The 68676-nt window shown below is 44.9% G+C and overlaps 1 protein-coding gene across 3 annotated transcripts; it reads left to right on the plus strand.

Moving 5' to 3' along the window:
* The first annotated feature begins 1724 nt into the window (after positions 1 to 1724).
* CCDC71 (coiled-coil domain containing 71) lies at positions 1725 to 37084 on the plus strand. 3 transcript variants are annotated; one of them, XM_066596775.1, is made up of 2 exons: positions 1725 to 1782; positions 35927 to 37084. In XM_066596775.1, the coding sequence occupies exon 2, from the start codon at positions 35964 to 35966 to the stop codon at positions 37065 to 37067; it is 1104 nt and encodes a 367-aa protein (XP_066452872.1). In that variant the 5' UTR covers positions 1725 to 1782; positions 35927 to 35963; the 3' UTR covers positions 37068 to 37084. The 3 variants fall into 3 exon arrangements, with proteins under 3 accessions (XP_066452872.1, XP_066452871.1, XP_066452870.1); XM_066596774.1 differs by lacking the exon at positions 1725 to 1782 and adding an exon at positions 19807 to 20022; XM_066596773.1 differs by lacking the exon at positions 1725 to 1782 and adding an exon at positions 32300 to 32453.
* Positions 37085 to 68676: the final 31592 nt, after the last annotated feature.

Consider the following 68676-nt stretch of genomic DNA (forward strand, 5'->3'; position numbering starts at 1 on the left):
AGGCTGAGAGTTATCCACACCCGCCGGTATACAGGAGTGACCAGCTACGGGACATTTACTTCTTTCTAGACAACAGAATATATCATAATAGGTGTCATGGTAGACATGGTATCTACATAGGTGAGTAATGGGCTCATTCAGATCTTGTGCCCAAGATCGGGCCACTCCGTGTCGCACTTCGGCAACTGTTGAGTCCCCTGAAAGTGAGCTCCCGGCACAGCTACATTTCTCATAAGTAATAAAAGTCTTTGAGCTATCCATGCTGTGCAATAACTTGTAATTATTGTAAACAACAATAATGGTCCGAAATGGGCTGCGATGACAAAGAACAATATAAGAATTGCTGGTTCGAATCTCCACTAATTCCATAATTGTGAAAGGGTCAGGAAATCAATGTTCAGTCCTATAACCCAAACTTTGAGTGTATATCTCTGCAAGATTTACAATCCAATACTTATGGGCATACCAGTTACGATGTCCGAAGGGCAATGTTCACATGACTCATGCAGGTGGGAAAGCATAAGGACTTCCAGAGACAAAGGCAAGGATTTCTATCAGGTCCATAGGAGCAATGTTAACCAGCTCTATACCTTCTTCTTGCCCGTATTGGCGCTGCAGCTCGCTTACACTCTGCTCTGCAGAAGTACCCCATGCACCACAACTTTTGTCAGTCCCCCAGAACTCCCCCTGCTTACTTCCTGGTACCAACTATTTTGCGCCCAAATTCCTACTGCTTCTTCAGTCCCCCATCCCTCCTTCTTAAAAAAAAAGACACTTAAATAAAGCACAATCCATAACCACAACAAACATAACACCCCTTTACAGAGCGTCTGACATCAATTAAACATACAGATTGTATGTGTAGGTTTTCGGAATTGGGAATACGTAACATAAAGTGATCAAAGGGGAGGGGGGTATTTTATCTAGATTTGCTGTCAGTAATCTCAGTAAAGTCAACCCATCCTCAACCTTGAGCGACTGATAACAGAGAGCAATAGAGTGCACAGCAAATGAAGAGTTTAGGATTTGAGTCCCTTTAAAGCTACCATTAGATCTCTATGAAAGCTCCCTGGCCTACAGCCTATGATGACAATCTCTTCAGTGACCTGCCTGGTCTGTTGATTTATAGCGTTCATATCCCTTTAATAATCTATTTCCTCTGAGCCTTGCTCCTCCATCTATTATCTAAATTGAATCATGCTTTCCCTTGCAAGCCCATGAGGCCTGGTCCATCCATTCTCTGTTTTGAGTGTTGACCTTCTTTGCATCATGCAAAATTCAGACTGTTGTCAAGGGGGGGTTATTAAGAATCGAGGGACAGATCGGGGTATGGCATTGCAATTGTTGACATTTTTTTTAACACCCAGAAAGGGTTACTACATGTGGCTTATGTCTTCCTGCAGAAACAGATGTTCTGCTAATCTACGGCTCCACCAGCTGTGACCAAAAAAAGAGAAAAACACTCTTAGCTCTCCGATGGTGGATGTGAATTTTTTTGCTGTTTTTGATTATTTTTCTTTCCTAATGACATAGAAAGAGATGAAAGGAAAGATCCAACCACCAATCCACAGCACATAATGCAAAGCCTGCTCCAGGCGGTGGAGACACAGCTCACTGTGTGTGGGGGAGGAGGAGTAAAACTGCAGTATGCAGTGGGGGAAGGGAAGAAGTATTATCCGTGTTCACTGGAAACCCCGTGGCTGTGCCTTTGATACATTCCCTAACTGACAGCACATTAGCATTCAGCAATTGTGCCCTTCGCCCTGCCGGAAAGAAGAAGAGGTATGATTGAGAATTTCACATATCCCAGGGGTATCAATGGGTTTTTGCATTAGGAGCATATGTCATGCATTAAAAAAGGCCATCCTCTAAGACTGGGGAAGATGGAGAGGGAGCTGGATATTTTTTAGGCTGCACCTCATCTATGAAAGGATGGGAGCTCCACCAGCCTCAGACTGGCCTTGTGTTGGGTTTTGACATTTGTCGACAGCAGGTAGGAAATTAGCCAGGTGGAGCGGGCCAAGTAGTTATGGCATTGTTTTGTAGGTGTTGGTGGAATTTACCTTTGGCCTGTCGGGTGTCGTCATCTCTTGTGCATGTTGGGGTAATGCTTACAGAAAAATGACATGGGCCTGCGAATAGCTGATGGTTTTCTTGATCATGGATAGCCCATGAAAGATCAGTGTGAATTCGGCCTACTCAAACAAGGCCTTCAAAAAGTTAGTGTCCACCAATAAGCCAGACATCAGCCGATGACTGGCCAAAAAACAACTGGCCAACTTGGCAGATACATTTTTTTGGACAAATGTCTATCATTATTGGGGTTCTTGCAAAACCCCTTTATGTTAGAAGGATCCCCCTCAACTAGATGATGATCACAGGGTGTCCTGAAGCTACTGTTTGTGATCTGTGGGGGATCAATCAGCAACGATTCAATTTCCCTGCAGCGCCTTCACAGGGGAAATGAAGCATTACACAATTCTCATTGAAATCAATGGGCTGTCCATGTTATGTACAGATGTGCACTTTGTAGTCCTTGCTGAAGGGGATCTGAATTTATAATTAGACAAACTATCAACATTTGTATATTAACTTTGGTTTTCTTAAAGGGAAAGTCCCAGCCCCATTAATTATTCTTCAAGTAGATATTACAGAAGCAAAGATAATTAAGCGTCCATAATTTTGGACCCTTATTGATTCATGAGGGACCTGGCTCTATGTAAGTGTCTCTGACATCATAAAGCCATTTGCTTAAACCATTTGGTCATACTTTGTTAAAGGGGTTTTACGATTTATTGGGAGGATGCAGCATATATAAAACAAATAAACAAATACTAACATCCTGCTGCTTCAATGCTACCCACCGCGCTTCGGTCTTCTGTTTATAAGCACTGTTGCTTACCCACATGACCGCTGCAGCCAATAGAACGCCCGATAGGGATGTCACTGATGACATCCCATAAGCCTGCTGGTGGTTTCTATATAAGAAGCCCATATGACAGGTTTACAGGACATCACCAGGTCTTCTCACCCAGTGACGTCACCTGTCAAATGCCATGGCACCACAGCAGGTAAGTATATTTATTTTATATAGCTTTGGGCATGGGGGCCCAAAAACTCTAAAATAAATAACAATGATAACCCCATTAATATGGGTGCCACTGATAAAAGGGTTTGCTAGGCAAATACTTTTGATGACCTATTCTCCATCATCAATAGTTGATCTTCAACGACTTGCCGCTCGGAATCCCTGGCGATCAACTGGTCACCCGGCCCACTGTCAGAGGCGGAAGCATCACACAGAGCTTCCCTCTCATTGAAATCAATGGGAGTTGAAGCCTCCTGTTACAATTCTGGCACCTCAAGCTCCCGACAACGGAGTCGAACTTGGAAGTGTAATAGAAAGGATGCACTTCTACTGATTTGAGTGGGAGTGAAGCCCTCTGATACTTCCACCTCCAATGATAACATCCGGCTCCGCTGCACTGACAACGGTCTGGGCGATCAGCTTATCACTGGGGATCCTGAGTGGTGGGTCTGTAGCGATCAACTATTGGTCACATATCCTGAAGATAGGTCATCAATAGTATTTGTCCAGAAGACCCTTTTAAAGGAGGTTTTCTGGGAATTTACTACTACTAACTGCTGCTCTGGTCCCTGGTGATCAGCTGAGATTGGTCGGTTGTCATTGTGGGCAGGGCCAGACACTGACAGCTCCATCCACATTGCAGCGGACGGGGTTGGTGTTGCATTGATTTCAATAGGAGCTGTATTACCAAACCCAGGCACTGCAATGTGGATGGAGCTATCTGCGTCCAACTCCATCTGCACTGACAGCTGGACCACTATGAGCTGATCGCTGGGGACCCTGAGAGGCGGCACCCATCAATTAACTGTTCTAGCATCTTCTAGCATTTTTCTACAGCACTTCATAACAAAAATTAAGGTGGTATTCCTCTTTAAATATTCTAATTTTGTAGAGTGTTTCGACATTTTCAAGTAGGAAAATTATAGCAGCAGCAGTTTTTGCTCCAGAGCTGTAATCCAGACAAATTTAGTCACCGATGCTACATACAAATAACCTCATGCCATGCCTTACACCAGGGTGCTTTGCTGCATCAGTTTCCATGGAGGAAGCATTCCTGCACAGATCTACAAACGCCCACATGACAACCTATAAGCAATCTGAGATAATGGTAAAAGCAGTAGGCTATTACTGTCAATCCCACTGAAAATGAATGGAGCAGCGCTGCACATGCTTGGGGACTGCTCCTCCTCACTCAAGGGGCGATGTGGGGTGCAGTGAGGAGAAGCGGGGGACATAGGACCCCCTTCTCAGGATCGGTGGGGGTCTCAGCAGCGAGATTTTCCCCGATCACAGTTTTATCATCTATCCCATGGATGGGTTACTTATAAAACATGTTTCTGGTAATACCTCTTTAACTGGGCAATAGGCCACAAAAATATTGAAAAGGCCGATATCAACAACTGTGCCCTGTACATCCAAGGTGTGGTTGACCAATGGGTGCGATAAGATTACGAAACAAGGAAGTAAAAACCAAAAGGTCTATATTGTTGGTCCATGATCTCATGCTCCTGTGCAGCTCTAGTGTCACACTATCTGTCCTGCTGTAGTGTCCGTCTCGTGAAACCATATGTCCATGATCGTCAACAATTTTGATGACCGACACACCCCTAAGCGCTTGGCTGGGCTCCTATAACGCAGACCTTTCTGCCATACTGCATCCTGGGAGAGTTACTTTTCTCAAGTGCAGACACTGAACAAGCAAGCTGCTGAATGATGTGAGCTTAGCAGTCTGCAGAATTTTGACTGCTGCTCTACCAATCAGTGGGAGTCCCAAGTATCAAACCTTCACCATTCCTATCCCTGTTTCCCCGAAAAAAAGACAGTGTCTTATATTAATTTTTGTTCAAAAAGGATTAACTTCTTTACATGTATAGCTGCCTGGACACTATTTAAAATTGACTTTTTTAATTAACTGCTAGCAGGGCTTAATTTTGGAGTAGGGCTTATATTTCAAGCATCCTCAAAAAGCCTGAAAAATCATTTTGCATCCTCAAAAATTCTGGAAAATCATGCTATGTCTTATTTTCAGGGAAACCAGGTAGCAGTATTCCGTTAGGGTGCCTTTACACGTAGCTAATTTGCTGCAGTTTTTACGCAGCTGAAAACAATTATGGCAGGTCTTCATGAAATGGTGAAAATTTTCTGTGGAATATTTAATTGTAAAAAAATTCACCACAAATTGGCTGCATGTAAATATACCTTAAGGCTACTTTTACGCGGCAAAAGAAAATCGCATTAGATTTGTGCGTTGTGAGACACACTAACCTCGCACAAAGAAATTCTTTTGAATGGGGTCATATGCATGACCGATTCTTTTTCCCGCTGCGGTAAAAAAAAATTGTGGCATATTCTATTTTTTGGCGTTTCCTTGGAACGCATCACCCGTTATTTTCAAGGTGGCCGACAAAAACACTGCATGGTGTGCAAGGTGCACACGAGGGCGATGCGATGATTTTCATTGAAAACAATGGGAGTCCTCCAGCACGGCTGACACAAAAACGCCTCGCATTTGCAGAGAAATCGCACACTGGCGAGTGCGATATCGTGCCGAGTTTCATGGTCCGATATCACACTCGCCCATGTGAAATTAGCCTTAGGCCACGTTTGGACGAGCGTATGTTTGCTCCGTATGAGGTCTGTGTTGAGGCCCAATAGAAAATAATAAAAATACGGAGCCAAATATGGATGAAAAATTGATGATGTACGGATGGAATGTCTTTTGAAATACGGTCGTAATACGGATGTTTTTATACCTTCATTTAAGTGAATACTCAGGGAAAAGAGAAACACTGCGCTGTGCGTATGGCGGAGCCTGTGGGGGCAGAGCATGACTTACAACAAGGGCCATCCCTGTCAGGCTCCTCCCCCTGTATTAGGCATAACGCAGTGTATAATTTGTGCCTGTAGTGTTGCTTTAAGTGGGGAAAAAACCTCAATGCTCCATGAAGTACACTTAGTTCATGGAAGTTCGGCATTTTTATTGAGTGGGATGGGGCTCGATCCTGCTCCATTCTATGTAGATGTCAGCTGTCTTTGACAGCTAAAACCCGCCTGCATAGGCTCAATTCTGAGAGCAGCATTTAAATGCCCAGAACAAAGTTTGGGGTCCCAAAAGGCCCCACCCACGATCACATCGTGGGGTGCCGTTCGGTTGCCATGGCAGCCAGGAGCCTTCTGAAGGCTTCCAGGGCTGCCATTGCAGATTGCCTATGACGTGGCTTGATTAAGGTCCATTTAGACTCAACGATTCTCGCTTAAAATTCGCTCAAAGCTGTCTTTTGAGTGATAACCGTTGCGTCTAAATGCACGGACATTGTGCAGTTTTCGTGAGCGAGTCGTTCCTCACTCAATTCTAGTTTTCTAGAATTGAGCTATGAACTCTTATCAGGCTGTTATCACAGTTGGCAGTGCTGATAAGATTCTTTCAGCTGTGAACTACCAGCGGGATGCGAGCTGTAATCGCGGAGAACAATACAGCTGTTTGCGTATGCAAAACAGCTATGTTGTTCGCCGAGCCAAAGCGGTGGTATCCCACTCCGCCTGCATAGCTTTTAAGTAGCTACTTAGCTACTATAGACTATGCAAAGATGATCGCTCAAAATTGTCACTCAACTTTTGAGCAATCATCTGTCAGTGTAAATGGGGTCTAAGACTGTCTGTCAGATCACGGTATAATGCAATACCATGGTATTACATTATACCACATGAGCGATCAAACGATCACAAGTTCAAATCTCCTAGGAGGACTAAAGAGAAAAGTAAAAATGACTTTAAAAGTTACTAATTATTAAAGAAATAAAACACGCAGTGGTCTTCCGCAGAGGAAATCTGTGCCAAAATCTGAATGTCTAAATGCAGATTTTGCTGCAGAATTGAGCCATTTTCAATTCTGCATCAAAATCTTCACATTAGATTTTGGTGTGCAAATTTCTGCAGGTCCGCAAATTCCATTGTGGCCTGCAGAACAATTCCGTCCCATCCTGCAGTATTTTACAGTGCCCTGTCACTTCTTGTTGTAGAAACGCACAGAAAGGAGATTTTCCGCTTCAGATTTCCGCTTGAGGATTATGCCCATTGGCGGGGCAAATCCCGCATGCAGATTCACAATAAAAACATGAAAAAGATGCAGATTTTGACATGAGTTTTTCACAATTTTGTCATGTGTATTCACCCTAAGGGCTCCCACACACTTGCGTTGCGTTTTTTGTTAACGCGATTGTCAATGGGACTTTCTAATGTTAAAAACGCAACTTACCAAAAACGCAATTGCGTTGTGTTGCGTTTTTAACATTAGAAAGTCCCATTGATAATCGCGTTAACAAAAAACGCAAGTGTGTGGGAGCCCTAAGGCTAGGGCCACAAGGGGCGGAAATCTCGTGGAATGACCGCAGTGGGACTGCACGGAAAGTCCACAAGATTTCTGCAGCAGAGATGCAGTTTCAAAACCCGCGCCGTTTTTGAAGCGGCTCTGCTGCCTGTATTCCGCTGCGGCTATCTCTCCCCACAGAAAGGAGAGAGTCGGCAGCGGAAACAGCGATACAATTGACATGCAGCGGCTTTGAATTCCACGCTGCATGGCAGTTTCAGCCCGGCTTGGCCACAAAGGATCATCCACAGCGTGTGGATGAGATTTTTGCAAATCCCGTCCACTTTGCTGCTTAATCCTGGGATTAACATTGCAAGTGGAATTTCCGTGCAGTACGTCTAAACGGAAATTCCGAAGCAATTCCGCCCCGTGTGAACCCAGCCTAACTATGGATTTTAGATGCAGACTTTCGTTTTAACATCCATGCGCAGATTTTCTGACGATGGTTTTGTGCACAATCTGCCTCCAGAATGGACGTGTATGGACTACAGCTCGGACTCTCCTTGAGCTTGGTACGGAAAACCTTGTCTATACATAGCCTAAGGGCTCCTTCACACGAGCGTATTTGCACAGTGTATTACATGCGTCAATTTTGCTTGCATGATATGCAGTGAATAGAAGCCATGAATTATATTGTACAATAATGTGTTGAGGATTATGCAGCGGCAGTCCGCCAAGTCTGAATATGGCCAAGGCGTCTTACGTGAAATGTTTCGTAGGGAAGTCTGCGCTGGAAATCTGATGGATTTGTAAGAGACAGTAATAGCTGGAGTAACCAGAGGAATTGAAGAGATTACTGCGGGCAACCTCGCTGGCGCGTATACATTATTTCCTTCACGCCTTGTCTCTTAGATAAATCTGATTAATCCGGACATGTAAAGATGCTGCACGACCCCGGCTGGTAACATCACAGCTGGCTTTCACGCCGCCGAAGTGTAACGTATATCCGGATCAGCGGAACTTGCTGAAGGTCCTTAACCGCCTGATAAAGTATAATGACCATTATAATCATTAATAATCGAGAGCTTCCTATCAATTACTAATCCGTGACTCCCTGCTGCTCTGGAGACCAAGCCAGGTCAATCACTAGAGGACCAGCAGTGGCAGCAGTGGATATTGCAAGGCCATTTTAGTAGGTGGGTGGCAAACTGGGCAACTGTCTACGACTCGTTACCTAGTAGGCCCTGAGAAAAGAAACTCCAGAGCAGACTAAACCTGCCCAGTGTTACTTAGTGGTATATGGCGGTATTATTTGGGAGATGAATCAGGCTTTTTGTGAGTTATTTAACTCTTTAAGAACTGTTCCTTTTTTCTTTTCCCACTTTCCAAAAGTCGTAACTATTCAATTTCTCCGTTGACATAGCCGTAAGGGTGCATTTACACGGGCGATAAAAACGAGCCAATTCTGTGATATGGCGAGACACACAAAACGCGCACATTATGTGGATTATGAAATATTGCCCGTGGAGGCCTTTGATGTACCCCCTGATTGTGGCTGACCATCTAATCTGCATGGGGTGTTCTGATTTTGCGTCGATCCTGGAGGGGAAAAAAGGATTAGCCTGTTTGATCTCAAAATGCACAACCCATTGTTCTCAGGGGAGATAAGCTGCTGCCAGGGGTGTTTGGAAGGGACAAAGGTGTCTGATAGCGGCTTAATCCCATCGCCCCATTTTAGCATGTGCGCGCTTAGCTGAGCCCACCCTGCATCTGTGTGTGTGGGGGGGGGGGGTTCAGAAGAATAGCTGCCGGCAGCTGATCTAGTGTTTATGGCCAGCCATCTTTATTCTGGATGAAGTAGAAGGTTATGCCTTACCACCCGCTAGATCATAAATAAGTACCGACATGATGGCCATCACAGGAGCAATAATTCTGCCCCGCTAAATACTTTGCAACCTTCTTTCTGCCCAGTGGAGCTGGCAATCTGCAGCCGAGCTGCTGAGGATGTGCCGTGTGCACGTTCATCACCGCGGACAAGATATTGGCAGGCAGTCAAGGTAGCGCTCATTTGTGTAGGCAAAGATGAAGCTGAAATATGCAAATTATCAACAAAGAAATGACTGATGGGACTCGGTGGGGACAACGTGTGCGCTCCGTGGGCCAAAAATAGAAAAACATGGCTGCTTTCTACCAAAAACAGTGTTGCAACATCCCTAACGTTGTGTGGATTATTGCAGCTCAGTTCAACTGCGGCTGACCTGCAATGCCACATATAACCTGAGGACACAAGTGGCGCTGTGTTTGGAAGAAGGCAGTCATGCTTTTGGAATGTAGATGTGCAGTAGATGGCCTTAAAGGTGTGTAGCTGCATTGTCAGGTAATCTGCAATGCATTCACACTAGCAGCCTAAGGTCGCTTTCTCGTGAGCGACAAAATCGCGCGATTTTCCCAAATGCGACAGTCCGAGAAAACGCATGTTTGTGAAGCCCATGCTTTCCAATGGCTTCCTTCCCATCTGCGATGTTTTCACTGATGCGATGTTGCGAGAGAAAAAAAAAAAATCGCAGCATGCTCTATCTTCTGCAATGCGCTATTTTTTGTAGCCCGTGTTTCCCTATGGAGTCTCCTTGTTTATCACATCACATGAACTTGCGATTTTTGTACAATGTGATTTTAACATTAGAAACTCGTATTGACTTTCGCGATAAAAAAAATTGCGTGATTTTATCGCGTGATTTTATCGCAAGTGGCCCCGATGCAAGATTATTCTCACAAAAAAGCAGTGATATCACTGAAAAATCGCAGGAACAAAGACGCGATTTTTCTCGTGGCCCATGTGAGAAGGCCTTAAGCTGCTTCTCTGTCTGTCCCCTGTACTTTACACTGCAGCTCTGATTGCTCAATTCAGCTGTTCCTCCATCTGTCCCCTATGCTTTACACTGCAGCTCTGCATGATCCCATCATCTGCTGTTTATAAGCAGAAAGCTCACACTATGGGGGGATATATGTGCCAAAATGAAGTAAATGGCGTGTCCAAAAATATTACGTGTTTTATGCCACAGTTTTGAAAAAGGGGTGTGACAAATTGGGCCCAACTTATCAAAGACGTGCCATTTTTTTGGTGCACATGAACTAGAAATGTCCTTCTTGTGAGTAACAATTTGCAACACCTCATGCTATATGTCCCATATCATATGCCTAGTGGAATTTTGCGCCATTTTCTAACCAAGGTGGGGGGGGGATTGACATTATATGAAAGTATGGAAGGACATGACCCTAAGGTCGAGTGAGAAACTTGGCCCAATATCACGCTTGCCAGCGTGCGTTTTTCACGCCAAAAGATAGAGCACGCTGCACGTTTTTTTCCTCACAGCACGGTATGATACGAGATGGTAAAACAACCCATAACTGTACAGATAATGGCCGCCAGCAGCGTCAGCCGGGGGAACCTCACTTCCCAGTAAACATAACAAACTCCAAAGTATTCCATTGCTAACTTCCTTTCTAAACCGGCAGCTTTACGACTTACGCCGCGCAAGTTCTCAGGCCGTAAGCAGGACACATTTATATCTGGAGTCAATATTCGTGCAGATTTGCCGTCCACTAATCCTTCTGCGGCCATTTTTTTTTTGTTAAAGTGGATAATTCTGTGAGAACGAACCTCATTAATCTGCCTCACGGTGTAATCTGCGCATCGTCTCACGGAAATATCCGGAATGACATTTCATTGACCATAAAACCAGCACGCAGTGCGACGGAGCCAGCGTAATCATCCCATTCATCACTGACCACAGTCATAAACTAATGATCACAACCGCATTGATTTTCTGAGGTAAATTATGGCCGGCGTTATTCAGCTGGACTTAGAGAGGATTTCTAGTCCAAACATTAAAAAAATGGCAGTATATTCATAAATCATTGATTGAAGCAGCGGGCATTGTGTTTTATTTACTTACAGAGATACGGTTATTTTTCAGTTTTTGTTATGGCGGCCATTTTGCACATGCAACAACAGGGAGTGCAGCCATACTGCCGCTGCTAAATTGGCTTCGCTACTGTCATTCTGTCCCCATATTCTATCGAAAACAAAAAGTGTCACTTTGGCCATCGGTTTCTGAGACGGTCATTTGAAAAGGACAAACAATATGGCTGCACTTTCTGTTGTTGCTGTTGCAAAATGGCCGCCATAACAAAAGCTAAAAAATGCCAATATCACTGTAAATAAAAAGAGAAATTAATTATAGTGGATCTTCCATCATACTACGGTGCCCTATTCTATAGCAGCCCCACGGGCGTATTTGCCTTCCGTTTTATGCGCATATTTTGTATGGACAGCTTGAAAACCCCAGTAGACTTGCACTGGTGTATGAAAACGTATATTTTTTACGTGAGTGAAATATTTGCACTATGTACTATTCCGATTCTCAGACAAGAATAGTACATGTAATTGTGTGGTGCGTCCGTGTGCTGTCTGATGCAAATGAGCGCAACTTTTAAACTGTGTGCAAGTAGCCTTATGCTGATCTTACACAGGCGGATTTGAATTGCAGAATTCACTGTCGGCGTCCGCACGGAGAATGTGTAGCAAATGCCATGCATTGAAAGGTACCGGTATGTAAAAATCGCTTTTTCCTTCACACTCGTGGAAGCCAATTGCGATTTTTCGCGAGCGGATGAAAAATCGCAGCATGCTCTGTTCTGCTGCAGACTCTGCACAGATGGCCTCCATTGAAGTCAATGGAGGCCATGCAATCCGCAATTGACATTGTGGATAGGCTGGGGGTACCCGGGTCATCGCCTTGCAAAGGTGCGGGAAAAGCAAACATTTTTTTTCCGTACTGAGCATGACCGAAGGCGAGTGTCCGCAGTCATCCGCAGTACGGAATTAGCAGGTACATGGGGTCACAGCCGGATTCCGCTGCGGGAACTGGATGGGTGGTGTGAGCCCAGCTTTAGGGGGTATGACTTACAGGTTGGCATCCAGAAACACCTGAGCTTTACTCCAGACACAACTGAATACTTGTGGAATGACTCAGGAAGAATCCTATAACCATGCTGTGAGTCACAGAGGACGCACGTGGCGTGCGGTGCAGAAATTCATTCTAGAGCCACACGAATAGCATATAGCTCACGCACAGCGGGCTAGAGAACAGAACAAACGTTTTATTGAAGAGTACCCGCAGTCTCACTTCAGAGCGCTCCTGCTCCATCCGCTGTTTTTGGCTCCTTCCGTCAGCTGAAGATGGCGTCATATAGCGCTATATGGGACTATCTTCAGATGACGGTAAGAGCCAAAAACAGCGGATGGAGCAGGGGCGCTCTGAAGTGAGACTGCGGGTACTCTTTAGGGTGCTTTCACAGTTGCGATTGCGATATCACTGCGTTTCTTTAACGCGACTTTCAATGGGACTTTCTAATGTTAAAAACGCATCGGACAAAATTCGCAAAGCGCAAACTTGCAATTTTTGTTCGATGAGTTTTCAAAATTAGAAAGTTCTATTGACATTCGTGTTGAAAATGCAGCGATATCGCAATCGCACCTGTGAAGGCACCCTTAAAGGGAGTCTGTTCCCAAACTTTTAGCCCTATAAGCTAAGCTTACGGCCTGAAAGTAGTTCACCCGCTGAATCCAAAGATGGATGTTTTATACTTGCCTTTCCCATCGGTCCCCTGGTGTCATCTCTGCAAGCCGATGCTGGATGCATTGAGCAGTGCGCTAAGTAGTCCACCCGTTCTAATTTTATAATCGGCGGACTACTTTGCAGCGCCGATCAATGCACTGAGCAGTGGCTTCCAGCACTGACAGCAATGGAACGATCGGGGAGGTAAGTATAACACTTAGGCGGGCTGCACACGAACGAAACACAAGCATGCAGGATCCGTCTGTGACCCCCGCCAATGACCCCACGTACCTTCTCTTTCTGTGTTGTGGATCACCATGGACGCTCACCGTTGGCCATGCTTGGTACAATTTTTTTTTCAATATTCGTTTTAAATCCACTTGCAGAAATCGCAATTCGCTATCCCGCATATGAGTGGAAATGCGAATGTTCTATTTTTTCAATGGGCACGGAATACCACCCATCGCCTGTGTGGGTGACGATCTCGGACTCCGCAATTGAAATCTGGTCCTGTGAAGCTGGCCTTACATTCAGACTCAGTGGGTCACCTACTTTCAACCCATAAGCTTAGGCCCAATGTCCACTGCACGCACGGATTCTGAGTCCGTGCGTGCCCGCAGCCATGGGGAATTTTCTCACATCTCCGGATCCAGCATGGGTCTCCTCCGTTACGGCCGGATATTCTTTCTTCAGCACTGCCGCATGCACAGTGCCTTTTTTTTACTTTTTGAATCTCCTGCTTTCCCGCAGATCTGCAGTATGTCCGCAGTGTCAGCTGCGGGTGGGCCACAGATCGGACGGCTTCCATTGACTTCAATGGAAGCCGTCCGTGCAGGATCCGCAGAAAAATGGAGCATGCTGCGATTTTTCCCCCACGCGTGCGATCCGCACACCTGGAGAAAATGGCGTCCGCATGCTTTTAAATTGTTTGCGGACATTAATGCATCCCTATGAGCAGCTCGATTGCAGATCCCCCACGCGGGTTCTGCAAATCAAATCCGCCCATGGACATTGGGCCTTAAAGTAGGTGATTCCCTTTAAATTAGAAATGATAACTTTGTTTTCCAGGTTTTTGTTCTATTTCCTTAAAATTCCTTGTGGCCACAGTGTTTTATTTTTTTCTACTGTGGCACTTAGGCTGTCCTCACACAGGTAGGTCGGACCGCGCATGCGGGATTCCCGCAACGGAGTTCAACCCGGTGGCCAGCTGATGACCCCTACAAACATCTTTGGCAGGTTCTGCACAGCTCTGCAGATGTGCTGGGCGGCACTTCGTTGCGCATGTGCAGTAGCCGCCGGCGCTCTGCGGGCTGCGAGGCGGGCAGTGTCCATTGCCTTCAATAGAAGCCGGCCGTGCGCATCCAGCACAAAATCGCAGCATGCTGCAATTTCTTACCCGAGAACAGAAAATCGCAGTCAATTTCCGCTTGTGGGCAGGAAATCGTGGATTGCCATAGCAATCCGGTAGCAGAATCCCGCTCTGGATTTCGCAATGCAAATCCACCCGTGTGCGGGACGCCTTAATGTGTTAAACTAATGTAAAAATGGAATACCTGAGAAACCGCGAAACCTGCAAGTTTCCAGCACATTGTGGGCCCCATATAACATGGCTATGGGGGCACTGGCTTTATCCAAGGGTGTCGGTAGATTGGTACTAGTGACCAGTGTCCGCTACTGGAGCACAAAGCATATAACAGTATAGCCTGCAGGGATTGGTAATACTTAGGCTTACTTTGGCGCATTCAGGGGTGCTTTTTTTTAACGTGGACCAATGTTGCAAGTAAAAAAGAACAATTGTAGCATGTCCTGTTTTAGTGTGTATTCACGGATCAAAATTGCCCATAACCGTCTACGGGGGTGTAAGCATTAGAATCCATATTCACGGTGTTTGTTTTGAAACAATTGGATTCGCTTAGGGCTTCTAAGCTTTGAGGTTTTTTGGGGTTTTTTTGCACGTGTGAAAAATTCATTGAACATGGATATAAATACCCACAAATACACCCCAAAAATACACATACAGATGCAGAGAAAATGGTACGCTTTTCACGGACCAAAATTGCATTCGCCCGTGTGAATGAGGCGTGAACTATCCCAAGTACGGATTTACCATAATACCCCATAAATGCCCCATCTATTAAACCCATGGTACGTATTTATCAAAACGGTCTAACAGAAATTCGGTCTTTGTTGTCCGTAGCAACCCATCCAAGCTCATCTTTCATGCCTTAACCCTTAGTGCTAAGCCTATATTTTGCCTTGAAGGGAACCCGTCACGTCCCCGCAGCACCACATTTCTGCCTGTGGGAGCCTGCGGCTGAGTACCTGTGCGGGTCTTCTTTTTCCTGTACTGCGGATGTGTGCAGAAGTGCCGTCTGGCGCACATGCGCAGTACGTTGTTTTCTTGAAAATTCCTGCTTTTCCGCGGAATCTGCGGCACTGCGGACGGACCGTGGATCGGACGGCTTCCACTGACTTCAAAGGAAGCCGTCCGCACGGAATCCGCACTAAAATGGAGCATGCTGAGATTTGTTTTCTGCATGCGGAATCTGGAAACTGAAGTGCGGACGCCCATTCCTCCCTGAGGACACCCGCGCGGATTCCTATTCACCTGTAGACATGAGGCCTAAAGGGAACCTAACATTTTACAATGTAATGCCCATCATCACAATAAGTCATCCTGTAACAGGTCACTGTACCCGCTCTAGCTTTCTTCATCTTCTACGACATGTGACCCCCTGCCTGAAAAATTTCTCCACTTCCTCTGACATCTTGTCCACATTTGCTACTTCCTGTCCTGACCATAGCCTCCAACATCCTGTGAGCAGTGCATGATGAGAGGAAGCACTGTGCTGTGTTGCTTATGTGCGGATCAGAGTGCTGGAAGGTCCTGTCTGTCAGCTTCAGCAGCAGAGGGAGGTTGGTGTCGGTAAGTTGTAGGACCGCTGACCGGTAAAGAGCTCTGTGCATGCTGGAAGTTGTAGTTAGCAGTCTGTTGTTGTGTTTACTATGGAAGTGATGCATGTAAACACAGCGATAGATCGGCGACTGCATGGGACAAAGAAGAGGGTCCAGAGCGGACAAGGTACAGGTTGCTGCTATTTCCTAGATTTCAGAATTGGCATTTTTTGCCTGAAAATCCCTAATGCCCACGGACGGATTTATGCCGCGTTCCCCGCGGTGGAATAACGCAGCTGTTAGGTTCTATTGCACCTAATAGCTCAGTCCTCACATGCGGGATTCTGACGCGGATTTACGCCGTGGGAAAAAATTGTGGCGCCTTCTATTTTACCGTGTTTTTACGCGGCACAAGGTCTCCATTATTATAGTATTAGTGGCGACTGTAGAAAAACTTGGTAAAAGTTTTTTCCGCAATCGCCAGCGGGGACTCTTTTATTTATCCCTGCCACGCAAAACCGCAGGCGTATCCCGCTCTGCCAGTGGGCAGGAGCCCTCACTGGTTGATATCGCCTTACGAGGGCTTGCTGTTTGTGGGACGAGTTGTACTTCTAATGGCCGTGCTCGGGGTACATATAATGCGTTGTACAACTTATATTTATTTTGGAGGGGGAGGAGATGGAAAACCATCTGAGAAATTCTGCCATTGTTTTGGGGGTTTTGTCTTTACAGCGTTCACCATTTGGTAAAAATAACAATTTCCGTATCCGATCAGCACAATTACTGCCATACCAGGTTGTTATAATTTAATTTTTTTTTACTGTTTAGCACGAAAAAAACACGTTTTTAGGCCTAATGTCCACAGCACACAGTGCATCCGCAATGCACCCGCTGAGCATCTAAGCTTCAGATCTGCAGCGGGTGCACTGCGGATCATGTTAAAAATGATTTTTTAATAATTGCAGATTCTGTGTTTTTTCCGCACTGGTGTACGCGGATTTGAATTGCGGATTCTGCGCAGAAATTAAATGAAAAAAAAAAATGGGAAAAGAAACCAAACCCCTCCCACGCCTTTTCCCCACCTCCTTAATTACTTCTAACCTTCAAATCTGCAGCAGATCCGCAAATGCATTCAAATGTATTTGTGGACCCGCGACTCCCATAGACTTCAATGGAGCAAGATCCGCACGGAATCCGCGATAAAAATGGAGCATGCTGCGATTTTAAATCCGTGCGGATAGTAAATAAATAGCATTAAAATCAAATCCGCGGACCTAAAATAAATCGCGGAAGCTACATTCATTTCAATTGGTGGCGAACCCGCACCGATTTCCGCAAATAAAATCCGCCCGTGGACATTGGGCCTTAAAGAGAAACCATTGAATCTGCATCGTGCATTCAAGGACCCATAAGGCCTGGCTCACACCAGCATATATGAATTGCGCTTCATGTGTGTGATGTACAAACATATAATACACGGTACATCGTGGCAAGTCAAATACATGAACTTCCACTAATACAGTCAAAATAGCGGTTTTTCATCTTCTATATAAAACGCAAAATCTGTTTGTTTGTGTCGTGTACACATCCACATTTCTGGACCGATTTGAGTGAAATTTAGCATGAGCGTTCTTCAGCACCAGGCGAAAAATACTGGCGGAATTAAAAATCGAAAACTCACAGACTTCCCCTGTAATTTTTGTTGGCAATATGAACCAATCACAGTGCAGCTTTCATTTCTTATACTGCTGAGGTAAAATGAAAGCTGCGCTGTGATTGGTTGTTATTTCTTACATTGCTGAGGTAAAATGTAAGCTGCGCTGTGATTGGTTGTTACATTGCTGAGGTAAAATGAAAGCTGCGCTGTGATTGGTTGTTACATTGCTGAGGTAAAATGAAAGCTGCGCTGTGATTGGTTGTTATTTCTTACATTGCTGAGGTAAAATGAAAGCTGCGCCGTGATTGGTTGCTATGGGCAACACAGATTTTCTTTTACACGGCTTTCCTAAGAGTGCGGTACTGGGCTAGTTTTTTAAAAATAAAACCAGGAAGACTGTTCGTGACCGCATCTGTAAAATGTGCTGACATGTACAGTCCAAAATGGCTGCCATACGCGGTGATACGCCAGCTCACACCGTGCACGCAGCGTTCTACCACACGCTCACATTTTTATTTTCCGGCAGCGGAGCTCTGTGGGGGCTTGTTGTTTTGCGGGAAGAGTTGTAGTTTTTATTGGTACCATTTTGAGCTACATGCGACTCTTGGATTGCTTTTTATTGGGTTTTTTGGGAGGCGAATAAAAGAAAACCCACTGGCCTGGCGTTCCTTTTTTCAGTTATGTTTTACAATATTCACCATGCGCAATAGATTATTCATCTAAAAAGGGTTTTGTGGTGAAAAATGTGTAGTAGTTTTTGTTTTTTTTTACCTTAGGCCACTAACACAGAGACCACTTTTTACCGTAATTAGTGCGGCCATTCAAACGCCATGCTAATCGCGGTACAATCCATTGATTTTAATGGGGCTTCGCTAGATTTTTCAAACGCTGTCTGCCCTATTTTTGCGCTGTTTAATGCGCCTCATCACCCATCAAACACTGAACAATGTGCTCAAAAACGTCACTCAAAACTGTGGTAAAACGCGGCAATTTGTGAAGTCATGTGTGAGCGTGGCGTTTAACTTTCTTGAACTTTTTTTAAATTCTCTTCAGTCACTGAAGGAGATGTGATTGCTAGGATAGTACACTGCATTACTTATGTAGTGCATTGTAAGCCTATGACAACACCTATTAGACTCTGCTGGAGACGGGGTGTAATCGGCTGAGTCAGGCCCAATGTCTACGGGCAGGTTTAATTTTTGTGGAATTCGCGCGGACGTCCGCAACTTAATTACAGCATGCGGAATTGTTTTACGGACCTTCTGGTCTGGAAAACAAATCACAGCATGCTCCACTTTTCTGCGGATCCCGCACGTACGGTTTCAATTGAAGTCAATGGAAGCCGTCCGATCCGCAATTTAATTATGGACGTGCCACGGTTACCACAGAAAAACAGGAGTTTTAAAAAAAAAACTAAAAATAATGCACGCAAGCGCCTCGGCCGGCGCGCCTGCATGCATTCGCAGTACAGAAGAAGGAAGATACGGACATGCAGAAGACCCACAAAGGGCAAAAAAGTTCTTCAGCCGTGGGCTGGGTCGGATCCCGCTGCGGGCAGAATCTGGCCCAGGCTTCTGGCAGCAATGGGAACCCATTGGTACCTAGGGATCACCTTGCAGGGTGCTGATGGGTGACAGAAGGATCTCCCTTCCTCTGTCATCTGCTTATATGCTGCAATGGCATATAAAGGGTTAAACTGCCAGGCTCTGAGGTTACTCTGCTCCTGGCAGTTCTAGCAGGATCCTGGCTGTCACTAGTCAGCCAAGCCACCACCTTAAAAAGATGTATGTGCCCATTAGTGAGGTCAGTAAATGGGTGTATTGGCCATCACTAAGGGGTTAAACTGCTGTGGTAAAATGAAAGCTGCGCTGTGATTGGTTGCTGAGACACCACTTTTTCTAATAGCCCATGTATGTTGTCCCTAGCAACCAATCACAGCGCAGCTTTCATTTTACCTCAGCAGTGTGCTATGGGCAACAAAGACCATCTTTCCTTTGGCCAGTGACGCCCATTATGATACACTTCACTCATTGAAAGCTATTTCCATGGGACAACCATCCATGTCTGCTTCATCAGCCTCCCTTGTGAGGTACTACAACTCCAATTGTCAGCCATTCCCAGGTTGAGTGTTGCCAGTGTCATGGGGGATGGGCGGTTATCCTGGATGGTACGTGTGTTGCTACGCGTTGGCCCCTGTCGTCCAGCAGGTGGCGCTCGCAGTGCCGCTCGGCCGTGCACTCGGACGCGACGGAGGCGTTATTACCCACCATGGACGTTCGGGGGCGACATAGGCTCGGGCGGAAGCGAAACGGCATTTCCGGCGCTCAGCGGGGCGGCCATTTTTTGGGGTAGAGCGGCGGAGGCCGTGCTGGGGTGTCACAAGGGGGAGCAGGAAACGGTCTCCGAGGAGGAGGCGGAGACGAGAGCGGTGGCAGCAGCGGCACAGCCCGAGCAGGTAGGAGAGGGGGCGAGGCAGACGGGCGGGTGGGAGCGGAGCAGCGGGGGATGTGGCCACCCCCCCCTTACCGGACCACCAGGAGCCGCCTCCCTGCTCTCCAGACACATGGCGGCCGCCTGTAGAGGGCAGAGCCTGCTGTCATGTCTGCCGTGTATCAGTGTGTGGGGCAGACGGGTCATGTACATGAGGGGAGTGCAGCTCTGGAGCTCAGCCTGCCATGGCTCCACTGGCATCTCCTTAAAGGGCAACTCCAACTAATTACCAGCTGGGCCAAATGGTCCATCATTAAAAAGGATGACTGATCGACCGTCGTCTTCACCGTTGGCATTGCCCGTCTCCCTTCCGGCCACAGGGCGGTTCTGCCGCCATCTTTGGTGGCCATTTTGAATTTCTGCCGCATGACTAGTTGGCCCAAAAATATAGAATCTTGCTCAGGGCTCGGTCACGGCTGCGTCGGGGATTTACGTCTCACTTGTTCCCTATTTGGAGCGGCGAAGCAGATTTAAGGTGACCTTCCGTTTTTAGGACGTACTTCAGACCGGAGACTGGCAGGGATGCATTGCCTGTGCTTTAGCTTCTCTTCCTAGTGCCTCTGCCGGCTTCATTTTTGGGCAGCCATATTGGGGCTCCTGCTCACGGGTGGATAGCTGCTGCGGAATCCACGGCGGGCGTCCGCACTGCGGATCTGCAGCAAGCAGCGCCCATAGCATGCGGTGGGAAGTCACTTCTTCCTGCATACTGGCAGAAACCAATTGTTTCCTGAAGCGGTGGAAAAATCGCAGCCTGCTCCATTTTTGCGCGGATTCTGCACGGATGGTTTCCATTGAAGTCAATGGGGGCCGTCCGATCCGCGGCCCTTCTACAATTGACATTACGGAAAGGTCGCAGATTCCGCGTCATCACTATATATGGACGTTAAATAACCAGTGAGGTTGTTGATCCGGGTCTTGCAGTCGGGTGGGAACCCAAACGTTGATCCGGGGATTATTCTGGCCGTCATTATGGAGTCAGGAGGGAATTCCCCCCCACCCACCCAAATGGGCCAAATTGGCTTCTGCCTCATTGTTTTGTTTTTTTTCCCCTTCCCCTGGATCAACGGCAGGGGGGTGGGGGAGCAGTCTGAACAATGGATGGGCATTGTCTCCCTTCAGCCCAACATACTGTGTATCACTAGGCGATAATGCAGGAAAAGTAGGGTTTTGTAAAAAATAAAATTGTACTGCGCCTGTCTGGCGGCTCGCTGTGCGGACCATCCGTGGTCAGATGAAAAAGACCATGGGCGGGAATTTCCGCCCGTGCCCGCTGCCGTAGGATTGCATTATCTAATGCAATCCTATGCAGACAGCCGCGATCTGACCGCGTGAAAACTCGTGCGGTAAACAAATCACAGCATGTCCTGTTTCTGTGCGACCCTCGGACAGAAACGTCACCACTGACGTGCCAGCTGGGCGACAGCCGACACATAGCAGGGCGGAGGAGACGAGCCGCGGCGGTCACTGCAGGGGCACAGCTCGTATCCCGCTGCGAGAATTCTCTCAGCGGGATCTGACCCGGCCGTCTGCAGGAGACCAATGAAAGCAGGTGTGCGGAGCCCGGCCATGTGCAGGCGGTCTTGGCCACCATTTTCTCTCTGTCTTCTAGATGCTGAACTGCTCTGATCACATGATCAGCACTGGCCAATCACAGAGCAGATACGGTGCATTGGTAGACTAAGGCTACAATCACAAAGGGCTGATTTGCCGCAGGTTTTCCGTGCGGACTGTCTGCATAGAAAATCCGCTGCTTTTTCAGCAATAGGAAAGTCAATAAGATTTGGAAAATCGTTTCCACATGCCGCAGGAAACCTCCAGCAAAACCCACGCGCAATTCAAGTCCGCAGTGTGTCAATTTTATTGCCGTTTTCTACAGAATCCTCTTAATACAGGGGTGGATTCCGCAGCAAAACCTGTGTTAAAAACTCTCGAAAGGGCTCATTCACACGAGTATGTACCCTGCGTATTACACGGTGCTATAAGCCCGTTCATTTCTATTCGCCACTCGCACTGCATTATTTTTTTCGCATGGGTATGGCAAAAAGGCATAATATTGTATTTTGGGGTAAATTACTCGCCATTGTAGGCTTTGGGGATTTAACAACCGCTGAAATAGACATGTAGGTGCGTGTGTGTACTTTACTTGTGTAATACATGCGGCACAAACGCACGTGTAAGTGAGCCCTTAAGTTGGTGGCGGCCATCTTGGCCTCCTGAAAACTGAATCTGAATCGGCAGAAGGAACCACCAGGATGGGAAGATAAAACCGCGGTGAGATAACTGGCGCGCTCGCATCCCGGGACAGAATCTAAACCGCAGGGTCACTAAAGATTCGTGTTACCCCGTTGACTTCTGTGGGGTTTCAGGATAGCGGAAAGCTTTCCATTGTTAACGGAACCAGTAACGCTGCCGCCGGGCCGTTTGTTCTGACTAGAGGGGGGGAAAAAATACTTCAAAGACTCCAAAAAATGGAAGTGTTTTCTCTGCTCCAGAAGCGGAATTTGAGAGCCGTAAATCTCCAACGCAGATGTGAAGGAGCCCTGGATGTCAATAGGAAGTGACGCAAGACGTTGGGTATCGGCAAGAGTCGGGCAGTGAGGCTCCAGGGGTCTCTTGAGTTTGTAAATATTACAAGATTTGCCCATTTATGATTCTGGGTGGGGCTCCTCCTTGGGGTGGATGTTACTCCGCTGACTCATTGCGAGAGGACATCAGGTCCCATGGGCGTTGATCGGCGCAGTACTGTGCGCACCAGCTCAACTCAAATGGGGATAATTCAACCCATGTTCTTTTGATCATTGGGGATCCCAGCCCGCGGACCCCCAAAACACGTACAGCAATCGCCTAGATACATGTTTTTGCGGCACGAGCTATATCATGCTAGGGACTATATAATTTATTGGAAAACTTATAAAAAAAAAATATGTGAGGTAAAATGGAAAAATAATTGCAGTTGCGCCATTTTTTGGGGGAGGGTTGTTACAGCATTCACTCGATAGTAAAAATGACGTTCTCTTTATTCTCTGGGTCAGTGTGATTACAGCGACACTAGGTTTATATTCTATAGTTTACCTTAAAAAAAACTTGAACCCCTTATAACTTTTTTTCCGTGTGCAGTTATATGAGGGCTCGTATTTTGCCAGCTGACCTAATTTTTTTAAAATTTGGTTCAGTTTTTAGGGGAAGATGGGCATTTCATTCAATTTTTTTTCCCTTGATGGGGTAACCAAAAAAGTGCAGTTCTGAAGTGTGTGTGTGTGTGTGTGTGTTTGTTTTTTTTAACATTTTTTACAGCGTTCACTGTGTGGTATTAGGCCAGCTGCACACGGCCGTGACGGGCTCCGCCGCGTGAATTCCGCGGCGGAGCCCGTCACAGCGCCCCCCAGAGACCCCAAACTTGCCTGCGGATCCGGCGTCCTCGCTCCCGCAGGACGCTTCGGCGTGACGCGCTGCAGCGTCATGTGACACGCCCACCGCGTCACATAATGCGGCCGGCCATGTCATATGACGCGGTAGGCGGAGAGGCGATTTCATGTTATCTTCCGCTGTGCTACAGCGGAAGATAGCGTGAACGAACGGCTTCCATTGACTGCAATGGAAGCCGGCCGCGCGTACGCAAATAGAGCATGCCATGGGTGAGGACGGGAGATTTCACGGTGCGGAATTCCACGGTGGAATTCCGCACCCTAAGCATTGTGCTATTAGGTTCAATAGAACCTAATAGCTGTGGGCAACGCAGCGGATTTCCGCCACGTATTACGCGGCAGAAATCCGTCCATGGGAAGGAGGCCTCAATGTGATATTTTAATAAGTTGGAACTTTATAGTTGTAGCGACTTCTACAATTTTTTTTTTTTTTATTGATGCGACATCTAGGCAGAGGTTTTTTTTAATTCATTTTTTGCAATTAAAATTTTTACTTTTTTATTTTTTTTAAAGCTTGCGATCACTTTTACAGTATATTGTAATTCTATAGTATTGCATATTTTTAACATGCATTCTATTAAGATGCACCACAAGCACATCTTAGTAGGCAGACGATCTTGGCTGGCCTTGGGGCCTTCAGAAGGCTTCAGGCTGCCAGAACACCCAGATGGCACTCTGATCTCTCATCATAGGGTACCTTTTGTGGCATTTCAGTTCTGATTTGCATATTGACAGCAGCATTTATAGGGTTAACTCCCCAATGAAGATATTTTCAGTCACAGCTGTTGTTGGCGGGTGTCTGCTGTCAAAGACCCCTGACACCCGCCATGTATAGAGTGGGCTTGGCTCTCGAGCCCCCTCCATATGGAGATACTGACTGTAAGGTTCACGTTGGGAAGGGGTTGAGGGGAGAAATAAAACCCTTCAGGCTGGGTTCTCATGGGACGGAAATCTCGTGGCTTGGCCATACCGAAAAAATGCAGGATAAGCGCAGCTTAAAAAACCTGCAACCACGCCTTGTAATCCCGGGATTAGCCAGCCGTGTAAACGAGATTTTGAAAAAATCTTGTCCAAGCTGGGCAGCCAATCCGGCACGGTAAAGCCGTGCTGAGACGGTGCTACAGCGCGGAATTGACAGCCGCAGCACTGTCCGAACTTCTCTAAAACCCACGGCAAACTGCTACGGGTTTTGAGACAGCGCTTATCCCGCGAAAATCTCACATTTTTTCGGTGCAGCCAAACCGTGGGATGTCCGTCCCATGGGAACCCAGCCTAAGGCCTCATGTCCACGGGCAAAATAAGAATTAAAACCCGCAGCGGATTTTAACTCTTCTCCCGCGCGCGGATCCGCACCCCATAGGGATGCATTGACCACCCGCGGGTAGATAAATACCCGCGGATCGTCAATAAAAGTGATTTAAAAAAAAAATGGAGCATGAAAAAATCTGGACCATGCTCCATTTTCATGCGGGTCTCCCGCGGGGACGGCTCCCGCGGGCTTCTATTGAAGCCTATGGAAGCCGTCCGGATCCGCGGGAGACAAAAATCAGATTTTACTCACACGCTCCGGTTCTTCTCTTCGCTGCGGCGTCATCTTCTCTTAGTCGCGGCCGGATCATTTTGCTTCGGCCCGGCGCATGCGCGGGGCACGTCACCGACGTCATCATGCACATCCGCCGAGCCGAAGAAAGAAGATCCGGCCGCGACGAGAGAAGATGACGCCGCAGCGAAGAGAAGAAACGGAGCGGATGGGAGGTGAGTTTATTCTTATTTATTATTTTCAGCCCTCATGTCCGCGGGGCAGGAGGGACCCGCTGCAGATTCTCCATGGAGAATCTGCAGCGGATCTGATTTTCCCCGTGGACATGAGGCCTAAGGCCTCATGTCCATGGGCAAAAGAAGAATTAAAATCCGCAGCGGATTTTAACTCTTCCGCCTGCCCGCAGATCCGCATCCCATAGGGATGCATTGACCACCCGCAGGTAGATAAATACCCGCGGATGGTCAATAAAAGTGATTTTTTTTTAAAAATGGAGCATGAAAAAATCTGGACCATGCTCCATTTTTGTGCGGGTCTCCCGCGGGCTTCTATTGAAGCCTATGGAAGCCGTCCAGATCCGCGGGAGACCAAAATCGGAATTTACTCACCCGCTCCGGTTCTTCCCTACGCCGCGGCGCCATCTTCTCTCCGTCGCGGCTGGATGTTTTTTTCTTCGGGCCGGTGCATGCGCGGGGCATGTCACCGACGTCACCCTGCGCATCCGCCGGGCCGAAGAAAGAAGATCCGGCCGCGACGCAGAGAAGATGACGCCGCGGCAAAAAGAAGATCTGGAGCGTGCGAGAGGTGAGTTTATTCTCATTTTCAGCGCTCATGTCCGCAGGGCAGGAGGGACCCGCTGCAGATTCTACATGGAGAATCCGGAGCGGGCCTGATTTTCCCTGTGGACATGAGGCCTAAACCAGCGGATCTACGTGCGGATTTGACCCTTTTTAGTGGCAGAGTTTGCGTTGTGGAGTGACCTGTCAATACTTCTGCAGTACTATAGATGTTCTGCATGGGCTGCACCCCGGATCCCCATTGACAGTAATAGAAGAAATCGCCAAATAATAGAAAATTTGTAGTATGTCCTATCTCGGCCTCTTGGTCTGAGAAAAATGGCTGTTTTGAATGAACCCATTGTGATATATATTTTTTCCCCCTTGTGTATGTTCTGTGCATATCGAATGGAATGCGTGCCTGACAGTTGTGTGAAGAACAAGACACTGCGCCTAATATTCTTGGACAGGACACGGTCATCCCTGCTGTGTGCTGTACGATGTGCGTGAAACCGCGGGGTGACATCTACCATCTTTGTCTGAGATTGCAACAAGATTTTTTTTTAATTTTCTTTTTTTTTTTCTTGGTACCATTTGGGGGGGAAGGCGCTGCCTCACGAAGGGGTTAACCCCTTAATGACGCAGACCCTTTTTTTTCTCCATTTTTGTTTTTTCCTCGCCCCCTTTAAAAAAAATTGTAACTCCTTCATTTATCCATCGACGTCGCTGTATGAGGGCTTGTTTTTTGCGGGACGAGTTGTAGTTTTCAATGGTGCTATTTATTATACCATATAATGTACTGAAAAAGGTTTACAAAATTCTAAGTGGAGTAAAATGGAAAAAAATGACATTCCGCCATCTTTCAGTGTGCTTTTTACTAGTGCGCACAAACTTCAACCAAAACGACATGATAACTTTATTCTAAGGGTTGGTACGATTACTATAATACCAAACTTGTGTAGGTATTTTTTTTTTAATTTTTTTACTGTATTACATTTTTTTTTTTTTTTCAAAGACATTTAATTTTTTTCAATTATTTTCTGTGGTCGTCTTCTGCGCGCAATAACTTTTATTTTTCCGTCGACGTAGTTGAGCAAGGGCTCATATTTTGTGGAATGTCCTGTAGTTTTCGTTAGTACCAATTTGGAATACATACGGGTTTTTGATCACTTTTTATTACGTTTTTTCAGGGAGACAGGGTAACTGAAAGTGCAGTTTTGGCGTTTATTTTTTTTCTCGGACGATGTTCACCGTGCGGGGTGAATAATGCACTACTTTGCTAGATCGGACTTTTTACGGACGCGCCAATACCAAATATGTATTTTACTTTTGATTTGGTTTTGTTTTTTGTTATATAGCAAAAGGGGGGGGGGGTGATTTAACTTTTATTACTTTTTTTTAACAATTAATAAAACTTTATTGATCTTTTTTTTACTTTTCTTTTTAAGTCCCCCTGGGGGACTACAACATGCGATACTTTGATCGCTTCTGCAGTATGAAGTAATGCTATAGCAGCCATGACACCTGCATGGTTCCCCCAATCTCACTGTGGGGGAGGGGGGGGGTATGGGACCCCCGAACATTGTTCGGGGGATTTAAATGCCGCTGTCTGGTTTAAAGGGTTAATAGCCGCGATCGGCCGTGCCGCCAATTGCAGCTATTGCCCACTGGTGTCAGCTGTAGTAAACAGCTGACGCCCGTGCTGTATGAAGAGAGGTCGCCCCGCAACCTCTCTTCATACTTACCCCGACGCTCCAGGACGTAAATGTACATCCTGGAGCGGGAAGGGGTTACGGAACATTTCTACCCAAGAAGTTGGTTGGTTACTGTGTGGAGACCTGCGGCTCTTCTAGCTCCTCCCCTTTCCATCATCCGCTTAAATCATTGCAATGGAGGGTTGAGTTGCTGTTTAATACAAGTACACTCCCTGTTTTGTTTTGTCTTTTCCATCGTCACAGTCCAAAGTTTTGCAATTCTTTTGTAAGTTCTGAAAACTTTCCAGCTGATGAGAGGGAGGCAGTAGGCAGAACAGGAAGTATGTGGGGGAGGGGATCGGGATGACAGGGACTGGATGGTTTGGTTCTGGAAGCAACCAGATTATTATCCAGGCATCTTAATAACTGGGGCGGATGTGATTGTCATGAATAGGGAGGCGGTCATTCCCATTAGTCAGGTAGATTCCACTGCAGTGTGATCAGCTTGAAGAATATCTCCATTGACTCCTCAGGTAAGAGAAAGGGAAGCTTCACGGGAAGAGCCTTTTACACCGGCCAATAAATCTTTCGAATTCCATAATCCAGAAGGAATCTGAACGATTATTGTTGCGTGTAAATGCCCCAACTGGACGACAAACGAGAATTACTTTGCTTCTCATTCATTGCTCAGTCTCTGCATGCAGAAAACTGAATGACGGATCAGCCGTGTAAACAGGTAGTCCTTTATGAAAAACGGCCTGTTTACTGTGGGGGGAGGTGTTGGGGCGGGAACGATCCCTGGCCGCTCCGCCTCCATTCACTGAGCCATGATTGTTCTTGTGTAAAATCACAGCAACCATTCTCACCGTAACGAGCTGTTCGGCATCTGTACCAGACAGGTCGTTGGGTGTAAAAAGGGCCCTATAGACATAGCCCAACCAGCAGTTATTCTATCTTCTCTGGACTCCCCTAACTGCATGTCTTTTCTGTGTAAGAAGATAAATGGCCGTCATGCAATACCAGTGCCGCTTACCATGGACAAATGGCATTGGACAGATGGAATTCTCATTTGGTCTTTTTGCTGACTGCAGTGGAAAGTTATAAATGGCACCTTAAACCTGGGTATAGATTTACCACTATGGAACGCTTCCTCATACCCATTCTTGGCTATAATATATGGCAGTGCTATAAGCGGAGTGTCTGATATCAGTAACATGGCATTTATGGTAGTCTGGCGGCAGTAGAGATCTCGGAGATAAAATAGAGATCTTTGGGGGCAGTTTGGGATTTTTGTGCACTTCCTGTTGGTCATTGTTTGTCAAGCTCTACCCAAAATAGCAGATAACAGTGCTGAGACTCTGGGTCATATATAGAGTCCTTGAATGATGTATTACCCTTCTGTAAGGAAGGTAACACCAGACTAGACCCAAGTGCGAGCTGTAGATTACACATGATGTTATAAAATCAGTCACCCTCCTCTTGTTGCATGGAGGGTTCCAGCTTTCCGTGTTTGGTCTTTGATAGCAACAAGTATTTATAGGATTAGGATATTTTTAGGGCAGCGTACAAAATGGAAAGTTCCATTTTTAAATGGTAATTGCGCCCGTCTTCCAGCCGACGGTTCATGGGAGAACCAGGTGGAACAAGACTGGACAGATCAACCTAACGTTACACAAAAGAAATTCTGTATTCCCACAATGTAGAAAGTTCTGGACAAATTATTGGGTGCAACTTCTGATGTTGCTTTGACCCATTACTACTAAAGCTTGTTTGGGTGCTAGTGTAATATGTCTCCACCAGAACTAGGAATTGGCCAGTGTCAGTGATGGGGAATTCCCGGGGCACGCTCCCCTCAGCTCCCGTGGTCGACACATAGTAAGGGCTCATGTTCACGGGCTTGTTTGAATTCCGGGACCCACCCATAGACAATCATAGGCGCCTGCAGCTTAATTAAGCCCTTCCTGCTCCAGGGTGTAAGTTTACGTCCTGGCAGCGGGTTACTTCCCGCAACAGGGCGTAAACTTCTGTCCAGTGATCTCGCACTATCCTGCAGCGGGAGCTGGCTGTCAGTCAGTCATAGCCGGCCTCCCGTTGCAACAACGGGGTTGCATCGGAGATGCGCCCCCTCTATTAACCCCTTCCCTGCCGCCATCTATTAGTCACAGCTGATAACCCGGAGGAGGAGGGATAAGTGGGTTTCAACCCTTTCTGCCTCCTCCTTTGTTTAGCACACATTGCTCAATGAGCACTATGTACTAAAAAGTGAAAGCGGAAGTTTTTCTTCCACCATGTGAGCCCGGGGGTCACATGACTACTGGGTTCCCTGCTACAGCAGAGCCTGCAGGGTCCCAGTAAACTCTGATCAGCTCTGCCAGTGACTATTGTCACTACAGGTGATGGTTTCTCTGTAACTGAGGCTTTTATGGATGCCCCAGCTACAGTGGGAAAGTGTCAAATTAAAAAAAAAACAAAACACGTGAATGTCCCTCGGGTCTTGCTAGACGTTATTAGGGACCTAGATAGTAAAAAATAATAATAATTACATAAACAAGTAAAAATTACATACTGGTAATAAAACAGCAGTATATACATAAGAAAGAAAATAACCCAAAGTAGATGCCAACCAAAACCGACGGTATACGCGCCTAGTAATCCAAAACCATACATATTATATATCAAAACGTCTGAAACAAAATGCGGAACCCATTCCCATACTTTATTTTAGAGTAAATATACTAATGTAAAAAAAAATAACTATAAATGTTAAAAAAATTTTTTTTTTAATCTTTTTTTACCCCTAATAAAACTAAAGTCAGTGAAAAATATTTTAAAAAAATAGCCCTGTATGTCGCGATAAAAAACGCAGCAAAAATAATTTTGACAGCTAAAGGAAAAAATAGGCCTGTAAAATCCCTAAAGTGTCTGGTCCTTAAGCTACAAAACAGCCTGGTCCTTAAAGGAGATGTCCCGAGGCAGCAAGTGGGTCTATACACTTCTGTATGGCCATAATAATGCACTTTGTAATGTACATTGTGCATTAATTATGAGCCATACAGAAGTTATAAAAAGTTTTATACTTACCTGCTCCGTTGCTAGCGTCCTCGTCTCCATGGAGCCGACTAATTTTTGGCCTCCGATGGCCAAATTAGCCGCGCTTGCGCAGTCCGGGTCTTCTGCAGTCTTCTATGGGGCTCCGTGTAGCTCCGTGTAGCTCCGCCCCGTCACGTGCCGATTCCAGCCAATCAGGAGGCTGGAATCGGCAGTGGACCGCACAGAAGAGCTGCGGTCCACGGAGGAAGAGGCCATCTTCAGCGGTGAGTAGAGAAGTCACCGGAGCGCGGGGATTAAGGTAAGCGCTCCGGTGAGCTTTCTTTACCTCCCTGCATCGGGGTTGTCTCGCGCCGAACGGGGGGGGGGGTTGAAAAAAAAAAAAACCCGTTTCGGCGCGGGACAACCCCTTTAAGGGATTAATAGCCATCCTTAAAAAAAAACCAAAAACACAGGGGTGGTCGATGAGGTGTTAATTAGAGATGAGCGAGCACCCAAATGCTCGGGTCCATGTTATTCGAGTCGAGCTTTTCGTAAAATTCGAGAGCTCTACTCGAGTAACGAACCCCATTGGCTACAATGGGAGACTTGAGCATTTTTGTATGTGGGACGCCGGGTCCCGAGCCTTTTTTATTTTTTCTTGGCTCATGTGTTTCTCTCCCTCTCCCGACAAAGTTCGCTCAACTCTAGTGTTAATGCTTTCAAATAAGAGGGGCAAGACATATAAAGTTTAATGCCATGTGGACATGGTCAGTTTTTGACTTTTTGTTTTTTCCATCTCCACTTTCCAAAGGTCATAACTTTTTTTTCTTTTTGCATAGGCTGTAGTCTTTCTGCTCCTTTTTAATGTATTGAAAAAAATTCTTATAACAAGAATAAGTTAGGCAAAATGGGAAATAAATTGTGCTTTTTAATCTTTTTTTTTTTTTTCTTGTGAGGTGACAAGTTTTTTTTTTTGTTTTTCTTTCAATTGTAACATTCAGCTCGTGGGATAAATGTTTTAGCACTCTTTTACACAAACCGATTAGTCGTTTGGCTTTTCACTGGGTCGCAGGACTCTGAACGATAACTTTTCAATGTAAATGCTTGCAGCGATTGAACGACGAGTCAGAATTTGTTTGCTTATCGTTTTGTCGTTCAGTGTCTGTGTGCACAAAAACTGAACGACGATCGGCCCATCTAAACAGGCAGTTGGTTATCTGTTAATGACTGCCTGTTTACTGTGAATGGAGATGGATGGCTGGAAGCAATCCCCGGTGCAAAACACCTCTTCACTTGAACAATCATTGGCTAACGCTGGGGACAAGGGTGGCACCTTTTGTGCCCAACAATCCTCCCCTGTAGTTTGGACTTTGAGGTCTGTTATCTGATTGTGTGGACTTGAAGTACAGCATGACTCAGATGTTAAATTTGACTTAAAAGCACAGTAAAATATCAGTCTGCCCTTAATTTGTGGGTAGAGGACATAGAGATAAAGGTTTTATGTCAACTGGGGTAAGAGGTAATCTAATTACACAGAGTTGTTTACTTTGTGGGACTCCACAATGGAGATGACTATATACTTCAGTTTATCTAGAGGCCTTCATTATCATAAGAAAAGTCCAAAAGTTTAGTCCATTTAGAGGAGTGACTCAGCAGGAAGGTGTCTAGACGGTGCTGGAATTTTCCAGTTCAGACCAGCTACTCAAGGTGACATTGTAACTTCTTTCAAGATATCAGCGATAAGGATCTACCAGAAAGCTCCTTTAGTAACTTTTAGCATTTTGAGGGAACACATAAAGGTGGAGGACAAGTCAGGGAGCCACAGAAGGAGCTCGTCCCGAGGCGCAAGAACCACAAGCTTTTGTCCATCCCTGACCTGTAGGCCTAGGCCAGATGAGGAGAAGGAGTCGGTGTCGATCAAACAAGGAAAGGTATCTCAACATTACCTGAACCGTTAAAGCCCTTTTACACCTGCCGATAATGCTGTGTTACAAAAGTTATATTTTTCTGGACAAAATTTTTTCCAAATATTTGCTCAAATTTTGACTATCAGGAACAGATTTATAGACAATCGGTAGAAGAGAGAAGTGTAGATAGAATCGTAATGTTTTATCTAAATGTCCTTATAAACAATAAATCCTGAATAGAGTAACATACAGTTACAAGCCGGACATCAGATCAGCAGGTGGCAGATCTAGAATAACAAAGAATTTCCAGACGTGGCATGCAAATATGGGAAGTTTGATGCACGGTTTGCATAAATCGCTTAGTTCTTCTATGTCCTCCGGTGTTCTTCCCTGGAATATTCCATCAGTAATCGGCCAGCATCGCAGGCATCTACTTTCCTTCATACCATTCTATCATTTGCACGTATGTCCTGGTGAACTTTCACCGTGCTCATCTGGTAAGTTCCTGCGTCTCTCCGTGAAGCACTGGTAGACAGTTCTGGTAAATGAAGCCCATTTAATGATCCATATACTGTAACAAGATGGTAGAGTATTGAATATCCTTTGTTATGTCTGTCACTTCATTACCTTGCTGACAGACCATTTTGTGTTCAGCACCCTGATTATAGGTAGGAACACTGTGAAGTAACCCATTGTAACACGGTGTAATCATTTAGATTCCTGTGATGATGTGAGTGATTATCATTCATTGTAAACGCATGCACCGAACGATAATTCATTCCCTTTTCAGTCATCGTTCAGTTTATGCATGCGTTAAGACTAAACTAGGATTGGACATTAACAGGCCGTCATTCATCTATGGAGGACTTCCTGTTTACTGTGAATGGAGGCGGGTGAGGGTGTTTTGCCAGGAAATAAGCGAAGATTAGGAATGTCTGGCAGCAACTTGTCAACCTCCCTCCTCTCCATTGTGTGGCTGGTGGCCCATGAATGTTGATGGCGGGATCAGTGGAGCTTCGCAGCATGCGGCAAACTTATGGGTTGCCAAATGTCTACGGTGGGTCACAGACATGAGATTGCTGACAGATCCTAAGGTCCCACCGAAGGCGGCTGCATATTCCAACAAATATCTTGCGGCAAATAATTAAAAATCCCAGTGTTTTTTTTCCTCTTGCATCTATTGAACAAACTATTGATTCAGAAAGAACAGTCAGTTATTTATCGATTTATTCCAGTGTGAAAATGTTTGCCAGCGTCCATAAAGTGACAGCATGCCGTACTATAGCAAGACCACGAGCATTTAGGCCTCATGTCCACGGGGAAAATCGGGCCCGCTACGGATTCTACATGTAGAATCTGCAGCGGGTCCCTCCTGCCCCGCGGACATGAGCCCTGAAAATACAAATAAATGACAATAAACTCACCTCCCATCCGCTCCGTTTCTTCTCTTCGCGGCGGCGTCATCTTCTCTCGTCGCGGCCGGATCTTCATTCTTCGGTTCGGCGGATGTGCACGATGACGTCGGTGACGTGCCCCGCGCATGCGCCGGGCCGAAGCAAAATGATCCGGCCGCGGCTGAGAGAGGATGGCGCGGCGCCGAAGAGAAGAACCGGAGCGGGTAAGTAAAATGTGATTTTTGTGTCCCGCGGATCCGGACGGCTTCCATAGGCTTCAATAGAAGCCCGCGGGAGACCCGCATGAAAATGGAGCATGGTCCAGATTTTTTCATGCTCCATTTTTTTTAAAATCACTTTTATTGACGATCCGCGGGTATTTATCTACCCGCGGGTGGTCAATGCATCCCTATGGGGTGCGGATCCGCGCGCGGGAGAAGAGTTAAAATCCGCTGCGGATTTTAATTCTTCTTTTCCCCGTGGACATGAGCCCTTAGCTGTAGTGTCCCAATACTGGGAATGTTGGTTTTTTTTAAAAAATTTTTTTGGTAGTAGTTTTTTTTTCCTATGGGGTAATCAAACCTCAACAAGCAATTTTTATTTTATATTCTAAATTGCTCTGAAATTCGTGTGTGCAACAGTGTAGAAAAAAAGCAAATTGTTAGGGTTTTGAAAAACAATTCTTCTTTTACCTGACATTAGCCAATCGGGAAGAGTATTGGAACAACCTCTTTTATACATGAGAGGCATTTAAGTCAACCTTACTCTGTGTATGAGCACCTTTATGCCGTAGGTAAGATGCTTCCGTAACTAAGTAGCGGTGTGCCTTGAGTCATTAAAGTGGTTTTCAGTGAAAAATACTACTGATAATCTATCCTCAGATAGGTCATCAATAGTTGATCGGCTGGGGTCCGTCGCTCAGGACACCGGCCGATCAGCTGTGTGGGCGCATGCTGTCAGCGCTGCCAATACAGAGGTCGGAGCAGAAGTCTCCAAGCTGACCTCTATGTAGGGCCGGCGCTTGTAACTGCAGGCATGGCGTGCATTGACTTCAGTGAGAGCCAGGTTGTGCAATAGCTTTCTGTTATCAAAAAGTCTTTTTGTACAAGTTGGGGTTTTGCTAAAAAATTGCTGACTTTTTGCTGTTTTATACTTGTCAATCCACTTTTCCAAGGTTAAGAGTAATAGGGGTGTAGTTTCTATGAGGGCTTTGGAGAGATTTAAGAATTCTGACTTTGTAAAACCCAAATTTGTTGCAGTCTCGCTCCACTTACTGGACGGCGTATTAAGCCACCACACCTCTCTAGATATATTTAACAATTTAACTAATTTATGATTAACGATGACCTCTGACAAATTTGTTACAAGCCATGATAAACGTGCCGTCAGCAAAACTGACTGTAAAAAAATAAAGAAATAAAGTAATTTAAAAAGTCCCTGTTGTTTTTTTGGTTTATGGCATAATATATACAATTTATTTTTTTAAATTTGTGTTGTAAGGCTGCCTGCAGACGAGCGGGTCGGATCCGGCGGCGAGAATTCTCGCCGCGGGACCCCACCCGAGCGCCTGCAGAGACGAGCGCGTACTCACGCGCGCCCGGCGACGACCCCCCCCCCCCCCCCCCCCCCACTCTTTCAGTACAGACAAGAAGGAAAAACAAAGTGAAAATACTGATCGGGAAGCGGGGCTGAAATACATAGAAGAGAGCTCTTAGTCTGGTGTTCAGTGATTACCGCTGTTCTTTCCAAAATGGCCAATGAGAGTTGTTCGAAAAATGAAGTGTCAAAGGAATTAATCTTACTTGAGTTATGATGCCCTCAAAGCTATGGCACTATACCAGCCTAAAGCTGTAGGAAGATGTAAAATGGCGCCCCTGAAAGTCTGTGGCCACATTGTACCTCTATGTGAAATATGAAGCATACAGAAGTTTCATACATGGAAAAAATCATAGCTTGCCTCCTTACCTTGAGGCCATGAACCATGTGGCGTTGTATAAAGTGTTTAATACAATCTCATGTTTTAATGATCATTTGATTAGTACATTTTTAAAGCTTTTGGTCATAAAAAATACTAATTTTTTCTTTTTATCCATCTTGTTTCAGTACAAGTAAAAGCCAACAGACTCTTCAACCTAATGCCATGAATGTTGAGAAGTGTGAAATGGAAGAGAAGGCTGTTCATTCGTGGTCACGGCTCTCCTCTGCTGGGAAGAGCGCCTTTGAAGAAGCTTTGAGAGTCTTCAACCCGATGTCGAAAGACCTGGCGGACACCGAAACACAGCTGGTGACTTTTCTGCAAGGCCTCAGAGAAGAAGGCTATCAACCCACTATTCTGAGCAGCAAAGATGTTTATGGATACAACTCAACCACCGCTGAGACACCACCACCTGTTGAACCCAAATGTCCTCCAAAAAACACTACTCCTACGGTCTCCACCTCTAGATCTCATTCAAAAAACCAGACTGGTAAACTGGCCAACCCAAGAGTAGATATTTCTGTTAATGCTGCTAAAATTTCAAATAAACACCCAACTAAAAACTCTAGAAACTTACTGTTGACTTCACTAAAGCAGTCGGACACTGAGAAGTCAAAAGGCTCGTGTGTTGAGTTTCCTTCTGACATGTATCCTGGAGTCTTTCCCGCCATGAAAATATCTGTTGTTTTAGAGGCATTGGTGCCCTTTAAAGCAACTGCTTCCTCTTTAGCAAGCCTTAAGGAACAGCCTCTAGCCATTGCATCAAAGCAAAACGCTAAGGGAAAGAACAAAGCGTACCAGTCCTTAATGAAGGAGACGTCCACTCTGAACGGAGTCGTTTCCAATGGAATAAATGGCAAAATTTTAAAAGAGAACGACGCTTGCAAGGCCTTTGAGATTTTAAACGGACGATTCCTAGTAAATTCTCACCCACACTGCAATGGTATGACCCAGACGAAACGCAACTCTAGAGTACAGACAGATCTTACAAACAAGGAGACAAAACAGCAACTTGGGGACAGGGGTAAGAAACGTAAACTTAGCGAGGTCTCTGAGGAGGCACCACTCAAAAAGAGGATACATATAACTCTTCCCTTGGTGAGGAGGTCACCGTTTGATAAGGACAAATACAACTTTCTCAAGTCTACAATCATCAAAATAGACAAACGTTCTTCAGACGATGAAGTGAGAAGGAAAGCGCAGCAAATTCTACGGGTGAACCTTTCTCCGGTTCTCCGAATCCAGCCTTTGTTTGTCAGCCTCCAATAAATTGTCCTGGGCCTCTTCTTCTCTGAAGTTTTTTTTTTTTTCCCCCTCCCCCTTTCTTCTCCACACTTCCATATGTTGGGAGCTGAGCAAATGTATTAGGATTTCCACAAATGAAAGCTGCTGATAATTTGGAGTCGTCCTCCTTTATTTCCGTGGCCATTTTTGTCACTTTATTTTTACAGTATACTATAGGCGCAATGCTACAGAACACTCGGCCATGTCTTGTAAGAAATGTTTTGGGAATGGGGTGGGACTGTATTGAGCCTTGGTCATGGATCGATCTCTTTTTCCGTATTCATTAAAACTTTTGATACATGGCAATATGTATATTTTGTGCAATAGTTAAGACCTATTTCCTATGGTATAATATGCACTGTGATTTTTTTTTTTTTTTTGCTTCTCTGTATTGTTTTAATTGACTGGCTAGGGACTGTTGTATAATTATTATTTTTTTCTTTTTTAAATGATACAAACTTTTCGGCCTAAAATGGTTTTGGCAATTTTTGCTGAAGCCACTTAAATTGTGAAATATTGGAGATTAACATAAAGTCGTCATCTTCTATGTTCAGACCTACGTTGTCATTTTTAGATCTTTCAGTGTAGTTTACAGAAGACAATTCCTCAAGATATCTCCTGACATAGCCTCAAAATTAATCTGAACCTGCTCATTTTGGTAGGACTAGATAACTTTTGCATGTGTATAGGGAGCGTCCCACCTTCCCCCCAAAACCTGTTGGGGGTGGAAGGATTGAGTGCATTGAATTTCGACTCTTTATTGTTTTATCGCCCCTGGAGATAAGCCATCGCCACAGGTGTCTGGCTGTGACTTTCTCCACTTTTGCCATTAAAAGCACATGAATGCTTTTGTCAAACAGAGTGTATGGGGAGAATAGCTGTCGGGTGAGCAAACAGCTATTGCAGATATATGGGAACCTTTACTGTTTCAACTGAAGGTCGTGGCTGTAGCTTCATATGAAGGCTAGCATGGGTAGCAATAGCGGTTTAGCAAGTTACATGGTTGACGTATCCCTGAGAGAATATTATCTTTGGGCGTCTGAGCTTGGACCTTGAAACGACTAACGGGTGGGGGAGTTTTATCAATCACTGTGACTCACTTTCTCGCTGATCTCAGATTTCCGTAACTCAGTTTTGTCAGAAGGTAATTTTAGGAAGAATTTTTACTTTTTTTGATCTCCAAGGTTATCGTCAATTTCTCGTCTTCAGTAACAGCCAGTGCACATTGAACAGAACCAGGAAGTAGATGTCAGACGGTCCACAGATTTCACTATATTTAGTTGTTTTGTTTTTTTTTTAAGTTTCTGTAATTCAGAAAATCCGTTTCTATTTTGATTGTTAAAAATCTGAGAACCATATAAGCTTGAATGGGTTGGAGCAGAATGTACAAGTCCATGGACTAGTTTCGATCAAAGCAAAAGTAGTACGTGTAGTTAAACACTTTTCACCCTTCTTGTTTGGACAAAGCTCCATATTTAGACCTTCTAACTTAAAAACACAGTGGTTTTGGCCAGTCTTTGATATTCCCGATTTACTGTAATTCAGTGTCGACATACTGGGATGCCTTAGAGATAAGCTCTGAACCATATAGTGTTTACAATTGACTAAAGGTGGCCAACCGTTAGAGATTTTAGATGGTCGAAAAAACAAAATTACAATTTCTTTCCGTGACTGATGGAAGATAGCTGTCACAGTTTCTGTTGCGTTGGATTTTTTTCATTCGGGTGCTGTAGCTGAAAAGTCCCTCATTCTCAGCGACGCATCTATATCCTTCTTTGACACAACTCTCGGCAGAGATTGAACAGTCGTTTTGTCATTTAATCTTAAGGTGTTGAACGTCTAAGATGACAACCTTCACAGACCAAACAAGTTCGAAAACGGCCATCTGAAATCCCTGTTGTATGGCCAGCTTCAGTCTACTGTCCTAAGGCTCATTTTGAACACGAGGATTCTGGAGGAAGAGGCTCTAGGATTAGAGCTTTTGTCAGCCCATCTTAAGTTGGCCTTCAGTCTATGCCTATGATTTGACTAGCGTATCTCCCTCAGTGTTCATGCACTTTGCTATTCTGCTGAAGCCGATCGTTTACAAGTAGAAAAAGGATCCCGTGTTTGTAGGCAGTCTACCAGATGTCGGGCCCAGACCCTCATTTTTAAGAATCTTAAGTGTACCTTTTTGTTTATAAATGCATACAGTATATATTTTTCTACGGTTTCCATGCAATCGTTGTCTTTGGGTGTTGCTGTCACAGGTACATCTGGTGATAGAAGCTACAGTTTCAAAAAAGTTGGGACGCTGTGTAAAATGTAAAGAATGCAATATTTCAGAAGGTGAGAGGGTGACCTTTTTCCATAAAAAAAAATAAAAAATAAACCCCTTTAGAAATTGATGGCAGCAACCAACACCTCTCACAAACGTTGGTCCGTGGCCATGCCTACCTTGTGTAGCATCCGCTCTTCTTTTTGCAACAATTTCTGAAGGAGTTTATTTTTTTAAATGGGAAAGAGGTTTCCCTTTCCTCTTCTAATGTTATAGACGCTGTTAATAAAATAAGATTGACTTCAAAATCACTGCATTTTTTTTTTCTTATTTACATTTTACATGTCATCGTCCGAACTTTTTTGGATTTTGAATTGTATCTTATGGTGTAAACCTTCTTTTTATTTTTTTTTATTTTTTTATTTTTTTTTGTAGATTGCACAAAGGTTCCTGATGAGTGTTTGTTTTTCAGGAGTCCATCTACAAGTCTGCCGGAGTAAGGTGGACTTAATTAGTTATCGCTGCAGGCTTTAAAAAAATCTTCTGCCATGGTTGGACTTGCATCAAAGGTTACTGGTTCACTCATCCTGTTTTGTTTTGCCATTCTCCCACCAAGTGTCAGTTTAATTGGAAATCGAATCCTCTTCACTCTCGCTCTTCAGTTTGTACTTTTTCTGTTTATGTTATGTCATGGCCGGTTTATGTTACATTGTGTTTAATGCAGAGACGGTTTAAGCAACCCAAAAAGTTTGGGTTTTCGTGTGGATTTGCTGCCTGGATCCTATTGTCTGTCTAGTCCATCTTTCCCTTTTATATGATATAGGCCAATATCTGTTTCCTTCATGTCCTGAAATTTCAGATTTGGAGAGCTGTTGAGGTCTTTATGCTGTAAGGTTGTGTTTATGTGCCTTCCTGTGAAGTGGAAGGAATGTTATAGTCACTGGGATTTTGTCTCCTGCGATATCAAAACTAAACTCCTATAGAAGGTCAAAATTTTGTTGACCCGGCAGAACATCTACTTTATCTGGTGGGGAAAGGGGGAGGGACACTGAACAGCGCTCAAATGTAAGGACCACTACAATGTTCACCTCAGATCACAGCTTCTTCCACCCTTTTGACTGTGATGTGTTGACAAAGGAATATCGAGAGTCAAAGGGTTGACCAGTTGTAAACTACTTATGCCCTATCTTTAAGAGAGATCATCAATAGTAGATCGGCAGGGCTTGGTCACTCAGGACCCCCACAGAATAACTGTTCGCTGAGGCCAACATGCTCCTCCACTGTGCTGAATTCTACAGGAAGCAGACCACAGCTCTGTTCTTACTGTAGTAGGCAGGCCTGGTATTGCAGGCTGAATTCCTATTCATTTCAATGGAAACTTGCCCTGTAATCCCAAGCCTGGCCACAGCAGTAAGAACGGAACTGTCTGCTTCCTTCTGAAATCTGCTCAATACCTAAGTCCACTGGCAAAGCAAATTGGTGGGGGTCCTGGTTGATGGACCTCTGCCAATCTATTGATGACTTAGACTGGAGTATAGGCCATCTATAGTTTACAATTAGATAACCCTTTTAAAGGGGATTCCAGGTTTTTCGATCCTTCATATATGCCATCTATATATGATTGGAGAGGGTTTGGCACTCGGAGCAGTGTGTGCCCCTTCATTGTGTAAGCTTGGCTATGCCTGATAGTGCAGCTCAGTCCATTCATAATGAGCTGAACTGCGGCCCCTTCATTCTTTGTCAAGACTTCTTGAAATACTGGAGGGGGATAATGTGTTCCATCACTCTTTGAGTCCCATAGTGTAGTTTATGGGGGTCAAAATGTGATGGGTTCCATTTAAGTCCCGCACACAGAGTGATAAAAACATTAAAGCTCATCCTACAATTTGCAGCTCCTGTAAGGCTTGTTCACACATTGTAGTCAAATTGCGTTTTTCGTTGGTTTAGTTTGTACCCAAAGGTACGTTCGGGTCAAGAGACCCGCGGTCAGGCCAGAAGACGTGTCTGAAGTCCGTACGTAAGGCAACATAATTCAGGAGTCTAGAAAACTGAGTGATGATGCTGGTTGGAGGGGTAATATTGGGGGTCGTATCAGCTGAACGGGTGGGAATTTTTAACTTTTGATGGAAACACTCTGAGCAAAATTGTATTATGTCTTTGGGGATGGAGCATGAGGCAGAATCAAACCGCCAAATAGTCCCTGTGTCATGCTCCGCCCTGCGCCCCCCCTCTTACACTAGGTATAACACCATGTATTTCTTCCACCTGTAGTGTCTGTGTTTTTTTTTTTGTTTTTTTTTAATCAAGATGTGTAAGGCTGCGTTGGGGAGTTGGTTGATTTAAAGGTACTTTTACATGCAGCCATAATCGTTTGCCCGAGCAAATAATGTCAGTCTGCCCGATGATCAATTTAAACTCAAAGATGAATCGTGTTTTTGTTTGTTTTTTCGGATCGTTGAGTCCGCCCTTCTCTGATGCAGCAAACTGAACGAACGATTGGTGTTTAACTCAGACGATTTCCTAACGAGCCAACGATGATTTTCATGCTTGCATGAACTGAACGATAAGCAAACAAATTATCGTTTGGTTGTTGTTGGTGTTTGCACTGAACAATTATCGTTTAAATTCGACCGATCCAGCGGCTTTTATTTTCTGATCCATAATCGTTCTGTGTAGAAGCACCTTAAGAGCTCGTGCTGGTTTAGTTATGGTGTTTGTCTGTCCCATTTTTTTCTGATCTATTTATCAGACGTTCACACTGACTCGAGTATTTATTTTAACCCCCATTCGTTCCCGCTGTCCACACCCGCGGACTCCCGGCATCATTCCGTTCATACAGTATACTGCGACATTTCAGACGAATTCCTATTTTCTGTATTAAGTTATTAAGCTGCAGCCCAAATATTGTGGAGTGTGATTTATGTAAATGAATCTTAGATTTCTATTTTATGTTTCTGTTAATATATGTATTTTTACTTATTGAAAAGAAAATGAAACTTGCGTTGTGTTAAAAAAAAAATAAAAAAAGAATAAAAGTTAAAAAAAAAAAACTGTAGCGGTCACTTTTTGAAATAATTTTCCGTATCCATCAGTGTTTAAGAAAAATATACATTTTGAGGCTGGTTTTCACTTCGGTCACTGAGCCCTCACAGTAGGTTGACTCTTCAGCTTATGCTGCTAAAAGAGCAGGGTCAGGGTGCATTCCCATGGGCACTCGTGCTTCGAAATTTTTTTTATCCTGCCTGTAGGCATAATGCGTTTTTTTTTTTTTTACTTGAACGCTTCACATTTGTGTGCTTGCGTTTTTTTGTTTTGTTTTGTTTGTTTGCTTTTCCACACAGATGGAAAAAAATCGCAAGTGCTTCCATTCATTTTCAATGGTAAAAATCGTATTGCATGCGATTTGCGATAAGTTGTTTTGTTTATTTTTGTTTTTAAAGATCCCACAGGAAATAGTTTGTTACGAGGTGAGAAATCGCCCAAAAATAGGACATGCAGCAATTTTTTATTTTTATATTATAAAAATCTCGCAGCATCACTGCAAGAGACAAATCGCTCACGTGAATAAACACTTTGAAATCAGTGTTCATATGGACCAGTTCTGGCTATATCTCTTTGGAACTGGACTCGCATGCAAACTCGCTTGTGAATAAACCCGTAGGCCAGGCTAACACGAACGGGTTGGATTCTGCAAGCAGATATCCGCAGCAGAAGATCTGCGTATGATCTTGGAAGTGAATTGCGTATAGTCACGTATGCGTGCGTTTTTTTTTTTTTAACGCAGATGGGGATTTTAAGGACCGCATATCGTCCACGGGGAAGAACGAATGCAGGAAATTACATCAGAAAATAACCCAACCCCCTGGAAACACCTACCGCTCAAGCGACATTCCCTTGTGCTGTTGTGGTGAGCGCTGCTCTGAGAGCCTTCCGAACAGAATACTGCTGTTTGGGCTTGACTACTTTATACTACTAATTTTGGAAGTAGTATAAACCACTTAACCCCTTGAGTGGTGGGTTTCCTACCACCCTGTCGTGCCCAGCAGGGCAGGTTTTTTTAAATGGTCTAATCATTGAATTTCAACTAATTTTGCAGTTACGTCTCAAGAGCCATAACTTTTTCATTTTTCCATTGACACGGCCATATGAGGGCTTGTTTTTTGCGGGACAAGTTGTGATTTTTTTAAACGGGGGAGGAAAAAAAGAAATGGGGAAAAAAGAAAAAAAGGGGCCATGTCATTAAGGGGTTAAATCATGTATTAACTTCCTTCTCTGGGTCATTACGACGCATGGATACCACATGTGTGATTGTATTTTTGATTTTTTTACAAAGTAAAGGGAGACAAGTGTTTTTATATTTTTTATAATTTTTTTAACTTTTTTTTTTGTCCCTTTTAGGGGACTTCCACAGGGACCCATCAGGACCCCCTGATCACATTCCGGGGGTCCGATGGTGACAGCCCTTTACATGCTGCAGTGACAGCCCTTTACATGCTGCAGTCACAGACTGCAGCATGTAAAGGGTTAACACAGCAGAGATCGGAGGTTTTCTCTGATCTCTGCTGTAAGAGCTGGTACCTAGCTGTCTTCTCACAGCCAAGCACCAAGCTCTCCCTGCCACAGAGACCATCGGCTTGCTTCTGACAAGCCGATGGTCTCTATGGCAACCTGTAAACAAAGCAGGAGATTGCCGGCATATCGGCAATATCTTCTGCTGGTTTTTCAAAGCCCTTGCTTTGTTCTCTGTGTGGGTCTGTGCAGGCAGAGCACACTGTCACAGCTTGTGGCATTGTGCTCTGCAGCTCCCATAGTGATACATAGCCTGGAAATCTTCCGGGCTATGTTGCTATGAGCAGTGGAGCTCGTCCCGGATATTTTCCGGGCGTGCCACTCAAGGGGTTAAACAAAACAAAAAAAACACTTATTCTTGTGGAGGTTGCAGACAGTCTCGTTGGTGTGTTTTCCAGACTCAGTCTTGCACTGTCTGCCTACAAATTCCTGTTTTCTTTATACCATTTGTACAAATCGGCGTCCATATGCCATATAATTGCGTATGCACTGCTGATCAAACACATCCATGCAGATCAATGGATCCTATATGCGCAGAATCCGTGGTAAAATAAAGCATGCTGCGATTTTTTTTTAAATTTTTTTTTTCTTTCTTCCACTCATGGAATCCGCAATTCCTACCTGCAAGTGAGAGTGAATCAGCAAAAGTCCGTGCATTTCAATGCACATGTATCATACGCGCGGACGGCGGTCATGGGATTCGCAATTCAAATCCGTTCGTGTGAGACCAGCCTTACATTGAGAGGTAATATCCCTCTTATAAAGCTGGAGGACTCGGGATCCACTAGTGACTAAACACCATTTAGGACAGAACAATTATCGTTCACTTTCACTTGTTTGAACAATAATCGCTCACTTTTCGTTCGATCATGTTATGCAGCATAAGGATCACCGTTGGCTCGTTCACTTGCCTTTCAGTTTAAACGGCGCTAATTCAGTCGTTCTCATTCATTTATACAGCGAATGTGAACCTGGAGGATTTCTCTTTTGAATGCATCAACGATGTATCAGCATCTTATCAGTGGACTGACATTCGCTTGTTCAAACGATAATAGTCCGCTGTAAAGTGACCCTTAGGTTTCACACGGCCGAGAAAATCGTGCGAGATTTCATATTTGTGCGTCCCAAGTTAATGGAGAAAATCCGTGTACAGCTGCCCAATGCACTGATTTTTAAATTTTTTTATTTTTTTTTCTTCCGCAGTGTGGATCTCTAGCGTATTTCATTGAATGATAAAATGAGGAAGATTCTGACAGAATTCTGATATGAAGAGTGAAAAAATAAATAAAAATGAAGTGACCGGGGCCTAAGGTCGATTTCACAAGTTGGCGGATAATTTCAGGCATTTTGGCTAGAATTCTGGTGGGAGAATAATGCACTTAGCTGCACGACATTTGTGTAAAAATTAGCAACTTTTCTTCATGTTAATGTTGAGCTTGCCACTGTAGGAAAATTTGGGAGGATTGGCAAAAAGAGGGCAGTCTCCTGAGCCCCAAAGAGTTGGGGATTTGCAACAGTCAAAACGATAGCTGGTATAGATATGCTTTATGGCATAAGGATTCCAAAAAGACCATTGATTACTCCCTCCTTTAGCAGTTTCCCTTTTATGGTGTCTGCTTTGTTTTTGTCTACTCTTTTTTGTATCCATTTTTCAGTTTTGGGCTACATTTACACCAGTGCGAATCTCACCCCCATATCGCACTCCCCTCCATGTGAATTCCCCAAGGATGTGAGACATTTTCATGTCAAAACAGCATCCCATCACTTCGGGAATGAAGGAATCTTCTGCTGCGTCGGATAGCGGAGTTTCTCCCATTGTCTTCAATGGGGGACCTCACACGACATACACCTAGCATGTTTCCAAAAGTCACATGTATAAGGTGACCAAGCATCCCGATTTAGGCGGGACAATCCCACTCAGGCAACCTGTGTCCCTAAGCGAAATAGCCTGTTCTGCTTTTGGGAAGTTTGGTCCCCATGAAAGTGATTATCAGTTAGGGTATTGCAGCTCCCAGGCTGCTAATCCCTCAGCTATATTACTACAAGTGCACAAACTGATGGTGTGTGCACCCGGGAACTCCACTACCCTGACCGCTCTTCTTTGGTTCTGCAAGCGGAGAGGGAAAAAAAGGTGTCTGAGCGCGCACACTCCCGCCTGCAGCAGCGCTGAGCAGATCAGTAGCTGTGCTTTGAAGATGAGGAGGAGGCAAGTATAGCTGTCTCAGGGGGGCGCTATTACTGGAGCTACTGTGGGGAATACGATTACTACTGGGGCTTTTATAGGGGCCCACTATCCCCTATATAATTATTCTTTATATCAGCTCCAGTAATAGTATTAATACTGTGCCCATTATAAGGGAGACTATTACTACTGAGGCCTCTACATGTGGCTGCATACCTAAAGCTGACTTACGGTATATTTATACGTGGCGGAAATCTCAATCATCCCCGCAGCACATTTCATTCTATGCTGCGCTCCCCCCTCACTTCCTACAAAGGCTTCCTGCTGTCGGCGCTCCCAGTTTCCAGCGGCCGGTAGTGGCCTCACCTGCCCAGGCCACTGGGAACCGGAAGCCTCTGGAGAGGGTGAAGGGGAGCGCCATAGGTACTGGTGTATCTTGTCTCCGTCACAAGTGTGGGTGGAAACCTAGTGATGGGCTGCATCCGGCCACAAGCTGCTGATTGGCTGCCTGGAGCAAGGTCCTAGCAGCGTGGGGACTGAGGTTTGCCTGGAATGGAGGGTTTCAGTGTTAAGCTCATAATATTAGCTGTACATGCTTCCATGTGAGAGTGGGGCTGCATTAATATGGAAGCATTTACAGCTAATAATGTAAGCCTAACACTTTAACCCTAACACTTATTAACACCTCACTAAATCCCAACGTGGCTAGGACCTTGCTCCAGGCAGCCAAGCGGGGTCGGTGTTCAGTGGAGCTGGGAGAAAAGTGACAGCTGACATGGGATTTCCCGGAAGTGTGATTGTGTGGATGGTGGTTGCGCTCAGGACACTACCCATGCCGGTAATCAATGTCACCCCTAGGCCCTTTCGTACTGTCCCCGCGCCTGTGCTCACGGTCCTGATGTCTCCCCAGTGATGATGTCTGGCCCTCTGCTGCGGTGTAACTCCCTGCTTTCCTGCGCTGCTCGGGTCCTCCACTGCACTGTCACTCGCCACCCCTGCCGCTCTCCTGCGCTGACAGCCTCCCAGTCCCCCAGCCCATGTGCTCCGGTCCTCCGCTGCGCTGTAACTCACCACCCTGTCCTTTTTATAATGATAGAGGTAAAATCATCCATCCTCATGAGCCCCGCCCCTTGATCACACCTCTTTGTCCGCTTGGACTCTGCGCAAATCTGGTCACCTGATACATGTACCAATAAAAACAACTTTTTCGGCAAAAAACAAGAAATCTGCATCCGAGTGGAGGATCCATGACAAAACGCAGGCATTGAATAGCACGTACTTTTGCTTATTCGATCACACTCGGAAATACAAATTGCTTATTCCGTGAGCAGAAGAAAAAATGCAAAATGCTCTATTTTGCTGTGGACTCCGCGCACACAGCCTCTATTGAATTGCATTAACGGAAGACGTCTGACCCAAAACCTGAGCCGCTGCGGTCATACGCAATCTAGAAAATTTAGGTAGGCAGAATCGCCGTCGGGGTTTTAAAAATGTGCTTTTATCATGCAAAAGTAGTAAAAAATAAATCTCTCTAACCTTGGTAGCACAGTAATCGTGCTGATCTAGATGAGAACGTTACCAGGTTATTTTTACAAATGAGGAGCACCTTAAAAACAAAAGCCCAAAACAATGGTGGAATTTCTGGGGGGTTTTATGCTTCCTCCACCCCCAAAAAAATCTAATAGAAGTTATTATTGATCTGACCTGCACTGCTGCCAGAGGATATATATCTTTTCCCAGACATGGTGTACGTTTCTGCGTCAGACACTTTTTGTAATTGAACACGCTATATTGTCCATCTATTGAAGAGGAATAGTTGTCTAGACTGCATTTACCAACATTAGTCACTAGATGGAGCTGTACCCTAACAATGCTGCGTGTCTGCAAGTCCCAACGTTGCAATCAGCAGCATACACTAAAAAGGGAACAAAGGTCCACGTGAAAAAAGAGCCACAGCATGTCCTTATTCTGATCCGTATCATGTACCAGAATCGGACATGCAATATCCTCCGCCTGCACGTATTAGGCAGGACGTGTGTGCGATGTAAATGGGCCCTTACTGTATCATGCATAACACTGACCTGCCAGGTTATCCAGCATGTTGGGGCCAAACTGCTCCGAATAAATCTCAGGTATTAGATGATATCTTGGCCAAAATACAAAAAGCTCACGAGCTGCTTCAAGGGACCTCACATTATACAAGTCCCTCCACTGCCCGACAGCAAGCATTTTTTGTTCCCCTGCAATCAGTCAAGGATTAAGCATTTGCTTGTTCAACGGCTGATCAGTTATCTTTTTACATGGCCCTGATCATTGGGCAAACGAGCATTTGTACAAATTTTTGGGCCCCATAATTAGCCTGTGTGAAAGAACCTTTAGGGCTCCTGCAGACGAGTGCAGGCATATACCCTGTTTCCCTGAAAATAAGACATACCCTGAAAATAAGACATAGCATGATTTTCCAGAATTTTTGAGGATACTTGAAATATAAGCCCTACTCCAAAATTAAGACCTGCTAACAGTTAATTAAAAAGGTCAATTTAAATAGTGTCCAGGCAGCTATACATGTAAAAAAGTTAAACCTTTTTGAACAAAAATTAATATAACACAGTCTTTTTTTCAGGGAAACAGGTTATACACTCGCGAGAGAATGACGTGATTGCGCTATGAATGGAGGGCTATCACATGCATTTGTGTGTGCACCCGAGCATTCTACTGTACTTTTTTGTGCTGCCAGGTCCAGTCACATCAGCGCGGGATACACCTGCGCTGTTATTGAACTGGCTGAGCAGCCTAATTAGCCCCCGGTGTTATCAATTAACACCGCAAAATCCCAGATTTCAATGCACGATTTTGTGAGGACAGGGTGCACACAAAAATAGAGCATGTCGCGTATATTTTCACATGTGCGGAAATATAGTGCAGAAATGCTGAATGTGAGGGAACCCATTTAATGGGTTCTATTGTCAGTGATTTGGCGAGCGAAAACGTGTGCAAAATCGCCCGCCTGCAGGAGCCCTCAGACTGCAGTTTCCTATATACAGTGATATGTAGAAGCTGCAGAAGACAATGCAAAATAAAATGATGATCGGCCTGTGTAAACAGGCAGTCACTCATCTATGAACCACTGCCTGTTTACTGTGAATGGAGATGGGTGGGCCAGCATGTTGTCCAGCCCACTCTGCCTCCAAGGGATGATCGCTTTTGTGTGAAAGCACAGAAACCATCATCACTGGGACGGCTGTCAGACGCTTTTGCATCAGATAGTCGTTCCATGTTAAAGGGCCCTTAGACCCTCAGTGATTGCAAGAATGAAGCAGAGGGTGGTGTGCTGTACCCTTTTGGCACCTGCCAGAATTGACTGGTGTTTATGGGCTAGTTCATGGCCTAAAAGGTACAACGTAGTAATGAGCTGAATGTGGTAAGTCATGTAATGATCACACCGCTTGTTACAGTACAGTTTTTAGTCCTCAAATGATCAGAACATCTTTTTAGTTTTTGGTTGTAAACCATTAAGGTGCCAATTCAATGACTGCAAACAGAGATTCTAAAAATGGCAAATTGATACATAGGGAAAGTGTATAACTTTTTATTATAAAATTACTACTTATGACTTGGTCAGATTCCGACTGTGAGATTCTCGCAATAGGATGCGACCTGTGCTCCTGCAGTGACCTCTCTCTTACCCGTCCGGCGTCTTTGCTCTGTGATGTGCTGGCTAGCGCGTCAGCGGTGAAATAGAACATGCCACGATTTTGGTACCGCGTGCATTTTCCACAATCAAAATTGCGTCTGTCTGCATAGAATTGTGTGCACGCATGCAATCATATGGCAGTGCACAATGGTGGAAAATCCGCACGGAATGTCCGTCTGTGGGCATTGAGCCTGAGGCTTCATTTATCATATAAATATACTCTACAAGTCTCCAGAAATATAGAAGATCTCCCATGCCTGTGGCTGGCAAGTCGCCAACTAATTGAAGCCACCACCAATCAGAGCAAACTTCATATATTTTTATTTCTGCCAGTTACTTCAAGAGGAGCTGTATATAAACCTGTACTAGTAATTATTAGGAAATTATGGTACTAGTGCACCATACAGCTCTGCTACATGCATGTCACACACCCACAGCTCTGCTACATTGCTTTCGCATATGAGCTGCACGTTATTCATGAACTTCAGCTGCTCGCTGAGGAGACATGTCCACTCATAGCTTTTGCATATCTGCTGCATGTGATTTACAAACTTCAGCTGGTGGCTGAGGTGAAATCGTGGCTTGTCGCTGTGCCAAGAAAGCTGCATTCGCTTCATGGTGGCGTTGAACCCTCTGTGGTGACATGTTTGCACAGCAGCGACAGTTTGTTTCAACACTAGACAACGGTTGACAATTAGATGAAGGCTGGACTGGTGTTGGTGGCATGGGATGTCACATGATATCGCGTTCAGATGTGAAGATAGTGGTAAAGGACTATGCTTCAGTGTAGTTGTCAATATGCACCACCCAGCTATGTATGTGGACATTTGTGAGTTGTCATTTATTGGAGTCTCCACTCAGTCTGGCAGTTTGTATGTTGTGAGACAGCTGGACACCTGAGTACTGCTGTATCCATAGCAACTGAGGCTGCAGGGGTTTGTGGGGGATGTAGTCCGCCCATAATCCCTAATTCAGCTCAGAGACCATACAACTGATCACGACGGTGACGTCATCACATGTCCTGTCATCACACGAGATATGTATGTGTAAATTTGTGAGGTGTCATTTATTGGAGTCTCCACACAGGTATGCAGCAGTCTCACAACCAGGTACAAACTTCCAGACTGAGTACTGCTGTATCCATAGCACCTGAGGCCGTGTGGGTTTGTGGGGGATGTAAACCACCCATAAACCCTCAATCAGTACACAAAGACGATAAAGGACCTGTGATGACATCACCATCATGTGATCAGGGGGCAGAGCTAAGAGCCGGTAACTGACATCACAGGAGCTGTCAGGCTCTGCATGTAACTCACACGTCTCCCACACACAAATTTGATGGACAAGTGGTCGCTAGTAGTGTGATGTAGTGAGCTCCCTCTAGTGGCAGCTGCAGAAAGCTAGAATTGTGTAATTGTGTGCTATTCCACTCTGCCATCAGTATTGCATGGGTCGGGCTCTCATGAGTGTGTGGTATAACGCAGCTGTATAAGCTGGACTATCGCCGCGATTTTTGGACTGCACATGACAGCATATCTCACGCACGCTGTCATGCGAAGTCTTCCTTGTTTCTTATTTTTTTTTCTGCTCTGTCGCTTAGCGACGTTATGTATAAACGCCACACGTACGCAATGTAATTGCATATGTACAGCGTTTATTACGTGCCCATAGAGAACAGTAGAGCTCTATAGCACGTAATACGGGGTAAACTAGAATGTGCTGCGTTCTTTTTTACGCACGTATCAATGTACTTACACTGACTCCATTCACCACATATTCCGCGCATGTGAGCCTGCCCTTTTTGGGGCACTTTTCTGTCACTGTTTGTTTATGGGGGTGCACTCATCAATTATGACCTAGTGCTTGAAGACAATGGTCCCGGCGTGTTTCCTATCACCCGTTTATAGACGGAGGGCACCATTTCACTTTCTGTCTCGGGAAGCAGCAAGTCTGGTCAGCAAGACTTCATGCATTGGGGTCCCCCCAGTTCTAAGGTCGCTACAATGACTGTGTGTGGGGGTCATTTACTGCATTGGGGGAGTCTGCGATTTCCACTGGTTTAATATCAGTTGGTTTTCCTCTTTGTCCTGTGGTCATGATTGGGTTAATATCTTTTGAAACACTTGGGACATTTAATATGTTCACGCTTGATCACCATAATTAAGTTTCAAATGTAGGTACTTGTATGTTGTGCAACTACATTACATGTGATGAAACTCCTTTATGTACGAGACCCAAGACTCTCCCTGTCTCTCTATCAGCCACTTATATGTAACGCCAGTTCCTTGGATTCCACATTCGTACACAGAGAACTAATGAATGCATCAATGAGGTAGGAGCTGCTGAATGTTTTATAGTTACACTGTGTATAGCACCCTTCTCAAGGCACCTAATAGCAGCCATGACCCCCCCCCCCCATTTCCAACCTCAGCACACCAATTGCCACTAATAGGCCCCCCAGTAATAGCTACAGTGCCCCCATTGTCAGCCACAGCCTTCAGCAACAGCCAATGTTCCTCCATTGCCAGTAATAGGCCCCTAGTAGCAGTCATAGTGCCTCCATGGGTAGTCATGGCCTCACAGTGCCCCCATTGCCAGCCCCAGCCCATAGCAACAGCCAAAGTGCCCCAATTGCCATCCATGACCCCCCCACAGTGCCACAATAACAGCAACAGAGTCCACGGTGCCAGCCACAATTTAGCTGCTCCATCGTTATAACTGCCCGTTCATGTGCTAGTCTGTACACACGGTCCACTGTAATTTAAGACATCTGACCCCTTGATTTTTCCACAAATAAGTAGGACCAGATATGTCTTCCGCTCGTTTACCCCCTTTCACCATAGAAGTTAATTGCCTGACAGTCGGCACAGTACTTTGGTTAACTGGGTCAGGAAAGTCAGGGGTTCATCAAATGATATCAGCTGATATCTGTTTTATGCCTTTACTTTTATCCAAAAAGTGCGGTGGGGGTCATCAGTCCACGAGACGTCTCGTGTAGTTGCTGTCCTGATTCTCAGGCTGTTCCACTGTGGAGGCTTCCTTAAATATGTCTGTTTCTTATTATTTACAGGGTTATTACATATGATCCCCCCCAATGTGACGCCCCCATAACTCATCTGTAATGACACCTAAAATTTGATATCAATAGAAACCGAAACTTAAAAATTTTCATCTTGTAAAACTTTCTACCAGTAAGACGTCCCTGTTGGCCACAGCAACCAATCACAACGCAGCTTTCATTTCTCCAGCTGCAGAGGTAAAGTGAAAGCTGCTCTGTGATTGGTTGCTATGGGCAATAAAGAGGTCTTACTACTGGATAGTTTCACTAAGTGAGGCCCAAAATGTTTTATTCTGCCGTAGTCGTTACTAGGGAGATATGAGACAAAATGGCTGCCAGTGAACACAGGAGAGCGTTTTCTGTCCTTGATTTTCATGTCTACCGGTCTGTTATTAGTGCGCAACGTCATTTTCTAACCCAGTTTGGTGAAGATTTGTAAGTGGCGCTCCAATTTTAAGTAAATAGGTTGCATCCGTAAGTGAAAATTATCTGTCCGTCCCTCAGTAAGCGTGGAGTTAGCGGAGCGCGTCTGTGGAAGTTTCACAGGAAGTCCTCAGAAAGCCGCTGTCAGAGCGAGCAGAGAATTGGACGTCCTGCCGCCGACCGTGTGGGAGATTTTGTGCAGATGTGATGTTATCCTCACCAATTGCAATTGATACTGGCCCGAAACCGGATGACAAAGTGGGCGACGTTCTTTCTGCAAGAGAATGCAAACGGAAAGCGATGGTTTCATGGAGTCTTTAGTGTTTAGTGATAAAGCCGCCTGCCATCTTTCAGGCTCCGTTGCCAAACATAAGGTCAGAATCTTGGGTAACCCATCTGTCTACATGAAGCATGTGAGCGACTCCCCCAATGTGAATGGGATTTGCACTATAATGTGTAAGAAGGTGTATGGCCCCTTTCTTTTCATGAGAAAATAATCCCAGGGATTTAGTACCCGGACACTACAGATATGGCTTTTGCCACAACCGGAACAGGGAATCCCTGTCCCATCTTCCAACAGGATGCCCCCACCCCCCAATCATTAGCACAATGCAGTCGGAAGTGAGTAGCGACTACGAAACAGATGGATTGGTCATGAAGGTGATGACGATAGTGAATTTCCTTATGTTAGGACTGGCGGGGATAGATGGACAGGGGATCCCTACGCCAGCCCTCTCACGTGTCCCTACCTACTTGCCCCCCTTGGCTAGGCCCCAGGGCAACAACTGGGCGACGGTCCCTGCGCTGCACTAGTGACCCCAAAGAAAGAAGGACAGGGAGACCGGCAGGTGAGCACCATGTAGCTGACTGGAAGCGACAAATGAGCAGACCAGTGAATAGTCATTAACAAGCAGGGTCAAACCGAGTACAGGAGGGCAAAATAGAGGCAGAGTCAAATGAAAGGCCGAAGTTGAATACACAAAAGTCAGGTCAATAATTGTGGGTGTAGGCAGAGAAGTCAAACCAAACACTGGCGACCAGAGTCTGGGCCAGCAAGGTATAAATGCAGAACTTCCTGCCCAGAGGGGTGGGGCGAAGTCACATGACGACCGGAGGGAATCATAAAGCCGCCTCCACTCGGTGGCGCGCAGCTGCCCGAGCGCTGAACGACCAATCAACAGACAGGCGCGCACAACGCGGGACGCACCGCCGGCCGCTGCCACCAACCACAAGAGTGGGGGAACCCGGGACAGAGCTGCCAGCCTGGGCCCACGCAGTACCAGGACGAGCATCCTGCACCAACTGGACCCCGGCGCCCCTAGTGGTAACCCTATATCTAACACCTAAGCCTTCACGTTCCCCAGCCTTACGCCTTGTGATTTTGTCTCTGGGGAAGGGTTAGAGTGTATATGCCCCCCTGACTACTCACCATGATCTGCAGCATCCCAGAAGCCATTGCATCAGTCAATCATGATCCGTTACGTGTATGGCAGGAACTTAACTACAGGCTCCATGCGTGACAAAGGAGGCCACACTGATCACCTCTGATTTGAAAAACATTTTTGAGGCTGTGCAACAAAACTTTTTGAGTTTTTGTTTCCATTGATATCAAATTTCTGTATCTGAGTTTCATTACCGCTGAGTTATGGGAGTCACATAGGGGAGGGGGGGGGGGGGAGGTCATATGTAATAACACCATATTATATAATATATAGAATCTTCTTATCTCTATCTACAAGAAGGACTCATCATCTTGTTTTTGGTCCGGTGGCAACGGTTAAAGAATAAAATGTAGATTAAGGGTGCCTACCCACTGGCGATTTTTTTTCCTGCGATGCTAAATTGCGTTTTGCGTTTTTTCTGAAGAGCAATTAGCATAGAATGTGTTCTTGTCCATTTGGGGTTTTTTTTCGTTTCGTTGCAATTTTTCACATAGGAACTGTCAGTTGCATATGTGTCCTTATTTTTCTCTTAATGCACCCATGATTGTCAATGGAAATTAACGAAAAAGGCACGAAAAACGCCGCGTTTTTCACGCACGAAAATCGGCAACGCCAGTGGGTAGGCGCCCTAACACAGCGACCGTGTAAAATTTAGTTGTGTCCAGTCCACGTAAACCCCCTCTATGCCATCCGCATACCTTATTAGGGCTGATAGGGAGCAGTTCTCCACACTGGACCATTAGAGAACTCCTTTAAGTTTTTATTAAGAAGGTTTTCTAGGACTAAAAAAAAAAATAAAGGGCAGTGGATGGTGTAAAATAAAGAAATAAGGCTACATTGACATCAGGTTTACAATTTCCTGCTCCATTATTTGAGCAGGAAAACGGGATTCCTGCCTTAACGGATTTATCTTATGATGGAATCAAATAGCACCAAATAGATGAATCCCATGGACTATAATAGGATTTCTCTGCCTTCTGTTACATTGTCCGGTACTTTCCCATTTTCGTTATTTTACACCATTCCCTGTCCTCTAATTTTTTTTCAGTCCTGGAAAACTTCTTTAAGTCTCCATAAGGGTGACTACCCACTACAGTTCTTTTTCACTGCGAAATTCGCAGCGTTTTTTTTCTCCAGGGGTCTATGGGACTTGTTAATGGTAAAATCGCATCGCGCAAAATCATGATTTTGCGGTAAATTGTGATTTTGCCGCAATGTGTTTTTAATAAAGATGAGCGAACGTGCTCGTTTAGGACAATTACTCGATCGAGCATCGCTTTTTTCGAGTAACTGCCTACTCGGGCGAAAAGATTCAGGGGGCAGTGGGGTGGAGCGGGGGGCACAGGGGGGAGCAACCCCCGCTCACGCCCGGCGCCCCCCGAATCTTTTCGCCTGATTGGGCAGTTTCTCGAAAAAAACGATGCTCGATCAAATAATTGCTCTAAACGAGCACGTTCGCTCATCTCTAGTTTTTAACATTAGAAAGCCCCATAGACAACTGGGAAAAAAAAAACAGCAAATTTGCAAACGCTAGTGGGCAGTCACCCTAATATGGCGGTTTCCACCGTTAGTAATCAACGCTTACACTATTCCAGCAAAGAAACCTAAAGCGGATAGATCCTTCCAGTCTCCCACAGAGAACATGCGGACGGTGATTTAGGCTGTATTCACACGGGCGATTTTCTCATGCAAGTTCTGTCCGATTCCGAGATGTACCAAACTCGCACGGAAAAATAACCCATTCATTTGAATAAGTAAATTCACATTTTTCTCTCTAACAGATAGTCCAAGTTAGAAAAATCGCTGTATGTCTTAATTTTGTGCGATTCTTCTTCATGCACCACCTTTTTTTTGACCGCATTAACAAAAAGCATTGCATGCCGTGCAATTTGCATGCAAGCGCAGTGCATTTTTAATGCATGTTACTATGGGAATCATGTAAAAAAAGAATAAAAAAAAAAAAACACAGGAAGTGCAGAGCAGTGAAAAACTCATTAGAAAATGGATGCAAATCGTGTAATAAAATTGCAAAAGCGCATAGCAAATTCATAAAAATCACATAGAAAACAGTCAATTTTTCACTGATCGAAATCGCACTTGCTCGTGTGAATATAGCATTAGGGCTCCTTCAAACGGCAGTATTTGCTCACGCAATACGCAGTGAATACAACCCATGGATTTCAATGGATTTGTTCAAATAAATGTATTTTGAGTGCGCATTTTCGTCTACGCAAAAAAAAAGATAAAACATACTCTGCCTATGCATTCATGCACCAGATGTCCCTATAATAGTCAATGGGGGTGTGCAAATGTGTACAGAATACGCAGGAGTTCCGTGAAACATTGCGTAATTGTGCTGGAAAAGGAACACATCTGGAACTAATTAGCCATTACAATCGGTGCGTTTGTTTGGCGTACGCAAATAAACATACCCTGTGGGCAAAAAAGCATAGTAAAATAGTAACATAGTGGGTTATGCTGAAGGGAGACAACGTCCATCTAGTTCAACCTGTTTCCATCCCCTCTTGTTGATCCAGAGGAAGGCAAAAAAAAACAATGAGGCAGAATCTACACCGATATGTGTGCAAAAAGGCCTCGTTCATTGTGCGCTGATGCATGTAAAATTGCACTTACGCCCGTGTAAAATCGGCCTTAGAGGGTAATGAATGGGGCTGATTTTCACTGCTCGCCTCCATCACCTGACTGGCATCCCGCTCGCTCTCAGCATAGGCAGCAATTTTATGTTTATTAATCATTACCAGGGGAAAAACTCAGACCCAGGTGAAGAGCGAGTCACTATGACAACCCTCCCCGGACAATACTGCGTACTGTGATAATCATTCCTGCAGCACAGGGAGGGAGATATACCATATAGAGGAAGACGCTCTGCTTTATCCAGGTTCTTCTGATGGAAGCGGGTCCGGATTGGAGACTGAGCCCTAGACGGGGGATATCTGTCCATAGCCGTGACTCTGATAAAGGACCGTTCTGTCGCAGCGTCGGCAAAATGTTGCAGGAGTCATCCGAAGAGGAGGATGAGGGTGATGGGCCTGGCGGAAATGTAACTTACGTACAGCAGCTGCAGAGGTAAGTGGCTGGGAAACTGGCTACATTTATCCATGCAGCGGCCTACTTTTCAAGCCTACTGTTAGGTGAATATGCAAAACCGTATGCAACAAAAATAGCGACAAATCATGAAATATACTGCAAGCGGTAATATACAGTCAAGGAGAAGAGGGGCGGCTTTGTTAAAAAGGGACCTTTCACACGGGACAGAATTAGTCTGTATGGACATTTCTGCGCCACAATCTTATCACTATAGGGCTTGAATTCAGCACCTAGTCAAATCTGCACGTCTTTACTTCTTAACCGTAAGATTAAATCCCGTAACAGAAAAAAGACGTCTTGTTGAATTGTTGTTGCAGATTTTCAACATACAGATAATGTAATTACGCAATTAAAGTTTGTGGGGGGGACATAACAAATTCTGCAAGACGTTCCGCGGAACACATTCTGCAGTTAAATCCACATAAGTGCTGCATCTTGTGGACAATTCCGTCCCGTGGGAAAGGTCCCTTAAAGGGGTTGTACCAGAATTTCAAGTTTTCCCTTATTCGCTGGATAGGGGATAACCTGCTGATCAGTGGGGTGTCAGGGTAATTCCAAGTACAGCACCAATCAGGCCCACCCCACTTGCCCCGCTGCCGGCGGTAAAGAAGAAACACCACACAGAGGTCTGGTATAGCTCCTCACACGGGGACATGACTGCGCACTTTATTACAGATTACATGGGATCTTATACCCTTTGGTCTCATCACTAGGAATGGGTGATGGGCTCATTGGCTCAAATTCACCGCATAACCATATATGGGAAGTCCGGATTTCCGGCCTGAGACAGTGAAAGTTCAGATGCATAGTTGAACGGTCGTTATCTTGATATGGCGCTTCTGGGAAAACAGCCAAGTACGTGGCCTTCGTGTTCGGTTCTGTATCATCTCTGAATTTCTGGAAACATCTCTCTCAGCCTTGCAAACTTTTGGAATATCTCATGTAAGGCGAAGTATTAAGTTTTTCATAGAGTTAGTACATATGAGAATAAAGTTAGTATGCATATAAAAAGAAAGGCACATAACTATATCTATATAAATGTATATATTCCAGTGTTTTCTTTTCTACCTACAAGGATATATATGTATCCTTCTCAGGGGGTCTCACTGCTAAGACCCCTGCCAATCTCAAGAATGGGGGTCTAGTGTCCTGCATTCTCCTCTATGCACCTCCGTCAGTGAGGAAGAGACTTAATGAAGAACTGGTCGCATACGCATACTAGCGCTTCAATGGCACTGCCGAGATACCCCAGGGGCACCCGCTTGGGTATTTTCATCAGTCCCATTAAAATGAATAAAGCACCAATCGTGCATGCTCGGCCAGCGCTCTATTTAGAGTAACGTCCTGTGGAAAGGGGAAAATTTGAAATTCTGGTACAACTTCTTTAATGTGACATGTCAGCAGCAAAGAGGAACAGAGTGTTTTGCGCCAAAAGTGTGTAGTGTCACTTTAAATAAGGGACACGTGGTAGACATGAAATTATAGTAGGTGACTAAGAGTCTGTTCACACGGTATAATCTACATTGGGAATAATGCAACATGGATTTCAATGTATAACTGTGTACTTACGTGGCTTTCTGCTGCGGATTTGTATCTATGATAACGCCGATCCGTGCACGAATTTTAGCCTTATTCTATAAACAGGGTCGACCACAGAAAAGCAGCCCGCCTCCGAACCCAACACTGCACTCTTATGAAAATTGTGCAAAAGAAAATCTTTGTTGCCCGTAGCAACCAAATATAGCGCAGCTTTCACTTTACCTCTGCAGTATAAGAAACAAAAGCTGCGCTGTGATTGGTTGATATGGGCAACAAAGACAGATTTTCTTTTAGACCGCTTTCAGTCTGCCTCCAATAACGTATAGTTATTGTTGAAGGCTATGTGCGAAGTGGATCAATTAAGGAAACCCAATATGCCTTCGCCGACATGGTACCTGGGTGCAAAACCGCCTGCAAAACATTGTGTTCAGAGACTTGTTCAGAAGTGGCGCCAAACTGAATCTGACGCCAACATGAAGAAACCGAGGCCTCCTTCAGCACGGATGTCCAAAGTCGTCTGTGACATTCAGCAGCGGATTGCAACTAAGCCTCGAAAATCAACTTGGAGCAAGTTAGTGTATTACAAAGACAAGTGGGCGAGTGCTAAAATCTCTGAACCTGAAACCATACCGAATGTGTGCAGAAACTGAAAGAGCGCGACAAAGCTAAACATGTAAATCACTGGATGTGGTCGCCATGACTGCTAGAGGACTTTGGGACCCTCTGGTGTACTTTCTGACAGGCGAATCGTGGTTTCATTTATCAGGCCACGTGTATTCACAGAATACGATGTACTGGTCTGATGAAAATCCCCACCTGACTCACCAACACCATTGAACGACCAGAAAATTAGCGTTTGGTGCAAAGTGTCAGAAACCCAAATAGTGAGACCAATTTTTTTTTGAATCGGCTGTGAATACCGCGGTTTATCTGGACAGGTGTGAACAGTTTTATGACCAAACACCACCAAAAAAAAAGAATATACTACTTTTTCCAACAAGGTGGGGCAGCATGGGAAACCTCCTGCGCCTCGCTGGCACAGGTTCATGAACGGTTTACAACAGAGAGAACTGTGAGCAAGGTATTATGACTACCACGTTCTCCGGACTTGTCCACATGTGATTTTTTTTTTTTCTTTTATCTTTGGGAAGATTTAAAGCAGAAAGTGTATGCCAATAATCTGCATACCCTGGATGAACTAAAAGAAAACATCACAAACACTATCTCCAACAGCAGCGTTGAAGAGCTGCAGGTAGTATCAGCCAACATGTTGCAATGTGACAGAGGTGTATAGAAATGAACAGGGAACAGTTGCAGTATCTGTTGTAGCATGTGGGTAAATCAATAAGCTTTGGAAAAAATCAATTCACTTTTGCTTGTTCTTCCTGTTCAAGGGCGTAGCTAAAGGCTCATGTGCCTGGGTGGAAACGTTTATCTTGGGACCCCCCTAACTTCTTTTAACCCCTGTTGCAATATTGTCAGAGGCGAACTACTTATCTGTGAACCACCCTATACTAATCTGCATGCCATCCACCCAATGTGAATTCTGCGTCAAGAAATGACATGTCACTTTTTTGCTGTCTGCACATGAAAAAAATCTGCTCCATATAGACTATGGTTCGGAATCCCATTCAGATGAATGAGACACTTTTTACAGCAGATTTGCTGCTGATTCAGTGCAATTGCATGACAAATAAATGGCAAAGTCTAACAAGTTGGAAGGTAATGACGTACACAGGAATCATAGTACCTTATAGCAAAACTGAGAACAGACCCTACTGAGAACTCATCAGATTACTTCCATTAATGTGCACCATACAATGTGCTCCCATTCATGGGGGGAAAAAAAGCTGTTTCCCTTTATATAGTAAATGATAAAACTATAGCAGCCTGCGTCCACCACTAGGGGGAGCTCAGCACATACAGGACTGAATGGGATCTGTAAAAATCTCTATGCAGTGAGCTCCCCCTAGTGGGCTCAGCAGTTAAATGCTATGAATAAAGGAAGGAGCCGCCCCATCATGGGCACATATTGAAATCAGTGAGCCATCTAAGTAATGCATGGACAAGAAGGGTCCTCCAGAGGCTTACTGAGGCGGGAACACCCCTCCATGAAGTTCATATTCATGAATATGGTAGATGGACAATGGATTTAAAGCCCATTTCCATTAGCACTACTGGTATATGTCAAGTAACTTCACCCATTAACTTCACCCAGCCTTGACCAGGATCCGATTCCCCCGGGGACCATCTGTCTATTATCCTAAATAGTCAAAAATCTAGATCTAATTTAAGTAATAATAGATTTTAATTTGCATCCAAAGGATTCTGGGTCATGAAACAGCTGAATATTTTCTGCATCCTCCACCAATGGAGTTTCACATCAGCCCTTCATTACGGAGCATCCTGGACCAGATGGAAGGTAAATTAGTATTATACTGTATAATCGTTAGGATCGAGCTCATTACGAATGAGTGGTGCTTATCAACACTAATTGCAAAACGCATGTACATTCTCCAGCGGAGTAACTGGAACTTCCGGGCCCCCGATGTAAATCTTACCGGCCACTGCTTACCTTACTATGTTGGAGTCTTCTGTGGCAAATGAGATTTTGGCATCAGAGCCCAGATATGACTGCTGCCTCTGTACCTGGGCAATCAAAGGGACACTTTAAAGGGGTTTACCAGAATTTCATGTTATCCCCTATCCTGTGAATGGGGTGGATAACTTGCTGGCTAGTGGGGTTCTCACCTGTGAGACCTATTCCGTTCTTGAGAACGGGACTCCTGTGTCCCACTTTCCTGTCACTACGGTGGTCGTTTCTCCCAGCCTTGTTTTTTTAACCCTTTACTCAGTACAACTATGGTCTGAATAGTCACTTGATTGCATGATTGTAAGGAACAGATGTTCTGTGTAAGCACAGCCACAATTCTTTCACTAGTTGCTTCATTTCAGCTCACCTAAAAATAGTCACTGGTTGACTAATTATCGTCTGGTGTAAACAGGTAATCGTTGTCTTTCAACAACTAGCCAACAACTTTGCAGGAAAGTGTGCGCTTGTTCAGCATGCGCCTCCCACTGAATGCTGATTGGCTATCAATAGGGATGAGCGAGCGTACTCGGAAAAGCACTACTCGCTCGAGTAATTTGCTTTATCCGAGTATCGCTGTGCTCGTCCCTGAAGATTCGGGTGCCGGCACGGAGCGGGGAGCTGCAGGGGAGAGCGGGGAGGAACGGAGGGGAGATCTTTCTCTCCCTCTCTCCCGCCCGCTCTCCCCTGCTCCCCGCTGCGACTCACCTGTCAGCCGCAGCGGCACCCGAATCTTCATGGACGAGCACAGCGATACTCGGATAAAGCAAATTACTCGAGCGAGTAGTGCTTTTCCGAGTACGCTCGCTCATCTCTAGCTATCAACATTTTTTGGAAATTTTACCCTCCCACTTAACACTCATTGGTTCCTGAAAGCACATAAATACGAGCGAGTGATCCTCGACTGAGCGGTCCCTGCTGGTCTTCAGAAGAAGACTCGCTGCTGATGAACCAGTGAGAAACCACAGCAGCGGGTCTACTCGAAGTCCACTCGCACGCCTTTATGTGTGTTCAAGTGCAATCACAAGTCCAATTAGTGTGTGTTAGAGAGGGGTCATAATTAAAAAATCCATGCTTGCCAAAGAGCCTCACATCCTCCAAGTAGACGACAAATGATATTTCGGCCCATGTAATTCGTTCAGCCATCTCGAAATTGAACGACAAGTGAACATCAATCGTTCTGCATAAAAGCACCCAAACAATAGTTGTTCATACGCTTTTGCAACTATTTTGAGCGACTATTCAAACAATAGTTGTCTCATGTGAAGCCTCCCTAAGCGGGCACAATGTAACCCTCACATAGTTGGCAGACTCTGTATTGGGACTCGGGGCCCATAGTCTGTGTTTCTGGATAAAGGGCTTCCATTTTCCATTGAGATCTTTATCCCCCTGCAGCGACATCTCTGTGAATAGCCCCAATTTCCATGACTTTTGCAGACACTCCAGGAGCAGAAGAACTATGGAGAATCCTGCAAGAGAAATCTAAACAGAAGCTGAAGGAGGATTATGGTGAGCCAGCATCACAAGACAAGGTGAATAGCCCAGTCGCAATTTGGATAAATCTCCAGTTGTAGTAGAAGAACAAAAGAAAACACTCATTATAGCTACAAATTAAAAAGGTTTAGCCAGTAGAGCAAAAAGGGGTTGCTGTCAGTAAGAGAAACCAAGTAATCTTGTAATATGATACCTTTTAATGGCTAACAAAAATACATGATGCTATAGTGAGCTTTCGAACTACATAGGGTCCTTCCTCAGGAATAATGAAATAGATCCGAAGAGGCATAAATAAATAAATAAAAAAATATATATATATATATATATATATATATATATTTTTTTTTTTATTATTTTTTTTCAATACATATGTCAAGGCACAGACATGGTGTTATTAATTTGCTCTTAAAACAATACCAGAACAGGATGAGCAGAGGATAAGGGATGTGAAAGTTTTCTGGTCTCTAAATTGGTGTTAAGGGGTCACCAGGCCAGCTTGTTATCTCTGCTCCAGATTTCTCATATTCTCCACTGACGTAAAAAGACCCCTCCTAGGGTCAGTCTACTCTTGAGAGTGTCAAAGATGGTTATAAATGTGTACTCCCAAATTCTTCGTTGACGTTGAGATTTGAAATAGCTTTTTAGTATTGTAACTTTCATATGTTCTATGTTGTGTCCGTGACTAGAAAAATGCTCAGCCACAGGGAATTCTGTCTTTCTTTGTTTACTTGTATAGCACAATTGTGTGACACGTCATGTACCTCTAATAGTGACCTACAGTTCACAGCTAAAGGTACTAAGGAAAACTGCAAAGAAACTCCATCATACCCTACACAAGGATGACCGTCTGAGAACCATATTCGCGACCTTCGGCTTCTGTGTTACAGGTAACCCCCAAATTTGAGGAACTTTATAATTAGGAGTGCATTGCCCTCTGACAGACAAAAAGGAAATTATCCCTGCAATGTAAGGGGCTGCAAGACCTGCTCACATGTACTGATCACGGACAGGATACAAATCCCCAACACACAGCAGGACTATAAGATCCCTGGGACATTCACATGTTCCACGTCCAATGTTCTGTACCTGATCCTATGTAGTAGATGTCCTGTTGGGGGCCTTTATGTTGGAGAAACAGGACAAAGACTGAAAGCAAAGATGAGATCTCATCGCCACACGATTAAACAGAGAAAGACAGAATTACCTGTGGCTGATCATTTTTCTAGTCACGGACACAACATACAACATATGAAAATTACGATACTAAAAGGCAATTTCATTGATGGCGTAGGAGAAGGATAGTTAGGAGAAGTTTATAAGCATTTGGAGTTCCTGGATGCACGTTCAGAAATCTCCAGAATGTGGAAGATTGATTGGAAACCAGCAGTCTGCCGTCTAGGATTCGTTTTTCTTTCAATAGGGCAATAGAGAAATATTAACGCTACGTGGTCATAAGCACATATTTTCTTTTCTATATATCCTTGAACTTTGTAGTCTTCCTTTCCTCCTGATGTGTCTATAGTGTGTGGATGAGGGTCCCCCCCCCCTTTTTTTTGAATAATCTAAGTATCGTAGCCGTACTAAGAGCTATGATTATCAGGAAAGATCAGAAATAGTCCTCAGATATGTATAACTTTTGGTTCAGTTGAGAGTCCGTGATACTGATTGCGTGTTATTAGCATAATCAGGAATTTATCACTGTTGTTACTTACTTATTTAATTAATTACCTGATTGTGTTCAGTTGTAATAAGTGGTTTGTGTAAAGATTGATATTTGCAATAGTTATGATTGGAAATGTTTATCTTCGGTTCTGTAAAAACTAAAAAGCTTCAATAAAAATTGATTAAGCATAAAAGGTGATTTCAAATCTCAACGTCACAGAAGAGTTTGGGAGTACAAGTTTATAACCACCTTTGACACTATCAAGAATGGACTGAACCTTGGAGGGGGCTTTTTATATCAGGGAAGAATATGAGAAATCTGGAGCAGATATAACACGCTGGCCTGGTGACCCGTTAACACCAATGCATACAACTTTCACATCCCTTATCAGTGGACTAATTAAGTATTTACTCCTCTGCTCATCCTGTTCTGGTATTTTTTAAGTGCAAATTAATCACATCATGTCTATGCTTTGTCATATGTGTATGTATATGTATTTATATATACAGTGATACCTTGGCTTAAGAGTGCCTCAGCTTACAAGCTTTTTGACTTGAGAGCAGGCTCTCTCCCGAATTTTTGCTCTGATTTAAGAGCAAAAACTTGGGTTACAAGCCTTGCTCTCAATGAGGCCGCTGCTGCTGCCGGTGGCCCCATTGAAAGCAATGGTCTTCCAGCAACCACTGCAGTGAATTTTGGGGAAGGGCTTTAAATATAAGCCTTTCCCTGAAAATCTTCCCTATCTGTAGTAAAAAATATACACTCACCTGTCCACTGCTGCTGGGGTACAGGCGTGTCTTGCCGCCGCTTGTTTTCCCTGCATTTTTAATCCCAACTGGCAGAAAACATTCAGAGCAGTGCATGGAGAACAAGCGGTGGCTAGATGCACCTGAGCCGCGGCAGACAGGTGAGTATATATTTTTAAATTTTTTTTACTACAGCTAGGGATGATTTTTTGGCAATTGGCTTATATGTAAAGCCCAACGCCATCCCCATTGAAATCTTCGGGAAAGCTTCCCGATACCAGAAAGGATTAATGGCTTTTCCATTAATTTCAATGGGGAAAATTGATTTGACTTACAAGTGTTTCGGGTTAAGAGCTCCGTCAGGAAATAAATTAATCTCTTAACCCAAGGCACCACTGTATATGTGGGTATGTATGTATATATATATATATGTGTGTATATATATATATATATATATATATATATATATATAAAATTTTGACTGAATAAGAACCCTATGTAGGTACAAAAGCTCGCTCTAACATCATATACTTTTGTTAGCCATTAAAAGGTATCATATCTACAAGATTACTTGGTTTCTCTTACTGAGAACAATCACATTTAGCTACAAATTATTCACTGACAGCATGCACTTCATTTGGCTGTCACTAAGCTGCAGTACTGAGGTGGACCACCAGGTGGTGATATCAGCTTTCATAAAGAGATTATATCTGTTACATAAGGCTGGTTTCATACAGCCAAGCACAATATCGAGCTGTGAAACTTGGCCCGATATCACGCTCAGGAACGTGTAATGTCTCCGTGGATGCAAGAACACCTCTCTTCACTTCAGGGAAGTAGCGACCCTCTGGCACGGCTGAAAGGATCTGTCACATATAGAGATGAGCGAACACCAAAATGTTCGGGTGCTCGTTATTCGGAACGAACTTCCCGCGATGCTCGAGAGTTCGTTTCGAACAACGAACCCCATTGAAGTCAATGGGCGACCAGAGCATTTTTGTATTTCGCCGATGCTCGCTAAGGTTTTCATGTGTGAAAATCTGGGCAATTCAACAAAGTGATGGGAATGACACAGAAACGGATAGGGTAGGCGAGGGGCTACATGTTGGGCTGCATCTCAAGTTCACAGGTCCCACTATTAAGCCACAATACCGGCAAGAGTGGGCCCCCCCCCTCCCAACAACTTTTACTTCTGAAAAGCCCTCATTAGCATGGCATACCTTTGCTAAGCACCACACTAGCTACAACAAAGCACAATCACTGCCTGGATGACACTCCGCTGCCACTTCTCCTGGGTTACATGCTGACCAACCGCCCCCCCTCCCCCCCACAGCACACACCAAACTGTCCCTGCGCAGCCTTCAGCTGCCCTCATGCCACACCAGCCTCATGTCTATTTAGAAGTGCGTCTGCCATGAGGAGGAACCGCAGGCACACACTGCAGAGGGTTGGCACGGCTAGGCAGCGACCCTCTTTAAAAGGGGCGGGTCGATAGCCCACAATGCTGTACAGAAGCAATGAGAAATAGAATCCTGTGCCACCGCCATCAGGAGCTGCACACGTAGGCATAGCAATGGGGAACCTATGTGCCACACACTATTCATTCTGTCAAGGTGTCTGCATGCCCCAGTTAGACCGGGCTTTTTAATTCATAGACACAGGCAGGTACAACTCCCTATTGTGAAGTCCCTGTGGACCGACAGCATGGGTGGGTGCCAGGAAGCCACCGGCGGTACATAGAAATATCCCATTGCATTGCCCAACACAGCTGAGGTAGTAATGTTGTGTGTAATACAGGTGGGCTTCGGCCCACACTGCATGCCCCAGTCAGACTGGGGTTCTTTACAAGTGTACAGATGTGTTAAAAACTCCGTGTGCACCTACAGCATGGGTGGCTCCCTGGAACCCACCGGCGGTACACAAAAATATCCCATTGCATTGCCCAACACAGCTGAGGTAGTAATGTCGTGCATAATGCAGGTGGGCTTCGGCCCACACTGCATGCCCCAGTCAGACTGGGGTTCTTTAGAAGTGGACACATGTAGGTTAAACTCCCTGTGGACCCACTGCCTGGGTGGGTGCCAGGAAGCCACCGGCGGTACATAGAAATATCCCATTGCATTGCCCAACACAGCTGAGGTAGTAATGTTGTGTGTAATACAGGTGGGCTTCGGCCCACACTGCATGCCCCAGTCAGCCTGGGGTTCTTTACAAGTGTACAGATGTGTTAAAAACTCCGTGTGCACCTACAGCATGAGTGGCTCCCTGGAACCCACCAGCGGTACACAAAAATATCCCATTGCATTGCCCAACACAGCTGAGGTAACGTCAGCTGTAATGCAGGTGGGCTAAAAATTAATTTGATTACACTGTAGGCGAGGGCCCACAAAAATTGCTGTATCAACAGTACTAATGTACATCCCAAAAATTGGCCATGGCCAGCCAAGAGGGCAGGTGAAACCCATTAATCGCTTTGGTTAATGTGGCTTAAGTGGTAACTAGGCCTGGAGGCAGCCCAGTGTAACGAAAAATTGGTTCAAGTTAAAGTTCCAATGCTTTTAAGCGCATTGAAACTTATAAAAATTGTTCAGAAAAATTATTTGAGTGAGCCTTGTGGCCCTAAGAAAAATTGCCCGTTCAGCGTGATTACGTGAGGTTTCAGGAGGAGGAGCAGGAGGAGGAGGAGGAGGAATATTAGACACAGATTGATGAAGCAGAAATGTCCCCGTTTTGGATGGTGAGAGAGAACGTAGCTTCCATCCGCGGGTGCAGCCTACGTATTGCTTACGTATCGCTGCTGTCCGCTGGTGGAGAACAGAAGTCTGGGGA

The sequence above is a fragment of the Eleutherodactylus coqui genome, chromosome 3 (assembly GCF_035609145.1).
Source record: "Eleutherodactylus coqui strain aEleCoq1 chromosome 3, aEleCoq1.hap1, whole genome shotgun sequence".
Classification (NCBI taxonomy): domain Eukaryota; kingdom Metazoa; phylum Chordata; class Amphibia; order Anura; family Eleutherodactylidae; genus Eleutherodactylus; species Eleutherodactylus coqui.

Excerpts from the sequence above, each read along its gene's own strand:
- CCDC71 (XM_066596773.1), top strand. The coding sequence starts at position 32,416 with ATGAGGAGAAGGAGTCGGTGTCGATCAAACAAGGAAAG. Across the intron at positions 32,454-35,926 it reads TGTCGATCAAACAAGGAAAG|TACAAGTAAAAGCCAACAGA; the intron begins GTATCTCAACAT and ends ATCTTGTTTCAG.